The sequence below is a fragment of the Pelodiscus sinensis genome, chromosome 24 (genome assembly GCF_052426305.1).
Source record: "Pelodiscus sinensis isolate ZL-2025 chromosome 24, ASM5242630v1, whole genome shotgun sequence".
In the NCBI taxonomy this organism is placed as follows: Eukaryota; Metazoa; Chordata; order Testudines; family Trionychidae; genus Pelodiscus; species Pelodiscus sinensis.
In genome coordinates, this window is record NC_143075.1 from 22,456,940 (window position 1) to 22,526,529 (window position 69,590).

Here is a 69,590-nt window from a genome sequence, read left to right on the forward strand (position 1 = left end):
AAGATCTTCTGAGCAAACATTGACACAAGAGGCCTCAGTGCAAATCCAACCCAGATGCAATCCCAGGTCTGTATTTATTTACCCCTGACAATTAGAATCCCAGGGCTGGAAGAGACCTCAGGAGGTCAAGTCCAGCCCCCTGCCCAAGGTGACCCGTGGCAACAGTTTCGGAAGGGTCTTGGGTCACGGCTGATGAAGTGGGTTGACTATTCCTTCCACCCAGCCGTGTTCGGGCCAGTATTCTTCTTATCAGTGAAGCCCAAAGAAGCTGTCCTTCCAGCCCCCCATGCCCCAAGAAGTCACGTTTCTTCAAACAATCCACTAAGACCTGAAAAAGTTCTTTATTTGAAAAAAAAACTAGTGACAAATTGAACAGCTGAGTGAAACCTTGACAACAAATGACAGAGCTCAGGTATCCTAATGGACGCTCAGAAACGAATCGCCCCACGTCATGGCAAACTATCCCCCCATGCTCTACATCAGCTCGCCCGGAGAAACAATTGCTGGTCTCACAAGGCACTTAAGAGTTTTTGAGAATGCCCGCGCCCCACCCCGCCCCTCCTCCTTCCTGTCTGTCAGCCTCCTAGCCCCTCCACACAACTGAGACCCACTAGTGTAACTCGGATTTGGGTTCCTAAGGCTCTTGCGTCATCACCTTGGGCTTGGTTCAAGTACCAGCCAGCCTGACACTGCAACAGCCCTTTGTTATAGAAATGAGACGGGGGGAGGGAGGGGGGGCGAGCTGGCCGTGGTGGAGACCCTCGAACAGGTCTCTCTTTTGTGGCTGAAGCCAGCCCCATAAAGGATGGATTTGGATTGTCTGTGGAACAGCCCGGGACCAGCATGGCCCCAGCACAGCAAACCACCTGTTTGTACGGCCGAGGAAAGTTTGGCCAACATTATTCTCCACTGCAGGACCCGGCCAACCCGGCAGCGTGGTAGAAATGGCTGATTGTGCGGGAAATCTCAGACCTCAGCCCAGCACGGCAGACCCTGGCTGACCCTGGGCCTGACAACCTGGGTTCCTGTCCTAGCTTGGCAATTTGTCCCACTTCTTCACATCCCAGCATCAGCAGTAAGTGACCCACAGACACAGTCTCCAGAGATCTGTGGTGTCCTACATGGCAGCTGGGCGGGACGAGGCAGAGCCTCAGAATTGTAGCACAAGGTCTGGGCCCGGCGTGGCAACCCCAGCCTAGGCCGGGAGAACCTGCTCTGCCTGCACCAAGGGAGGAATCTACGAGGGCTCCATCGATTGGAACCCCCCGACTTCAATCCGGTCCCACCGGGGAGGGAGGCGGGAACTGGACTAGCTGAGCTCTCGAGGCCCCTCCCAGTCCCACTAGGAGCCTGCCTCTCGGGATGTGAGCGATTCCTTCGGCCCTGCCGAGTCAGTGCAGGGTTCGGAGCGTTACTCCTGAGCTGTCGGACAGGGGGCTGGAGCTTCAAAGGGAATGGAGACCCAGCGCCACAAAGGTATTTAGGCTCCTAACTCCCATTGAAATCAGAGGGATTTAGGAGCCTAAATGCCCTTCATAGAACTGGATCCAGGTCCCGACTCCTGTTGACTGCAGCGGTGAATCACCTGAAGGTCCTCCGAAAACACCAGCCCCAGATGAATCAAAGAGCCAAAAGCCACATGTGGATTCAGATTCCAAAAGCCTCGTCTCGCAACGTTTCGACCTGGCTTCTGGTTGTGGAGCAGACAAACATGGGCACTGCTGACGGAGGGGACCCTCTATTGACACAGCAATTTGCAGCCGGGGCGGGCGGACAGAGCGCTGCCTAACTTGGGAGTTTTGTTTGCCTGATTTTTTTTAAAAACCGCTTGCGTGAGTCTCGGGGAGCTTTGCTCAAAAGAACGTTATTTAGATACAAAACATCAGGGTCCAAGAAGCCTGCCCCAGACTGAACCTTGGTGTCTCTGCCGCTGGGTTCATGGAACCAGCCCAGAGTATCGCGATCAAACAGCCCAACATTTCCGGCCTGGAATCCAGCTTGGAATCCGAGGCATCCTCACCAAGGCCGTCCAGCAGCATCCGCGGGGCTTGAGCGCTCATGCCGTTCCCCGCCCCTGCTGATCCTGCCCGTGGCTCCCGGCCACTGGCCAAGTCTGGGGACAAGGGGGGGCTGTAGGCCAGACAAAGGTAACCTTGGTATTTTGCCCAGCAGGGTTAAACCCTGAAGGCCGGGCACCACACGGGTGAGAGGTTCCAAGGTCTGTCTTTGAAGGGGGTCAGGAGCTCCATCCGAGGCAGCTGGAGAGCCCCGCTCTGGGGCTGGAGCACGTGGGCCGATCGAGGGGGAGCCCTTAAAACCAGAGTTGGAGGAGGAGGAGGGGGGCGAGGGTGGAGAGGCAGGGCAGCAGCCCCGCTGTGCTGTGGTGGGCCCCTGAGCGGCAGTGGCCTGTGTTCTGACCGATGCAGGCCGCGTAGGCCATGGCGTGGGGGATGTAGTTCTGCTCCCGCACACCATGCAGGAGGTGGGCCATGGGGCCCTTGGCAAAGATCGCCACGTCCTCCCCGCCGTGGGTTTCCTGGCGCAGGGGCACGGCCGACTGGGCCTGGTAGTTGGCATGAGCTGCAGAGAGAGAACACGCGGCCGTAAGGGGCCGGGGAATCCGCCCTCCAGGATGGAGACTGACACCCACCATCCACCCCCACAGGCCACCCAAGGGGGGTCAGTCTCTAGGGCCCACCCGGATCTTGTCCTCTCTGGTGAAGGCGTCCACACGGGGGCCTGGTAACGGCAGCGGGCTTGGGGCACGGCCCACGAGGAGCCAACTGGGACAAGCAATGAATGTTACATGAGCCCAGGGTCCCTGCCATGCGCCCGCCCCGCATCTCCCAGCCCCCGCGCTCACCGTAATCCACGGCCGACACGTTCTCCCTCTCGCCGGACACCACTTTGTACCCGGGGCCGTTTCCGTAGAGGATGGCGGTGAAGGGCATTTTATCCACGTCGCTGTGCATCGGTGCTAGACCTGGGGGGAGCAGAAGGGTGAGCCTGGGGGGGGGCACCGCTCCCCTGGAGACGTCATGCCCGACTCCTGCGCTGCAGGCCTGCCCCTGGCTCCCACCCCTGGGAATCCCTACTTGATCTGCCCCCCGCCCCTCGCCCTGATCCGCTCTGGCCCGGAGCACTGGCTGGAGCCGGGGCTGCCTGGGGCGGATCCCATGCCCGTCAAAGGGACTGTGCCCATGTTCCCAAGTGAGAGCAGGGTGAGGGGAGGGAGCGAGGGGAACAGTCCCTGGGGTGAATAAAGTGACGGGATCCCAGGGCACCGCTGGGACTCTGGGATCACTGGGTCCCCCAGCTCCCCAGCCTGGGCTGCCCCACTCTGCTTTGCCAGCACCACACAGCAGGGCCCTCCAGGCCTGCCACCACTCAGCACGTGGCCTGATCGCCTGGCTGCTCCCACACAGCCAGGCCCCAGCCCATCCCCCATCCTGCAGGCTGTTCTGCAGGGCACAAGAGGAGCCGTGCGAATTGGGTCACTGGAAAGTCCGTGGCTCCCCAGACTGATACCTGAGGGTACGTCTACACTAGCTCGGTAGTTCGAGCTAGGTAGGCAAATGAGGGAAACCGGACTTGCAAATGAAGCCCAGGATTTAAATATCCCGGGCTTCATTTGCATCTTGCCGGGCGCCACCATTTTTAAATCCCCCTTAGTCCGAACTCCGTGCCCGAGGCTACACGCAGCTCGGTGTAGGTAGCTCGAATTAGGATCTCTGATTCGAACTACTGGTACTCCTCGTACTGGTGTACAAGGTGGAACGAGGTGGGCTGGTAGTTCAAATTAGAGATCCTAATTCGAGCTACCTACACCGAGCTGCGTGCAGCCGCGGGCACGGAGTTTGGACTAAGGGGGATTTAAAAATGGCGGCGCCCGGGAAGATGCAAATGAAGCCCAGGATATTTAAATCCTGGGCTTCATTTGCAAGTCCGGTTGCCCTCATTTGCCTACCGAGCTCGAAGTAATGAGCTAGTGTAGACGTACCCTGAGCGATTTGCCAGACGCTCCCGCAGACTCCCTGGTACCAAGGGGCCAGCCACAAGCCAGGGGGCTCAGGTGACTCGGGGAGGCAAAACGCCAGTGGGAACTCACTCCAAGGGCACAGTCTGACCACGCCCCCCTGGAGTGGCCAGGTGACCAGCAATGTGCAGGGACAGGCTGCCTGCCCTTTGTACTACACGGCTGTCCCGCTTGGCCCTCTGTTGGGGGGCTCACATCTTCTCAGCGTCCTTGGACAGGCCCAGCATGGGGCCCCATGGTCTCTCATCCCCTCTGTCCCGGGGGTTTGGGGGACAGGCGTCCAGGCACGTCGGGGGCACCTCTGAGCCCCGGCAAGGTGGAGCAATTCCCCCGGTGAGGCCTCACGCGGGGGAGTCCGTAACCCGTCGCTCCCTTGCTGGACGCTGGCTGGCGACGTCTGTTCAGCGCCCACCGGGGGTTGTCACGGTCCCTGGGCGCCGCCCAGGCCCACAGCACGGCTTAGTGACAGCCCCACAACCTCATTCCTGTCACTTCCTGTGGCCTGGGGCTAGGGCCGCGTCGCTGCCGGAGCGGAACCCAGACCCGGGTCCTTCCCTGCGAGGAGCAGGCAGGCTGCAGGGGCTGCCCCGGTCCGGCCCGGCACACACCGCTCACGAGGGGGCCGGGCTGTCAGGCGTCCGATGTTTTCAACAGTCCAGCTGCTCACAGGCCCCCCCACGCAGCCATTCCCCCCCGGGAGCGCCTCCGACCTGGGCTGAGCAGGGGCAGGGGCAGGGGCAGGCCAGCATTTGGATGGGCACCCAAGTGCCAACCCCAGTGACAGCGTTGTCGGGCCAGAGCCCAGCACGGGGCTACGCTGCCGGACCGGCCTGCTGGAGACCTGGCAGTGAGACCCCGACCAGCTGGGTCACGAGGTCACATGGCGCCTTTGGCAGGAGTTGGGTGTGAGCCCCTGGCATGGGAAACAGGAACCTTACGGTGGGGAGTGGGCTCAATTTCCTGCCCCGCAAACACCTCTCGCTCCGGCTCATCCCAACCGGCAAGGGCCCGACCCACAGCTGGGCTCCGACCCAGCCGGGCACTGGCTGGCACGCTGAGGAAGTTTGGGATTTTAATCAGCAGAGGGATCCCCCCGTGAGAAAGGAGAAATGGGACGTTTGCGGAGGTAGCGGCTGCGTTTCCGCTCGGGGAGGCTGGGCTCCAGTACAGCTGAGATTCGGGCCTCGAACCCACTGAGTTTTGGGGTGTTCAGAACAGAGGTTTGGTTGTTAGGATGCTGGATGTTGCTGGATGTTAGGAAGCGGCTAGAAATCCATCCCCAGTAACCAGGAGGGGGTTAATCCGATACCTTGCCTCCTAGCCCAGCGCCCAGCCCCGGTGCTCAGAGCAAGGCAGGGCTCTGGGGGGCTCCGAGCTGCCCACGAGCCAGGCGAGAAGATCGCAGTGGCCTGACGGACTGGGGGAAGCGCTGCCCTGGCTCGGACACCGGGCACGTTTCAGCCCCGGCTGGCAGTGACGCTAAACGGTCCCCGGCAGCAACCGGCTGCGTCTCACCCTTTGGTCTGCGGTGGGGCGGGGGAGGGGAGGCGCCGATGGGCTTAACACTCACCGAAAATGGGGTTGCCCCGGGGCGTGTACCCGCCGAAGGTGAAGACGTGGGAGTGGTCGGCAGTGACCACGGTCAAGGTGTCGTCCAGGGAGGTCAGGCTGCCCGCCTTGCCGATGGCGCGGTCCATCTCCACGGCCTCGTACAGCGCTTGCTTGGCTTTCCCCTCGTGGTGCCCGTGGTCGATCCTGCCCCCTGCAAAGGGAAGAGCGGGGAGAGACCTGGCAATAAGAGATCGCGCCATTGGCCAGCTGGACTGAGCTGGTGCCTGCTAGCTCGGCCCAGGCCAGTGGCTTTCCCAGTCGGGCCGCTTCGCTCTGGGGGGGCCAGGTGGCCAGCAATGTGCAGGGACAGGCTGCCTGCCTGGCTGGGCTCCGCCGCCCGGGCTACGCCCCAGAGCAGCCTGCTGATCCAACTCCTGGGGGGGGGCTCCACACGCTGCCCCCACCTCGAGAACTGGCTCCGCACTGCCCTGCCCCTCGCTCCCCATGGGGAGCCCCCTTCTCACAGGGGCAGGGCGGGGAAGGGGCACACGCAGGGCTTACTAGCCCCACAGGCTGCCGGGGCTGGCGCACGGGGGGCACGGTCGCGTGCAGGGGCGAGGCAAGGGGCCAGCGGTCGGTGGGTAGAGCCGTCCCGTCCATGGGACCCCGAGCCTTGCGGGCCGGATCCGGCATGTGGGGGAGAAGTGCAGCGCCACGCCCTGCCGCCCACCCTCCTTCCGGCTGGGGGAGGGTTTCCCCGCTGCTCCCATTGGCCAGATTTCAGCCAATAGGAGCAGCCCTCCTGCCCAGCTCTCCCACCCTTCCAGACACCCAAACCGTTCCTGCACCTCCCTCCCGGCCAGACCTTCACTCCCAACCCACTCCAGCGCCCTACCCCCACCCCCACCCCATCTGACTCTCTGGCAGCCCCCTCCTGCACGCTGAACCCCGCATTTTGGCCTCACCCTAGAGCCTGGGGGGGGGGGGGCTCACAAAATCTACCCACCCTGGGACCCCAAAAGATTTCATCTGGCCTGTGAGAAGCCCTGAAGTTTGGCCTTTCCTGCCTCCTCTCCCCTCCCTCCGCCACCGCGGGGATGAAGCCCCAAGGGAGCGAGGTATCTCAGGGGCCACATCAGCGAGGGTTGGTTTTTGTTTGCTGGTTTGGGGGGAGTTGCCTCTCAGTTGTGTGGCCCCCCAGACAAGCTGGAAGTCTGGGTTCACGGCAGTGGAGAGAACTCTGCACACGCTGGCTGAACGAGGCGAAGGGGCCACCAGAAAGGTGCTGGCAGGACTCAACATTAACACGTCGGGACGGCTCGTGGCTGTCTCCTGTTCTCTTTGTTACCCCCCCGCCCCGACCGTGCTGTGTTTAACTGAGTGAGCCGTGTAGTCGCTGTTCAACAGGCTGGCGCCGGCAGAGCTGGCCTCCTGGGCAGAACACGCCGTGGTCCTGGGCCCAGTGGCGAAGGCCGCAAATGTTCTCCAAGCAGAGTCCAGCGCACGAGTGGACGGGCGGCTTCCCACACTGCCCGCGCTGGATTCCAAACTGCAAAGGCTCAGGATGTCCTCCGAGGTCTGCAGGCCACTGGGCGATGCGGCAAAACACCCTCCACGGGCGGGATGCGGCTGCCAAGCCACGGGGCCGTGGCCGCAGCGGGAAGCCTCAGGCAGACTCCCCCCCCGCCCCGCCCGCCGCATCGAACAGTGGCTGCGGGGCCGTTTGTGTGAGCTGGGGGGAGAGGATGGAGGGGGGGGTGCATCATGGCTGCTCTCGCCCCCAGCACAATCCCATTGGCTGCTTTCTGGCCAATGGAAGCTGCCTGTTTGAAAAACAGGCAGCATGGAAGCACCACTTCCCCCCTCCCCTCAAGCTCTTATTCACAGGGCATATGGCCCTGCAGCCTGAGAATGAGCTGGGCTGCTGGCCGGGAGTCTCACTGAAAAGTCTCCCACCAGAGCCAGCCTCTGGCATCCCAGCCCTCCTCTCCCCCAGCCCTCTGTCCCCCCGTCCTGAGCCCATAGCCCCTCCCAGACCCTGCCCCCCAATCCTCTGCCCCAGGTCACAACTGCCTCCTCCATCCAAACTCCCTCCCAGACCTCACAGGCCCCCCTGTACCCGAATCCTTTACCCCGGGGTGGGCAAGACAGCCTCCGTGGGCTGGACTCGGCCTGCCAAGCTGGTCGATCGGGTCTGCAGCCGCCCGGCCATTCCCCTGCTCCCAGGCCGACTGGTTCCCTAGGCGCTCGGGGGATGGGGGCAAAGACATCATGCACTCCCCCTGCCCCCAGGCTCACCAGGGTTTGTGGGTGTGGGAACACGGGAGGCCTCTGGGCCCTGCCCCTTCCAGGGCAACCTCTCCAGAAATTCGTGAAGTGGTCCCCCTGCAAAAATGATTGCCCACCCCTGCATTAAGGAGCATTTTGGTGAAAAGTTTGAGGATCCAGAGTTTAACATTTCAGGGGAGTGGGGGAGCAGGTTCAGCATTTCAGAGCGGGGCAGAAAGTGGCAGGTTTAACATTTTGGAGGGGATGGGGGCCAAGGTTTAACATTTCCGAGGGGGCAGGTTTAGCATTGCGGAGGGGGGCAGGTTTAGCATTGCGGAGGGGGGCAGGTTTAGCAGTGGAGAGGGGGGCAGGTTTAGCATTGTGGAGGGGGGCAGGTTTAGCAGTGGAGAGGGGGGCAGGTTTAGCATTGTGGAGGGGGGCAGGTTTAGCAGTGGAGGGGGGCAGGTTTAGCAGTGGAGAGGGGGGCAGGTTTAGCAGTGGAGAGGGGGGCAGGTTTAGCATTGCGGAGGGGGGCAGGTTTAGCAGTGGAGAGGGGGGCAGGTTTAGCATTGCGGAAGGGGGGCAGGTTTAGCAGTGGAGAGGGGGGCAGGTTTAGCATTGCGGAAGGGGGGCAGGTTTAGCAGTGGAGAGGGGGGCAGGTTTAGCAGTGCGGAGGGGGGCAGGTTTAGCATTGTGGAGGGGGGCAGGTTTAGCAGTGGAGAGGGGGGCAGGTTTAGCATTGCGGAGGGGGGCAGGTTTAGCAGTGCGGAGGGGGGCAGGTTTAGCAGTGGAGGAGGGGGCAGGTTTAGCATTGTGGAGGGGGGCAGGTTTAGCAGTGGAGAGGGGGGCAGGTTTAGCAGTGGAGGAGGGGGCAGGTTTAGCATTGCGGAGGGGGGCAGGTTTAGCATTGCGGAGGGGGGCAGGTTTAGCATTGTGGAGGGGAGCAGACTCTCACTGGAGTCCAACCAGTGAATTTCAGGGAGGTGACGTTTACTCTGAAATCCTTCCGGCATCGCACCAGAAAGCTCCTTCCAACTTAATCCTTTGTATGTATCAGAAGGATCCGTGTGCACCCTGCAGCGAACACGACCCGGCGCTAATCTGAACCATGTGCGGAGTTGGCAGCCAGAGTTTGTTTGTTCCCATCTCTGCAGCTCCCATCGCTCACTGAGGCAGCCTCCAGCCAGCGGGGCCGGTTAAGGTGGACCAGAGGGTTCCCTGGGCAGCTGTGTAAGGAGGCCGCGGGCCACTGGGGGTGAGCTTGGAAGGCCGGTGAGCGCCGTGTGTGGGCCGAGGTTTGCTGGGCGGGGGCTGATCGTGCATGTGGCCTGGAGGGGTCAGCACTCCAAGGGGAGCCTCTGGTTTGCTTTGGTCCACAAGCTGCGGAGCCAGGCAGGGCGGGAGAAGCTGGGGCCTGGGGGGAGGGAGGGCAGTTGGTGGGAGTGGGCAGGATGCCCCGTGGGCCCCCCACCTAGGAGTCGGACCCACTGATGGCTGCTTCCAGGGCTCAGCGCAGCCCACAGTGCCAGGACAGCCAGGAAGCCTGTCTTAGCACCCTGCTGCGGCACTGACTGGGAACCACCTGCACCCCGATCTCCTGCCCCAGCTCGGGCCCCCCTCCGCACCCAACCCCCTCAGTCTCAGAGCCGCACCCCGATCTCCTGCCCCAGCTCGGGCCCCCCTCCGCACCCCAACCCCCTCAGTCTCAGAGCCGCACCCCGATCTCCTGCCCCAGCTCGGGCCCCCCTCCGCACCCCAACCCCCTCAGTCTCAGAGCCGCACCCCGATCTCCTGCCCCAGCTCGGGCCCCCCTCCGCACCCCAACCCCCTCAGTCTCAGAGCCGCACCCCGATCTCCTGCCCCAGCTCGGGCCCCCCTCCGCACCCCAACCCCCTCAGTCTCAGAGCCGCACCCCGATCTCCTGCCCCAGCTCGGGCCCCCCTCCGCACCCCAACCCCCTCAGTCTCAGAGTCGCACCCCGATCTCCTGCCCCAGCTCAGGCCCCCCTCCGCACCCCAACCCCCTCAGTCTCAGAGTCGCACCCCGATCTCCTGTCCCAGCTCGGGCCCCCCTCTGCACCCCAACCCCCTCAGTCTCAGAGCCGCACCCCGATCTCCTGCCCCAGCTTGGGCCCCCCTCCGCACCCCAACCCCCTCAGTCTCAGAGCTGCACCCCGATCTCCTGCCCCAGCTTGGGCCCCCCTCCGCACCCCAACCCCCTCAGTCTTAGAGCCGCACCCCGATCTCCTGCCCCAGCTTGGGCCCCCCTCCGCACCCCAACCCCCTCAGTCTCAGAGCCGCACCCCGATCTCCTGCCCCAGCTCGGGCCCCCCTCCGCACCCCTACCCCCTCATCCCCAGAGCCACCCCAGTCAAAAGATACTGGGTCACAAGCAGCAGCTCTTCTCTCCAGCGGGGCCAGGGGAAGAGGGTTGAACCCCACTGGCCTATGGCCTCTCTGCCTGACCCGCTCCCCTGTCCCAACGCTGGCCTGTGGCGGGGGCTGCCCTGCGAGGTGCAGGCCATGTCGAAGCACCCCCCACCTCCCGCAGCACAGGCCCGAGGGGAACAGCCCGGTCCCTGTGACAGGGAGAGCGCGAGGGCGACATCACTTCTGTCGGGCCACGTAGGGGCTGCGGCCGCCTCGTCTCCTGCCTGCCTGGGATTCTGGGCTACGGCCGGGCCAGGCACGACCCCCGGAGGCCGTGGGACGGGCGGATGCCGGGCTGGAGTCCGGTTCCCATGTGGTGAATAGTCCTCCCCAGGCCTGGCCCTGGCCCGGAGACCCGTTCCCGTGGCGGAACGGTGCCACGGGGGCCAGCGCCACCCGCACATCAGGCGAATGCAGGCCGGCCGGCGGGGGGGCTGGGATTTCCCCATCCCCTTGCGAGCGGGACCTCTGGACCCAGGCCTGTGTCCAGGCCGCTCCTCCCAGAGTAACGCCCACCCGCCCTGCAGGGGGGCACACGGGCTCAGCTCCTCTCCTCCCGCGGACGCCACGGCGGGGGGCTTTCCCGCTTCCACTCGACCCCAGAGCCCTTTCGCCGCCTCCCAGAGGTGCTGCCACGTCACAAGACGACAGCAGGCCCCGGAACAGGGCCCCGTGCTCAGCCGGACGCTCCCAGCCCTGCAACGCCCGCCCCTTGGGCACTGGGCCGTGTGCCCCGGCTCTCACCTTCCACCAGCAGGAAGAACCCTCGGGGGTTTCTCTGGAGGATTTTGAGGGCCACCTGCACCATCTCCGTCAGGGACGGGTCTGTCTCAGCGTCCCTGTCCAGCTCGTACATCATGTCCATGGGCTCGAAGAGGCCTGCGAAGGGAGAGGGCGGGTCAGCCGTGCCGCAGCTTCCGGGGGCCTTGTCACACCGGGGGACGCCCCAGAGACTCCAGATTGAAGAGGCCAGGGTGGACCGGACCGGCCGCCAAGCTGTTCCTGGCACAGTGAGCCCTGTGAGCCCTGCCGGGCAGCCAGCCTGGGACCTCGGCCAGGCCGTGTCACCGGTGGCAGGTGGCCCAGAGGCCGGCGGGGGCTTTGCAGCTGGGAACACCCATGGCTCCAGCCCGCCTCTTCCCTGGAGCCCGGGGGGCTGAGCGCTCCCCCCAGCACCTGCTGGTTCCTCTGCACTTCTCCTGGAGCCAGGCCTCACCCTGTGGTTCCAGGGGTGCTCTGGGGGTGTCGGTCTGAGCCTCACACACCTGCTTGGTGAGCCTCCTGCCGGCTGGACTCCCTCCCGCCCGCACCAGTGACTCCCGCCCCCGCCTGCGGCTCCCTCCCTCCCGCACCAGTGACTCCCGCCCCCGCCTGCGGCTCCCTCCCGCCCGCACCAGTGACTCCCGCCCGTGCCTGCGGCTCCCACCCACCCGCACCAGTGACTCCCGCCCGTGCCTGCGGCTCCCACCCACCCGCACCAGTGACTCCCACCCCCGCCTGCGGCTCCCACCCACCCGCACCAGTGACTCCCGCCCCCGCCTGCGGCTCCCACCCGCCCGCACCAGTGACTCCCGCCCCCCGCAGCTCTGGAGGGGTCCAAGCACTGAAACTGGGCTCAAAGCAAACTGAGCTGCCAGGAGAAACGGTTTCCTGGCTCTGTGTTCTTACCCCCATCGCAATGGGCCCGTCCCCACTGACTGCTGGGGCAGACACTAAAACAATCCCCAGTTTGGCAGAGGCAGGTGCACACATTAACACGCCCTGCACACGCCAGTCCCCGTAGGTACCTGTGCACACACTAGCATACCCTTCACACACCTATCCCGCAGGCACGTGCACATGAACACACCCTCCCCATGTACATGTGCACACCCCACATGTACCCATCTCTATGCTGCTCCCATATGTACGTCTGCACACGCACACACACACACGCATGCCCACACAGTGCCATGAACATCTTCTACCCAGAGTGGGTCCAATCATGGCTGGGCAGGGACCAGTCTCCATTTAATACGGCAGCCTGGGGCAGTTCTAGGGCACTGGAGCCCAAGTGGCTGGCATGTGGCCCCCGGCCAGGGATGGGCGCTGGGGTTCCAGCCTGTACACAGCCACAGCCAACGCCTGGGCCGTGCGCCCGGCCTGCTGCATGGGACGGAGATTGGCAGTGCCAGCAGCATCCCTGCAAGGCTCTCCCCACCCCACCGCCTGGGCCAGCCGAGCACAGGAGTGAACAGTCCCGGACAATCAGGCTGCCTGGTCTGCCCCCGGCCTGCTCCCCTGCAGCTGTGGGGCTGGCCCAGGCTGCTGGCCCTGTGCCCTGGAGCCTGGCTGCAGCCTCTCCGGTTTGGCCACCTGCGCCTGCCCTTGGACGGAGCAGGACAGCATCCGTGTGCACCAGGCTGCAACGCCCTGAGCAGGGGCTGGGCCCAGCCCCGCGGGAGTCACTGCGAGTCCAGCTCCAGCCCTAGGGTCAGGGCCTGAGCAGAGAGGGGACTGGGGATCGTCGCAAGGCCCCTCTGCCCCGTTCCCTCCGCCCCAGGGCCACTGTGGGTCAGCTCCCGGGCGAGCCAGCAGCCCCTCACGACACGCTCTGCGCAGCGCGCTCCACGCTCCCGGGCCACGACACACAACGGTTTCAATCTGCCACAGGTGCCACTGCACACGGCAGCCTGGCCCCTGACACGCCCGGCGCCCGGCCCCTGACACGCCTGTTGCCTGGCCCCTGACACGCCCGGCCCGACATGCCTGTCGCCCGGCCCCAACACGCGTGTTGCCTGGCCCCTGACACGCCTGCACACTGACACACCCGGCCCCCGGCCCGACATGCCCATGTTCTAACGGTACAGCAGCCCCTCCAAGCCAGGCTGCTGCTTTCTGCTACCCTGCTGGAATGGGGAGCAGCAGCACAAGGATGCTGTTGACCCAGCTGGCCAGGAGACAGGCCGACTGCAGCCACCTGCCCAGGGCTGGCACTAACTGCCCCAGGCCCTGCCTTAGCAGGAGGCTTCAGGGCGTCCGACAGGCACGTTCTTCGGGTCAGGTGTTTTCAGCCTTTTCTCGGGCTGGGGGCCCTTCGGCCTGGCTCCCCACAGCAGGCGAGGCCCATGGGGGGTAGAAGCAGCGAAGCCCCAATGGGTGACATGGACGTAAACACTGGACACTTCCCCTAGGAGCAAACCTGCCTGCGCCCAAGCCCCGCCCCAGGTACCCAAGCCCCGCCCCTCCCGCTTTTAGCAACATGGGAGGGGCAGGGTGAGCTTGACCCCTTGCCACCCAACCTGAGTTTTACAGGAAGTGCCTAAGCAAGTTAGGTGCCTAATTCCCACAGGAGCCCACTGGCACCTAGGTGCCCAATTCCCATTGGCACCCACTGGCAGGAAGGTGTCTAATTCCCATTGGCACTCACTGGGAACTAGGCAGCTCTTTCCCATAGGAGCCCACGGGCACCCAGGTGCGGAAGGTGCTGAGCGCTGGGCACCGATCTGCGTCTTTGCACGTCAGTCCCCCAGCCTGCGCCCTGGGCACTCACCTAGGAGGAAGTCCACGTCCTTCGGGTCCAGCGCCAGGAGCTCTGTGCGATTCCACACATACCGGGCGTGCTAGGGCGGGAAGAACAGCGGCTGTTACGCACCCTCCTCGCTGGGGGCAGGGACACGGACCCACGCGGACCAGTGGGGTGAGCACCCATTGGGGCAACTGCACCCCCAGACCGGCTGCTCTTCCCCCAGCCCTGCCCTCGTCCCACAAGGGTTACCGGCGATGCCGGTGCCCAGACGAGGGGCTCACGCCGGCTCCTTCTGCCCTTGGAATCCAAAACCCTGGGGATTTCCCAGATACGGCATCGCACGTACAGCTCATGTTCGCCAGGCACCCCAAACATGCACCCCCCCATCTGCCAGGCACCCCTAAAGCCCCCCTTGTCCACCAGGCACCCCACAGTGCCCCCATGTCTACCAGGCGCCCCAAACACACACACCCCACCCATCAGGCACCCCGCGCACCTCCCCATCCGCCAGGCACCCCATGTGCCCCCATATCCACCAGGCACCCCAAACACACAATCCTCACCCACCAGGCACCCCTTGCACCCCACATCCGTCAGGCACCCCATGCGCGCCCCCTGTCGTCCGCCAGGTACCCCATGTGCCCCCCTGTCCGCCAGGCACCCCAAACACACAATCCTCACTCGTCAGGCACCCCGTGCGCCTCACATCTGTCAGGCACCCTGTGTGCGCCCCCCCTGCCGTCTGCCAGGTACCCCATGTGCCCCCCTGTCCGCCAGGCACCCCAAACACACAATCCTCACTCGTCAGGCACCCCGTGCGCCCCACATCTGTCAGGCACCCTGTGTGCGCCCCCCTGCCGTCCGCCAGGCACCCCAAACACCCCAACATCCGCCAGGCACCCCAATTGCACTACTCCAGCCACTGCCGCTGCCCTCTCCTCTGCCTGCTGGGGATCCTCCGACCCCCGGCTCGCCAAGGTTTCCCACATGAGCGGCTGCCTTCCCCTCGCTGCCCTGGCAGCACCAAGCCACTGACGCTCTCGGCAGGCCCTCCCCGTCGGCAGGAACCGAATCCCTGCGAGTCAGATCGCTTGCTGGCCCCGGCAGAACTCTCCCTGGGCCCTTCCTGTGAGCTGCCAGGCAGCTTGCCACAAAACGGCCCCCGAGTGCCTGGCCGGAGGTGCCAGTGGGCGGGGGCCTCCCGGCGAAGGGGAGCTCGCCAGCCCCGAGAGCAAGAGGAGCTGCGGGAACCCACCCGCCGGGCCTGGGCTGCACCCAGCCGCCGTTGGGGTGCGCAGAATCCACAGCTGGCAGGGCGGCTCGGCCCAGCCCGTGGCCGTGCGGGCAGTGGCGGGCCAGGGGGCAAATTCTCCAGCTGGCCTAGGTCCTGCCTCGTGGGGAGCCGGGCTGCCAGGAGCGCGCACGGCAGGGCAGCCGCCTAGCCAAGCTGCGCAGAGAGAGACGTGCCGGGTCTTGAGGCCGAGCGCCGATCCCCCAGCAGCATGTGCAGGACGCGCCAGGCAAGGGAGCTCCGAGCTGGCTTGCCAGGACGCCCGCGTGGGGGAGTCGCATTAGGGCAAAGGGGCCTGTCAGCGCTGGGACACTTCCTAGTGAGCCGGCTGGGCCAGTGGCTTCTCCACCAGCCCCTGCTGAGGGCCCCTGGCAAGCGGCTTCACCCCCCCCCGTGGCCTAAGCCTGCCAGCCCCACCCTGCGTCTGTGCAGTGGGGCTCGGAGCTCAGGGCTGCAGGGACGTCTGCAAGGCTCAGCTCCAAGCCTGGGCGAGGGGCCGCCGGGAGACGTTGGCTGGAAGCTGCCCGGGGAGCTCCAGAGGCAATGCTTCTAGCAGCCCCGGGGATCCCTGCTCCCGTGGGCCAGGGCCTGTCTACAGCACCCGCCGGAGCGAGGGGCAGCGATCGAGCCAGCGGGCTCCGGGAATCGCCTCGAAATCCACTGCCGAGCGCTCTCCCACGCTGCCCCCGCACGAGGCGCCTGCCCCCGGCCTGCCGCAGCAAAGGCGCCGCCGGAAGCAGATCGAAGTTCACCGCCTCCAGCTGAGGGCAACGGCCCGGGGGAGTGTAGCCCAGGAAGGGGGTCCAATAGAGATACTGCCTCCCCTGCCCTGCCTCCGCTGTCCCGGGACTGAGCCGGCTACAGCTCGTCCTGCTCCAGAGAGAGCTGCTTTCCCGCTGAGACTCAGGGACCTTTTCTTTCGTTAGGACCCGGGCTCCCAAGAATCCTGGCTCCATTGCTGGGTGAGACTCAGCCCCTGGCTGCCTCGGTTTCCCCTCTGCCTCTCCCTGATGTCTGTAGGACAAACCGAGCTCCTCATTCGGCTGGAAGGTGCCAGACACAACCGCAAACGCCGCGCATTCCCCGCAGGGCTGTGACCCTGACGGGCTTCAAACACGGGAACCACTGTCAGCCGGATTATTCCCCTGGCGGCTGATGTCAGCCTGAACCAGAGACCTGGGAGTAAGGAATCTCTAACCTGCAGCCCGTCTGGCCCTCCCGTTTCCCCAGGCGTCTCCTTCCCCTGTACCTTGTCTTTGGGCTTCTTCGCTCTCCAGACATCAACGAGGTTTTGGCCATCCAGGCGGGTGCCCTGGTGCTTGTCCTCACTGGGGTATTCCACGTCACTGGTGTTCTTGGGGAACATGTATTTCCGGCCCCCGCCCAAGATCACCTAGAGTGGGGCACAGAAAAGAGCCCAGTTTCCATTCGGCCACACCAGAGATCAAGCCTGTTAACCAAGGGGGGGGAAGAGACACCCGCGTCCCGGCTCAGGGCTCTGCCCTCGGCCAGTGCCCGGACTGAGACAGGTTTACCGTGCCCCAGGGATGTGGAGACCAAGGATTCCTGCAAGTCCCTTCATCTCCGGGCTTCTGACTCCCCCGCCCATAAAGCGGGGCCCGTGACACCAGCCTGCTCCCCTGCACGAGGGGCAGCCCTGAACCGGGGACCGGGCGGGGCCTCAGCGGGACTCCAGTCAGCTTGCACCATCTGTCTGACTGGAACCCGAGCACCGCAGGCCCCCACTGACAGGGCCAGCAGCAGCACCAGGGCTGCTATGGGACATGGACAGCCCTTGGGCAGCGGGCCTGCCCGGGTGGGGAGGGGGGGCTGATTGACTGTCTGCTGATTAACCAGCAAGGGGGGGCTGGTCTCTCTCCCCCTTTCGTGCACTGGAGGACGACCTCCTCAGTGATTCCATGCCGGCCCAGCTCTGCCTTGGGGAAGCAAGCTGGGCTCTCCTGGCTGGGGGAGGAGGCTGAGGAACAAGCCTCGACTTCGGCCTTCGCAATATTCGAGAGCTTGGCCCGACTGGCGAACGTGGAGCCCGGCGCTAGCCCGGCCAGAGCACACGCCCCACCCCGGCCCTCGGCCCCTCGTCAGCACCGAGCCGAGCCCTGTCGCAAGGCGCCAGGCGTGGCCTGGAGGGGCACATGGCTCACCGCACGGCCTGGGCCTTTTCGGAAATGATTCCTGGGCTCCCCGCAAGGCCGCCTGGCAGAGAAGTGGCAGGAACCTGGCCCCCGGCTGGCCCAACGCCCACGGGGGAAGCTTGTGCTGCCAGCCCTGGCAGCAGCCTCTTTGCACGGGCGCCAAGGGAGGAGAGGGCGTCCCCACGGGACACCCCCTCAGAAAGAGCCATTTCCCTCGGGGCCCACACACAGCCCCTGCCTGTGGCGCTGGGAGGGCCGGGCTGCGTGCCAGGGCCTGCGCACACAGGCGGGGCCCGAGGGACCGTCTGCTCCATGAAAGAGCAGGGCTCTGGGAACGGTCCCAGCGCTGGGGCTGCTTGGCCTAGGGCAGGCATCTGGATTTGTCAAACAGATTTTCAAATGAAGGAGGAACAGTGCGGGGGGGAGGGGGGACCCACTGACGAACACAGATCCCAGTGTCCTGCTGACTGGGGGGAGATGTTCTGTAGCACCTGCTCCACGGACCAGAACCCCCCCCCCCCCCCCCCAGATGCACAGATGCAGCTGAAAGCAGAACTGAGCTCAGTCTGTTAAAAACACTGACCGAGAGCTGGGGGGGGGGCGGGGGAGGGGGTAGGGGCCTTATTCTGCCAGCACAGGGCCGTGGCCAGTCCTTTAGACTAGATTTAAAGAACAGACCCGAGGAGCCCAGAATCCCAGGCAACCGGCAGCCCTGGCTCGGCTGAGTGCCCGGAGCTGCCGGGAAGGTGGGTGGCAGCCCCAGGAGCAGGTGATGGTCCAACAGGGGTGGCAGCGGCTGCCAGCCCGCAGCTTCCCCCCGCAGTGGGTGAGTGGGGGGCCGACTGCCCGGGCCTGAGGGGGACCAACTTTCTGACTGCAGGGACCTGCACACCCCTCTCCCCCCGCCCCCTCCCTTGCTTGCTCACTCTGGCTGGGGAAGGGGGTGGGGAGCAGAAGGGGTTCTGGGGGGCACCAGGGGACTCCAGGCTGGAGGGCTGAGGGGTTCTGAGTGCAGGAGGTGCGGGCTCAGAGAAGGAATTTGGGTGCATGAAGGGCCACAGGGCTGGGCAGGAACGTGGGAGGTGCAGGCTTGGACAGCTCCTGGCAGGGGCCCGCATGGCCTAGGCGACACTGGGGCCACATGGCTCTGAACTGCCCCCCCCACAGTTCGGGGCAAGGGACGGTGAGTCACTCCTGTAGCCCCTAGGAATGGGAGGGACGTCCCAGCTGCTGCCGGTGGCTGCGCAGAGCCAGGCCAGGCCAGGAGCCGCTGACAGTCAACGCCTGGGCCTTCCAGTCAAACCCGCACCCTGGCAGCCCTACCGAGCGAGGGGGCTGAGCGGCTTTTCGAAATCCTCAGTCCCAGCCCTCCGCCAGGGAACTAGACGTCTCGTCCCCTACAACTGACGGGGGCGCCCGGTCTGCACATCTGGCCCCGCCGCCTTTTCAAGGAGCCGGGAGGTGCCGCGCCTGGACTGGGGGCCTGGCTCACTCCTGTCGGAGGCACTCGGGGCCCTGACCGGCAGGGACGGGAAACGCAGCCTGAACTCCGGCCCACCCTGGCGGCTGCTGCTGGCTGTAACTCCCAGCGTGGGGGCAAAGTAACCAGGCCCACTGCCCTGGTCACCGCCTGCCGCGGGCACAGCTGCTCTGGCTGCAGGTCCACAAGGCATGTAAGGGGAGAGGACTAGCTCAGTGGCTCGGGCATTGGCCTGCTAAACCCATGGTTGTGAGCTCAATCCTTGAGGGGGCCATGTAGGGATGTGGGGCAAATCTATCAGGGAGGGTACTTAGCCCTGCTGTGAGGGCAGGGGACTAGACTGTACGGCCTTCCAAGGTCCCTTCCAGCTCTAGGAGATAGGTAGCTCTCCATTTATTTAGGGTGGGGGAAGGCTCTGCCTTCACACAGCCCTGCCAGCAGCCTCCACCCTCTCCAGGGCTGGATTTGGCCTGGGCACATGGCCAGCATGCTCCCCTCCCCCTGGCATGGGGTGCTCCCCCAGGGCCTAGCAGGAAGGGGCGGGGGGTGCCAGCCCTGCCTTCATGGACTGCCCATGTGTGGCTTTGAGGCTTTGACCTGTATCAGTCTCCACTCCAGGGCTAGGAACTGGCCACTGGCCAGCTCATTCTATAGCTCAAGCTGAGTGGCTCCTATGCCGAGGTCCAGAGTTCAAAGCCAGCTCCTAGTGGTTACATTTGCATTGCAGGTTTATCTTTAACCTGCCCTCCCTGGCCCTGTTTTTCATTATTTGTCATCTCCCCCCCCCCCCCCCCAGTTGATCCCTAGACCCAGTTGCCCCTGGGCTCGGGGCTTTTAGAAGTGGGCAGGCTGACCCTGCCCACCCCAGGGGTTTCAAACACTGCCTGGGCCTCCCCGTTGTGCGGGGCTGGGGGGGGAGCTAGTGTTAGGCTCAAGGCCTCCAGACCAGCCCGGGGGCCTGTCTCACCTTAGCACAACGGCCCCAGCCTGCCCGGAACCCCTGTGCACCAGCCCAGCCTTGGCCGCAGCAGGGCCCCCACCCCCCCCAATGCACATGGTCCGGCCCAGGGCTCCCCCCCATGGCTCCAGGCTGGCACTGAGCAGCGGGGGCCTCGGGCACTGGGGCACGGCCAGGCAGGCCCCGGGGGAGCCCGGCTGCAGGAGCCAGACCCACAGCAGTGGCTGGAGGGTGCCAACCAGCTCAAGTACCAGTGAAGCCCCCATAGCCTAGAGGGCAGCGGGTGGCTCCCCACGCCGGACCCTGGCACGTCGCCCAGGCCAAGAGGTGCCCCCGTCGCACTCCCCAGGGCAGCAGACAGGCTCCTCCCCTTACATGCACCAGCGGCACCGAGCCCAGCGGCAGGCAGCCTGCTCCCCGGGGAGTCGCGGTGGAGCCCCCGAGATTCTCCTACTGCTGCCCGTGCGCAGTGCAGCCAGGTTCTGCGGGTCTCCTCCCCGGCGGGGGTTTCCGCGTTACAAAGGTGACAGACACGTAAAGCAAGGGCCTGGGCCGTGAGGGTGCCGATTGCACGCTCCAATGTGCGAGCCGTGCACTCCTTGTGCGTCCAACCATAGTGCTGCACGGCTCAGTCGGCACCCCGTGCGTGCCAGGGCTGCGCGTGCAGAAAGACCCGGTCCCAGGAGGCCGCCTCAGCTGCAACAATCTCGCAGCCCGTGAAATGGAGGCCACTCACCAGCCTACGCCGCCCCCCATGGAGACAAAGGGGCATGGCAAATCTGGGGGGGACGACGCCTGGCAGTCTGTCTGCAAAACCAACAAGGAGGCGGGTGGCACTTTAAACAGATTTGGGGGCATCAGCGAGCGAGGGCTGAGACCGGCCTGGCCTCTCGCTCCCGGGGAGCATCAGACGCAGCACCACTGGCGAGAGCAGAATCAGGCCCTGGCGTTGCCATTGGAGACGGGCCCAGCGCAGAGCCCTCGCTGGAACAGGCCCGCAGGCCAGGAGCCCATAGCTCTGGCCCTTTGCTCTGAAGGGGTTTTATTTGCTCCTTTTTATTTTTAGCCTGGGCTCAGATTTCACTTCAGAAGGTGACCTATAAAGCTGCAAAAATATTAAGGGGAAAAAGCCGGCCGCCCCCTCTAATTACGCCTCCCCCGCCAGAGCTAAAATAATAAACACACATGGCCCACGACCCACGGGCAGGCGTGGCTCTGTGGCTTGGGGTTACAGCAGCAAAGAGGGATATTGATTTGCAGGGCTGGCTCCGAGAACATCTCTGCTGGGCTCCACAGCCTGGGGAGGACGGGGGGGGGAGCAGGCAGCGGGGCTGAACTGTTGGTTTGTTTAGGGTTGGAGGGGCTGCGAGAACACGCCCCGGCCCTCAGGCAGGTACCTGCTGCCCCCACCTGCCTCGCTCCAGGCCCTGTCGGCCCCCACAACAGTGGCCTCGCTGGCAGGAAGCCCACTGAGCAGGCAGAGCGCTGGGGGTGGGGGGGGGGGGGGAGGGAATCAATAGCACCAAAGCGTGGCCCTTCCTGGCTAGCGCCAGCTGTGGTCCGACGGGCAGCCTGGCCGCCGGCGTCTATTACCCGCCCCTCGGCCCCCCCCAGCCTCACGGCCTTTCCCAGCTGGCAGGAACCCACTTACTTCTGAAGAAAGCGGCTAATTCAATCCCTGAGCACAAACCGCGGGCCAGAGCCAAGCTGCCAGAGCTTTCCATGGGGGCTGGGATCCAGCCTTGGGCTCAGCCCCCATCTCGGCTGTAGGAAACAAAACCCACCAGGCCCGTGTGACGGGAAATCCGTGGGTACGTGCCAGGGGCGCGGTGCCTGCGTCTAACATGCCCCTTTCCCCTGCGGCGCGGAGCCGCCTTACACCTGGGAGACCACCCGCACGGATCAACTCTGCTCCGGCCTCCAGCTCTGGTCCAGATTCAAATCGCCGGGCAGGGGGGGGGGGGGGGGGGGATTTAACTATCGCACGGCTGGTTTGTGGCCATGCTCAGGTCCAGGCTCCGCTGCCTGAAAAGAGCAGCAGCCGCTTTCGAGCAGCTGCCAAGGAGCCCAGCCCCCAGTGCCACAGTGGTCACAGCTGCTCGGCTGCCACAGAGCAGGGGCCAGCACAGCGTGGACGGGCGAGCCCCGGAACTCAGCTAGAAACCCTGCGTACAAGGGGAACCCCGTCAAGCCAGGGGGGCAGCCCCACCGCCCACCCGAGAGCAGCGGCCAAACTGAGTCTCATGCAGCGCACGGGGCCCCCTGCTCCCTCAGCGAGACAGCAGGATGGTTTCTCCCCAAGCGCGGCCCTTCCCTTCACGCTTGAAAGGGGCTGGAGCAGCCCAGCTGAACCCCGGCTCCTGGCCAATTGCAAGACAGATTTGCAGCTCCCCACAGTTTGGAAAATGCTTCTCCCTCCCCCCTGCCCAGCCTTCGAATCTGGCCCGGAACGGAGTCAGAGAAACAGGCAGGGCGGAGATTCACCGCCGGCTGGGAGCCCAGGAGCAGCTGGATGTGACAGGGAAGCGCTCAAAGCTCTGCTCAGCCAGCGTTTCAAAGCGGCCCAGCGGCGTCCCCCGCCCCTGGAAACGGGACTCCACGCTGTGCTCCCACCGCTCGCCCATCCGCTATTCCTCGCTGGAGCGGGACCCCGCCGTGCACAGAGCAGAAACGGTGCCGCCCTCACGCAGGGCTCGCTGGGCAGCCCGGGTGCGCCCTGGGGCCCAGGTGCTGCCGGCAGTGGAGAGATAAGGGAGCAGCAGTCGCTCTCTGCTCTGGCCCAGCGCCAGGGCAGAGGGGCGCTTGCTCGCTGCACCTTTACTGGGGTGGCGCCTGCCCGGAGCTTGGCGGGTGGGTGCAGGACCAGCTCCGTGGGACGGTTACCGAGCTCCACGGTCAAAGCCGGCCCAGCCAGTTCTGGAATTTCCTACAGACCGATGCACCTCGGTCCCGTGGCCTCCTGCGCCCTGGGGTGTTTCTCTTGCCGTGCAAGCACCTCGCTGAGAGAGGGGGCTCTGCACTGACACTCCTACTGCCGTATGAACCATCTTGAGCTTCGGGCCACGTGACAGTGCGTGAGGGAGCCCATGACTCCGGAAGCACCAGGCCAGGGCTTGGTCAGACCCCGCGGAGATTCCAGCACACAACAGCCAGGCCTGGATGACCGTGGAAAGGCCCAGACCTCCTCCCCTTCCCCACTCTGGGGTCAGTGTCTGGAAGCTGAGGCACAAACCCTGGGTCTGGAAGCTCCAGCAACTGTCCTTGGACGCCTCAGAGCAGCCCCATGCAGCTGGCTCATCACTGGAACAGAGACCACGCATCCTCCAAAAGGCACCAACAGGCCCCAGCCCAGGCCTGCCCGTTGCTCCCTTACCTACCACAGCGGGGTCGAAACAAAACGGCAGCCATTTTGCTGAGCCCAGTGGCAGAGGAGCAGCCTGGTGGAAAAGCCAGTGCCTTGGTGACCCTCCCAGCTGGGAATGCCCAGAGTCGGCCATTGTAACGAAGTGTCTAAGTTGAGTTGAGGACCCCTGTGGTTTCAGATCTCTGGCCAAGACCCCTTCACCTTGATTTACCTCCCACCATCCCTTACCCTGCCTTCCAAATGCTAGAGCCAGCTCCAACGCCCAATGCCCCAGGCCACTACAACCCACCCCACCTCCGTACTGTCCACGTGTTCCTTCTCCTGCCTTCCGAGTGCTAGAGCCAGTTCCGGCTCTGGGGGAGCCTGTGTTAGCTGTTGGGCTGCTCTGGGAGTAGGGGAGCAGGACTTGAACCCACCACCCTGGGGGCCCCAGGCAAATGTCCTATCCCCTAGGCCACTGTGGAACCCACCCCACCTGCCTACCAGGCTTACAGAGAGGAGGCCCATACATCATGGGACACATCGAAGCTATGACCCGTACAGAGACCCCGCTCTCCTCACCCCAGGACTCCCACAGGCCTAGCAGCCCACGTTCCTCCCGCCAGGGGAGCTGCTGAGGGGGCTCCTGTCTGCCCCTCCCAGGTGGCCTGGCACCCCCTTAGCCTTCCCCAAGGGGACCCGGCCAGCCTGTCAGGCCCCAGCACTGACATCTGCTTTGTGAGGACCCAAGGGCGGCTGTGCAGGCCAGCGGGTGGCACCTCCCCAAGAACGCTCCCTTCCTCCCCGTCAGTCCCTGCCACTTCCATGGCCAAGGCCCCACCCCAGCACTTCAGGCCTTAGCCCGGGACCAGCCTGTGGCTCCCGGGGGCTGGCAGAGCAGCCGCAGGCTCCTGGTGGATGCCCGACCGAAGCAGAGCTGGGACTGCCCTGCTCCGGGACAGCTTGGCTAGGGCCTGACCCTGGACCCGGTAGGCCCAGTGGGGAGCACGAGAGCCCAGCGCTGCCCCGGGCTAGCCAGGGGGAGGGGAGGGCCAGCCCCTCCCTCCTCCAAACAGCAAGTTGTAGGTGTCAGGTGGGGGAGGAGGGGTGAAGCTTCCACTTGGGGAGGCAGCAACTCCCCTGCCCCCTTCCCACGGTGTCCCTCTCCTCCCCCGTGTCCTGGCTCACTGCCTGCTGGGCCCCCTCCAGCCAAGTCCCTCCTCAAAAACCCTCCAATTCCTGCAGCTTCTCAGTGCAACGCAGCCTGTTTTGTGGCACGTGCCAGACATGCCGAAGGTTCCTCGTTCACAGCACCAGATTTGGGCACAAGACATGGCAGTCACAGGTGTAGCGGATACCCTGCTGGCGGCCGTGCAGGCAGCTCGCAAGCCCCTTGCCCCCAACCCCTCAGTGAGCCTGGGGAACACAGAATGGCAAGCACCAGCGGAAGCAAAGGGAGACGTCTGGGTCCTTCCCTCATACCCAGAAACAAGGCGGCCAGCCTTGCCCTCACCAGGGACAAAATGGCTGGGATCAGACCACAAAAGCTGCAGCCTCATTTCTACTTCTTCACGCAAACAAGCTGGGGGCCTCCTGTGCGGATTGCCTGCAGCGGCAGCACCTGGGACCAGGAACAGGAACTGCCAAGGGCTGGGGAGCCGCTCCGGAAAATCCAGGCTGGCTGCTGCTTTAAGACAAGCACCCTTCGGCTCCCGGCACCAAGGGGCTCCCAGGGCGGCGGCATGGTGGGGCCAGCTCTGTGCGCCGGACGGGCAGCCCCAGTCTCCCCAGGTGCAGGAGCCAAAGCCCCAGCCCTGTTCCCACCAGGCCAACGCCATCCCCTCGCCACCACAGAGAGCAGGGACCCAGCGCACCCACCTGCTGTCCTCCCCATCACAGCCCTGCCCCCCTTCCCCTCAGCCTCCCCACCTGGCCCTCCCCCTGCCCCGCCCAGCATAGAATTTGTACAAGTAAAAACAACGTTCATTGCCCTTGGATGGCCACAGCTTCCCCGTGAAATCACTGGGACCGGCTCTCTCCGGGGGGAGGGGAGGGTCGGTTCCTCCTGGCCATGTGCCGCCACAAAGGATCCAGCCCCCCCTGCAGCACAGCATGGGACCTGCCGGCCTCGCTGCGTCTCTCCCTAGCCCCTGGAGAGGTGGCGATGGGGAGGCCTGGGTGGGGTCCTGCTCACTGTGCCTGCCTCACCCCGTCGTCCCACAAAGAGCCCAGGTGAAACGCAGCTGCAGGAGCAGGGCCCGCTGCACGGGCGGAGCAGGAAGGGTTTGCAGTTGTGAAAATGCCACTCGGCACAATCGCATTTCCCACTGCGGCCCATGGACTCGCCCATGCGCCGGGAGGCAAGCAAGCATCTGTCTCATCCCTTGTTTGGGAGGGAAAAGGGCGAGTGGCGTCGTGGTGGTTCTCTGCCCTGCTTGCCTGGTGAGGAAGGGCCCTAGTCCTCGTTCTGTGGGTGGGGAAACTGAGGCACGGAGAGGGGGAATGGTCCTCAAAGTCCACCAGCAAATCAATGGCAGAGCAGAAGCGTCAGCAGCACCCCCCCCACTGCCACCTCTGGAGGAGCCTCGAAAGCTTGGGCTACACGCCAGCTGGCTCCCAGCTCAGGCCGTAGAGCTCCCTTGCTCTTCCCTCTCGCTGTGCAGCTCCGCAGGACAGTGACCCGCACCCGACTCAGCGGGCGGGTTACCCGGGCAGAGCCAGAGTCTGATGCCAGGGCCCTCCCCAGAGCACCAGGCTGCCTCGCGCCGCAAACCCTCGTCCCAGGCCATTGAGCCCAGCCAAAGCAGCCTCACGGCTGGGTGCCGATCCAAACGGACCAGCCAGCCTCCAGAAAGCCCTGGGCCGGATCCTGCAGGACAGGTGCTGGGGACAGCCCAGGGCAGGGTGCCACCAACCTCTGCCTGAGCACGGGCAAAGGAGAGGGCTAGGTCCCTGCCCCCCAGCTCTCAGCCCCACCACCAACCCCTGTGGAGGGCAGGCAGGGATTCGCTCAGAAGGGCAAGGGGCCCAGGAGGCTACTGAACCCATCCTCCAGCTGGGTTTGTCCCATCTAATCTGAACGCAACCCAGGCAGTGGGGGTTCTAACAGCCCCACACCGGGGTGCAGCAGGGTCTGAACCCACTAGGCCACCTCCTGGGCTAGAGAAGCTGCCGCCAGTGAAAGGAGCAACAGCCGGCTGCTTCCATCTGGGTGGCCCAGCCACCAACTGGGGTTGCGAAACCCACTTCACCCTGGGTTACAATTCCACGGAGCCCCGTTAACCGGCCGCCGGCTCGGCACTGCTCCACGCCGTACCTCCATGTCCGGGATGTTTTCCACCAGCTGCTGGGCGAGATCTTTGCAGCCCTGCTGGATGGCCTCCGGGGGCATCTCGCTGTCTGAGTACCAGTCCCTGTTGGCAGAGTGGGCATAGGCGGCGCTGGGGGTGGCGTGGTTCACCCGCGTGGTGGTGACGATGCCCACGGACTTGCCTGCAGCAGGAGGGGAGGGGTTAGCCGTGGAAGGCGCTGGGGGGGAGGGGATCACCAGTTTGATGGCTGTAGGGCAGGACAGAGCATTCGGGGAGGTTTGCTCTGCTCACACGGGGTGACCGGTCTTTCAGCCAGCGCCTAGAGGGGCACTGCCAGCTCTGCCCCGATCAGGCAGGGGAGGCGGATGTCACTGGGGAAACCCCCCGGTGTCTCTGCCAGGGACACATGGACGGCACCGTGGCCTGGGTAGGGGGAGGGCGCCCGTTGCCTTGGCTCAGAGTTCTGCTGTTCGGAGCATCCGGAGAGTCCTGCCCGAAGGGACAGGCACGTTGGAATCAAGGTGTCCAGGAAATGAAGCGACTCACCCCGGCCGTGCCCCTCCCTGCCCTCCCTCCGCTCCAGCCCGGGCTGGTCTGCCCCAGGCATGACGCTGCCAGCGCTGCCCACTTGCTTACCGGCTTCCTTCGCCCACTTGAGGATGGACGTGACCTCGTTGCCGGCCGTGGTATTGCACTGGGCACGGGTCACAGCCGCGCTCACCCCCACCGTCCCCTCGTTGGCCTTCACCCCGCAGAGATACGCCGTGGCCGTCCCGGCACTGTCCGGCACTTGGGCATTGGTGTTGTAGGTCTGCATGGACAAACCAGAGCCGTGTTGGCAGCCTCCACTCCAGCACACGGCCCCCTGGCCATCCCTCCCCAGCACAGACAGAGGGACCAGAGCCCCGGAACTGCCAGCTACGTGCACCAGGGACCGGTCTGCTAATGGCCTACGGGTAGGGGCCTGCAGATACAGAGCAGGTATCAGCTTGATCTCCACGGCTCATTTTTGCCGATATGATCGTGGATCCAAGCTGGGTGCCCGGGCAGGGCTCCCCCTCGGGAAGGGCAGAGACTGGTGTTGTGGGGCTCGGAGCAACGAGGCTGCCACGGCGAGGTTGTGGGTGAGGTCAGGCGCGGGGAAGTGGAGGGGCACTCCATGGAGCTGGCGTTCCCCAGGTGGGACTCTCTCCTGCAGCTTGGCTTGGATGCCGAGGGCAGAAACCGCCACGCGGGTCACTGTCGAGCCCCCTCCCGCCCACGCTCACCACATGCCACGTGGGGCGACTGGCCCTGCTGCGCTAGGGAGCGTGCAGCTTCAGGGCACACGGCTGGGCTGGGCCGAGCAGCAGAGCCACTGGGGCCAGGCCTGGGCTCTGCCTCAGTTCTGTACCCCTCCCCGTGGAGCCTCGGGGTCTTTCCCCGTTGTTTAGGTGACTAGCCCTGGCCAAGCCCTTGGCGGGATGGGGCCCATGGGCGGGGCCAGGATGTCCGGCCTCCCTCCAGCCCCTGCCGGCGTTTCTCTAACAGACGGCCGGTGGGCCGAGACGCGCATGGGTCAGTCAGCTGACCGGTCCGGCCATTGCAGGGACCTGCTCCAGGCACCCGGAGGATGGGGCGGCTTCCCATGCTGACCCCACCTCCCAGCAAACTCTGTTCCCACTGGCCTGGTTTCCAGGCAATAGCAGCTGAGAATTGTGCTTGGGTGGGGCCAGTGCACAAAGTCTCTCCTGGCCCAGGGAGCCACTCGAAGCGGCTGCTCTGTGCCAGAGAGTCCCGCTGGGGCAACTCACAGGCCTTATCGCTGAGGCCAGGCAGGGTGCAGGGAGGGGAGCAGGGCGGGGAGCAGATGCTGCAGGGAAACCTTCCCCCTACGCCAGGGAGACACTACAAGTTGAAGACAAAGCACAATCTTGGCCCCCCCCCCCCCCAGCAGTGGAGCTGCAAGCGTACCTGCGTGGGCACAGACCAGCTTCTTAAGGCCTTCAGGCACCGTGAGGCTCCTCAAGCAGTTTGACAGCCCTTTAAAAAGCTGGCCCGTCGTCTTTCCTCTGCCCTCCCCCCCAGCCTGAGCAGCATCACGGTGCCCCATGGACATGTCTAAATGCCACAGCCTGGCCCCTGCTCTCAAATCCCGCTTCTTGGAGGTTCCCAGCCAGGCACAGGGCCTCGGCCAGCCAGCTTGCAGCGCCTGCTCCCACCCCCGCCATGGCCCAGGGACAGCCAGGCAGGCGCCAAAAATCACTGAGCTCACCTTAGATAGAGCCACATATGGAAATTTGTCCATTTCCAGCAGGAATTCTTCCCCCATCTTGTTCTGCAGCTGCCCCTTGAGGATCCGAGCCGCCGTGATCGTGGACACGCCCATGCCTGCCGCAGACAAAGGATCACAGGGTGCAAGTGAGAGGTGTCCGAGGCTGAAGAATCGTGGAGCACTCACTCGGACCTCCGCACGAGCGCCTGCAAGGCCAGCCAGCCCCGCCCCCATGCCAGCAGCCCTCCTCTCAGCTGTCTCCAGCCCAGGTGCCGGCTAGAACACTCGTAACAATGTTTATCGGGGCTTGGCTCGGCTCCCCTGCCCCAAGAGGACTCATTAATTAAGCAGGTGACTCATTAATTATGCTCAGGAAATAATTAACCCTTCACCTGCTGGATTCCAATAGGACTTTGCACACCACCAGCTATTGCTCTGCAACCAATTTCTATTCCACTGAGAGCACAGGGCCACAGGCCATCTCTCCCCCCTCCCCCCAGCTGTCACATGGAGTGCAAAGCCACATCCCCCTTCACCAGCTCAGGCTCCAGTTCAGCAGAGACCTGGGGGGTCTTGGTGCTTCCTCCCTTCCGGTGTGCGATCTACACACCCCTCAGGGTCAGGGGATGGGCCCCCCACTTCCTCTAGTGGCCTCCCTCAGCTCCAAGGACTCCCTGGAAGTCTCACCCACTCTCGAGCTGGTCATGCCGGACTGACTCCTCGCTCGGGAAGGGAGCTAGTCTGGGGCCAGGGCACTGGCTTAGCAATCGGATGCCAGAGGTGGACACAGGCCAGTTCGGTGACCTTGGGTACATCTGCCTAGCCAGGGCACCGCATGGCTGGGAGCCCCCAGACCAGAGCCACAGATGTGCTACAAATAGTGGGGCATACCCAGCCCCTCCCCCAGCCGATGGTGGGGGCAGGACTGGGTTTGGGGAATCCGGTGGGCCCAGCCTCAGTGGCATTGCGACTCCCTGGGGCACCGGCCTTGGGGGAAGGACACCGGGGGGGGGGGGCCTCTTGGGAAGAGGCAGCTTTCGGAAGCTGGCAGGAAGGGTCAGATCGGCCATTGGGAGCTTACTCTGAACGGCCCCCCAACCCCCACCGGTGGCAACCGGGCCAGCCCTAGGGGACCTGGGGCCCCACACCGCCTGCTGCAGGCCCGACCCTACCCCGGCCCAGGGACCACGGCCCACCATCAGTCACCCCTAGGGAGCCAGTGCCAGCCACCAAGGGGGCTTCAGGGAGGGGGGCCAGACCCCTGTGGGGCTTAGGCTCCCAGCAGCCCTGGGCCAGAGACCTGTGAACCGTGGGAAATCTCACACCATGAGGGCAAGACCCCCCCCCCCCCCCCAAGCTCTGGGTGGCCCCGACCGAACCGACCCAGATTCCGGGGCAGGTCGCGGCAGCCCAGGCCGGGTGCACTCACCGTCGCCGAGGAACAGGACGACGTTCTTGGCTACGTTGGTGTTCAGCCGCTGCAGCTTCAGGGCGTTTTGCAGGGTCTGCTGCGCCTGGTCCCTCCAGTACTGGGGGTGCGTCTCCTCCTCTGGAGCAGAGCGGGCTGGTGAGTGAGCCGTCGCCGAGACAGGCCGAGGCCGCTTGGTGAAAACTCCATCCCCGGGCGGGCTGAGCTGAGCCACCTACCGTCCCGCACCCACAGGCGCCTCCCACTGGGCCAGCCACAGCCCCGGGAGAGTCCCCGGGCGGCCCTGAGCCAGGCCACGCAAGGGCCGTCGCCTTACTCCCAGGGCCCTGGGCCAGACAGGCCGGTGGGGGGGCTGGAATGCAGAGGTCCCGGGCAGGAGGGGACAGGGAAATGAAGCATCTTTCGCCTGCCCGTTGGTCTCCACGCCAGGCCTGGGAGGACTTTGTGCCACCAGCTCTGCATGTGCCATAAACAAGAGGAAGCCAGGAGCCGTCCAAGCCAGGCCAGGCCAGGCCACGCCACAGGGTAAAGGCTTGGCTGGCAGGGCCAGGGCTCCCCACCCGACAAACCTGGGAATGACCCACTCTCGATCCACCCCATCCCTACTTGGCACACGGGCATCGCATCCATTTCGTGTGCCCGGCTGGCAGCCTGCACCCTTCACCCCACCACTCTGGCTTGTGGCCGGGAATTGCCTCCGATTTTCCAGGCAGGGCTAGAAACAGTCAAGTCCCTGTTTGATCCTGAACGCAAGAGGCTGCACAAAGCCAACTGGCTTCTGGCAGCTTCGAAAACAGAAGACTCGCCGCCGATGGCACCAGGGGTTCTCGGCCTGGCTTCATTGGCAAACCCCTGAAAAGTGTCAGGAGGAGGCGAAGACTTTTGGGAGTCGACAGCATCAACAGTGGAGTTCTATGATGGGGCCCTTCCCCGTACGGACGCCGTGCGCGCTGCGCAGGGTGACTCAGCAAGGCCCCGAGCCCGCAGGCTGGCCCTCGTGCCGGGCACGACAGAGCAGGGTGGCTATTGGAGGCCGACCAAGCTGCTGCTTAGGGCCCCGAGCCGCTCGAGGAGGCCCCCCCCTTCCCTTCTGGGACAAGAATCTGCCTGCCTTGCTGTGGGGTGCGCCCTGCGTAGCCCCAGGGGGCCCGCGCCGGCTCGGGGGATGTTCCCATTTGGGCTCCGAGAAGCCGAGGGCAGGTGTCGGAGGCTGCACGGGGACATCACACAGCCACAGGGAGCGTGGGCCTGAGGCAACCCCGGGTGCCCAGTCTCACTGCTGCAGATGGGCTGTGGCAGCCCCTTCGTCTCCCCGTGCCTCACTTCCCCCTGTCCAACGGGGTGGCCCTGCCCTGCCCCCGGGGTCTCCATTAAGGGGAGGCAGCATTCCTGGCGGGAGGGCGGGTGCACCAGTTCGGGCGCTGGCTAACGGGCGAGTCTGACCAGGTGACCAGTTAAACGCAGGCCGGCCAGTCGAGCGGAGGGCGGGTACCACGGATGGACACAACCACGCTGCTCGCCCCCACGTGGCAGCTGCAGGGCACTGCTCCAACTGCCCTGCGAGTGGAGCCTGGCCCCTCCCTACAGGCCTGACTGGCCTTCCCTCCCCTGCAAGGCTGCACGGGCAGCTCAGGGGAGCAGGCGGGGAGCCAATACTGCAGGGCCCACCCGTCTCCCTTGGCGAACGGGCGCAGGCCCTGCCACCTGCTGAAAGACCCAGGTCAGAGCTCCGCCCTGCAGCCAGGGGCCGGTGTGAGCCCTGGACCCAGCGCCGTTGGGAGTGGCTGGTGCACGTTCTGGGCTCAGCAAACCCCCTGCCCGCGCGGGCACGAGTCTCCAGCTCCGCTCACCTGGGACAAGGGACGCCAGACACACTTCAGCCAGCAGCAGCAGGTGGAGCGGAGCCTTCATGCTGCGGCCGGCAGTCGCTCCGCCCGGCGTGCTCAGCGGGGTCCCGCTCTGGGGAAGAAGGACACAAAACAGTCCCACTGCTGCAGCAGGGAGAAAGGCCGTCACCCCTGCCCCCGTCTGCGCAACAGCTGCCAGCAGCCAGACTTGGCTCCAGCCCTTCAGGGACGGATACACAGGGGCCAGCTAGACCTTGGTGTTAGCGAAGCTGGTGACGCTGCTCCCTCAGGGCTCTTGCCAGCACGTTAGGGAAGTCGGGCCTGGATGAACGGGCTGGAGGGTGGGTAGATCAGGCCCAATGGGGAGTGATCCACAGCTCGGTATCTGGCTGGCAGCCGGTCCCCAGCCAAGTGCCCCAACGATCAGTTCTAGGGCCAGTTTTCTTCATTGTTTTATTAGTGACCTGGGGGAGGGGATGGGTCGCACCCTGAGCAAGTCCACAGGCGACACGAAGCTGCGGGAGAGGTAGAGCCGCTGGGGGGCAGGGACCGGGGCCAGAGTGACCTGGACGCATTGGAGGGTTGGGCCAAGAGGATTCTGATGGGTCAACAAGGACCAGGCAGAGCCCTGCCCGCGGGACGGAGGAATCCCAGGCACTGACAGGCTAGGGACCGACGGGCTAAGCAGCGGTTCCACAGAAAGGACTCGGGGCTGCCAGCGGGGGAGAGGCTGGACGAGTCACCAGGGCCCCCTTGCTGCCAAGGAGGCTAACGAGACAGACCAAAGTCTCCTGGTCCAGATCCCTGCCCACGGAGCTGCACTGCCTCTGCGCCCAGCGGAGCCTGTGGAAGTCACAAGAGAGTGAGCGGCACTGCCATGCAAACACGCTCGCTGTCACGTGACTGGCCGTGCAAGGCGACAGGTGAGCCACCTAGGACAGACAGCAGGGCAGCACCCGGCGGGGGGGGGGGGGGTTAATTCCCGCCATTCTCCACACTGCGAAGCTAGGAGCTGGTCTCGGAGAGGGAGGCAGGAGAGCAGCTGGAGAATGGCAAGAGCCGGTTCTGGTTACTGCTCCCCGGGCGAAAGGGGACTGGCAGGGGCAACTGCTGCTCTGCATGGCCAGGCCGCCCCAGGCCTCCAGCTGGCAGCAGGGCACAGAACTAAGCAGCGCCCCCGGCACAGCCCAGCCACCTGCCCCAGCAGGGCTGAGCGCACAGCGGGGAAAATCCAGCTCCCTGGCAAGCCCCGAGCACAGCCCATAGCAGGGGGTGGGCAGGAGACAGATCCCTCCACCACCCCACCGGATCCGACCCATCCCCTTCCATGCCCGGCAGGCCCCCTGCTCGCCATGCCCCGAGAACGGCCAGTGAGCAGTGCGCTCTGCCCCCGGCCTCAGCTCCCAAACCAGCCACTGGCACTGCCTGGGCCATGCTGGCAGTGCACGGAGGCCACTCAAGGGAGTGTAGCAAGACATGACCTTGCAGCCATCCACTTTGAGCAGTGTGGGGGGAGCTGCAGGCAGGGGGCCTGCCCGAGGCTCCCACTGGCCCCCCATGGCCCTGCCTCGGTCACAGCCCAATCCCTCTGCACATCCCCGCCCGGGGTCATAGCCTCCTCCCAGAGCTGCACCTCCCCCAGGTCAGAATGCTCTCCCATGCCCCTCGCCCCTGCAACACCCCAACCAGGGTCCCCACCAAGATTTTCCAACCATGAGCAGAGGGAGTTTAGGCCTGTGCACCAATAGTGAGGTCACACGCACTGGTTTGGGGGTGTGCCACCGTGGTACCCAATTTATTAACACACACGTTCCCGGCTGCCGGAGCAGACCCCACCCCGCCCCAGGCATGCGGCACGTCCCGTTCCCAGTCACTGGAGCAGACCTCACCCCCGGCCATGCGGCACGTCCCGTTCCCAGTCACTGGAGCAGACCTCACCCCCGGCCATGCGGCACGTACCGTTCCCAGTTGCTGGAGCAGACCCTGCCACAACCCCGCAGCATGTCCTGTTCCCAGTCACTGGAGCAGACCCACCCCCCTCCCCGCATGTCCCATGACCAGGTTTACAAGCAAGCTCAGCTCGCAAGGGATGCTGTGCCAGGCAAGGTGGGAGTTCTCCTCTGGCAAGACTGAGGACTCCTCTTTGCTCCCAGAAGGAGGGAGGAGATGGGGGGGGGAGGCACAGTCTATCAAAGGTCTGGCCCTAAACGCTTTTCCCACCCTCAGGCAGGTCTAGGCACAGGTGGAGTCCGGCGCTGCTACAGGCTCTCAGGGGGTGTCTAGTCTCATGCCTCTGGCGAGAGAGGCATGTAGATCAGGCTACCCGGCCTAGGGAAGTGAAGCGGCAATTTAAATAATCGCTGCCTCAGTGACGTTTAAATGGCTGCCGCGCGGAGCCGATCAGCTGTTTGGCGGCTCAGCTCACTAGCCTGGACGCTCCACAGTCGACAACGGCATTTGTCAACCTCCCCGGTAAACCTCATCCCACGAGGCGTAACGGGGAGGTCGACAAATGCCTTTGATGTCGACCGCAGAGCGCCCAGCCTAGCGCACTGAGCCGCCGAACAGCTGATTGGCTCAGCCATTTTAATTTAAATGAAGTGGCGATTATTTAAAGTCGCCACCTCATTTCCTTATGCCAAGTAAACAAATCTACATGCCTCTTGCCACGGTCTAGACACACCCTCTGCCCAGCACGTGCGGGAACAAGCAGGAGCAGGAGGGGACGGTATCTCTGCCGACAGGAGGCATCAAACCCGAGACCTCTAGAGCTTCCTGCAGGAGCTGAGCCGGCTGCAGCGCAGGCTCATTGGTCTCGCTGTACGTGGCTCAGTGCAGCACAGGCGGGAGGCGCGTGGGTCACACGTGGCATTAAAGACCCCGTCAGTGGGACTGGCCCAGTCCTGGTGGCCCCTGCCAAAAAGGGCCTTGGCAGATGGGAACGGGGTCAGGGAAGGGCCACAAAAGCAATCGAGGCCTGGGAAACCCTCCACGCCCTGCTCCTCGGTGGCTTGCTGCGGACAGCGAGGCGGCGACCGAAGAGCCGGCCAGTGCCTGCGCCGGGGAAGAGCCCGGAGAGGAGGGTCGTGTAGCCAACAGAGGCAGCGCATGATGCAGTGGCTGGAAGTGAAACCAGACACGTGAGCAACAGCCAGGAGAGTCAACCCCTCAGATAACTTACCCAGGGCAAAACCAAGGGGAGCCCGGTGGCACCTCAGGGTACGTCTACACTACGACGTTAATTCGAACTAACTTAGTTCGAATTAGCTTAGTTCGAATTAACTAACGCATCTAGAACTAAAAACTAGTTCCAATTAGCGTTTTGCTAATTCGAACGAGCGCGTCCACATTGAGTGGACCCTGAACTGGGCTTAAGGCTGGCCGGAAGCAGTGCCGGCAGGGCATCCGAGGAGGACTTAGAGCGTGGAGATGCTGTCTCAGGCTAGCCGAGGGCTGCGCTTAAAGGGACCTGACCCCCACCCCGGACAGACAGTTCTCAGGGTTCCCCGCTTGCAAAGCAGTCCTGGCTTGGATTGCCCGGAGTACCCACACTGGGCACATCACAGCACTCGGCCATCAGCCCGGCTGCACTTGCCGCAGGCTGCCATCTGGGGAGAGGGGATAATCGGGGGGCTGCAGGAGAGCTTCCACCCCCAGAAGCCCACAGAGCCAGCCCAGTCCTCCCCATCGGGGGCACGTGCCCCATTCCTCCCTCACCTCCTTCCACTTACCCTTCCCTAGCCCCTCTTCTTGATGTACAAAATAAAGATAACGTGTCTTCCAAAATGGAATCTGTCTTTATTGAACAAAACTGGGGAGACTGGGAAAAGGAGGTGGGAGAGGGGAAGAGAGAGGCTGGGAGAGGGGAGGGCAACTACAATGATCAGGGGTTGGGAACAGGTCCCATATGAAGAGAGGCTACAGAGACTGGGACTGTTCAGCTTAGAAAAGAGGAGACGGAGGGGGGACAGGATAGAGGTCTCTAAAAGCAGGGGTTGGGTGGAGAGGGTGCATACAGAAAAGTTCTTCATTAGTTCCCATAAAGAAGGACTAGAGGGCACCAAAGGAAAGGAATGGGTAGCAGGCTTCAAACTAGTAAGAGAAAGTTGTTCTTCACAAAGCAAAGAGTCAACCTGTGGAACTCCTTGCTGCAGTAGGCTGTGAAGGCTAGAACTAGAACAGAGTTTAAAGGGAAGTGAGATCAAGTCATGGAGGCTGGGTCCATGGAGTGGTATTAGCCAGGGGGTAGGAGTGGTGTCCCTGCCCAAGGTTTGTGGAAGGCTGGAGAGGGATGGCACGAGTCAAATGGCTTGGTCACTGTTTTCGGTCCATCCCCTCCAGGGTCCCTAGGGTTGGCCGCTGTCGGCAGACAGGCTACTGGGCTAGATGGACCTTTGGTCTGACCCAGGACGGCCATTCTAAGCTCAGGGCTCAGGGTCGGGGGTCTCAGTAGACCACCTTGATTTTCATGCACACCTGCTCCTGGGTGGCCAGGCTGGCAGCTATCCTGCCCTAGACGGCCACTTTCCTGTGCCTAGTGCAGAGATCGTGGACGAGGTCCACGATGTCCGCACTTGACCAGGCGGATGCCCTGCCTCTTGCGGTCCCGGGCAAGCTCCCGGGAGCCGCCAGCCTGGTCCTGGGAAGAGGGGGAGGGCTGGGGGGAATCAGGTGGGTGGCTCGATCCGTGCCAGGTCTGCTGGCTGGGTGCTGGCAGGCTTGCACCTGGCACGGGCACCGTAGCCAGCCCGGGCCCCTTTAAGGGGTCCAGGGCCAGGAGGGGGGCAGTAGAGTTTCCCTGGTGTTGGCCAGAGTGGCCACCAGGGAAACCTGGGGAGGGCTAGCCTCCCACTAGCTCAAATTAAGGGGCTACACACCCCTCAATTCGAACTAGCTAGTTCGAACTAGGCTTAATCCTCATGGAATGAGGTTTACCTAGTTCAAACTAAGCGCTCCGTTAGTTCGAATTAAATTCGAACTAGCGGAGCGCTAGTGTAGCGCCTATGAAAGTTAGTTCGAACTAACTTTGTAGTGTAGACATACCCTTAGAGACGAACCGATTCATTTGGGTGGAAGTGTCTGTGGGCTGGAGCCCACTTCGTTAGCAACTTCGTCAGTGCCAGCCCACAGACGCTTCCACCCCAATGAATCGGTTTGTCTCCAAGGTGCCACCAGGCTCCCCTTGCCTATGCTGGACCAGCCTGGCATGGCTCCCCCGCGAGACTTGGGGGACTCAGGGCAGGGAGACTTCCCCATCACCTGCTGTCTGTGCGCCGTGTTCGCCAGATGTGCTCTAGCGGGCCACGAGCCGGTCGCCCGCATGCCGTGTTCACCAGATGTGCTCTAGCGCGGCCACAAGCCTGAGGCAGCATCACTTGGTGACATGCTCTGGGGATGTCCAGGAAGTCAGACCAGACTCAATGGGCCCCTCTGGGCCCAAACTTTGGATGCAGGAGCCAGTTCTGTCCATGGATATGCAGGGGCCAAAGCCCCTGTGGGAATCCTGCGAGCAACATCTCACACTCCAGCTCCCTGAACCCAGGGGTTCTCAAACGCTGTGATACCGTGACCCTGCTCCAAGTTGCTCATGAGCCCCTGGGGGGTCGGGACCCAGTTTGAGAAACACGGCCTTAACGGTTACCCACCAGCTCTGTGATTCTTGGGGAACCAGAACATGGTCACCTGTCAGCCTTGTGCTCTTGGGGAGCCAGGGAGTGACATTCATGGAAAACCATCCCCCTCCCGCAGGCCTCTGCTAGAATCAGACAAAGCAATGAAAGGCCGGGGAAGACACACCTAAACTGCCTCAGACAAGGGTGATACAATTAAGGAAACACCCCAGCCTCATTTGCATTAAAGATGGAACAGAAGGACATCTCATTAGCATACAGAATGGAGAGCAGCTCTTCCAAGGCAGGAACCGCAGTGAACTATGGGACACTGAAAGCAGAGAAGCACTGCCTGATGGGAAATCCCTGCTCCAGATGCTAATGAACCCAAGCCTGCTCACACCCAAATGAGTCATTATCAGACCAATTCTAGTAATGATCCTATTGACATCTAAAATACTGAAACTGCCTAGCTGCATTCAAGGAACATCCCCCATAACCAGGGGTGATCAGTCTCTATTGTCGCTCCTCTTTCTCTTTGAACTATCCCTATAAATATGCCTCTCTTTACCCAAGAAAAACTGTTCTGATAGCCATGCAGTTTAAACCCAGGTGTGTCTAGACTGCATTCCTCTTCTGTAAAAGGGATGCAAATTAGACATATCGCAATTGCAAATGAAGCAGGGATTTAAATCCCCCCCCACTTCATTTGCATAAAAATGGCTGCCGCTTTTTTCCGAATAGTGATAGAAATGTAGCTGTGTTAGTCTGGGGTAGTTGAAGCAAAATGCAGGACAATGTAGCACTTTAAAGACTAACAAGATGGTTTATTAAATGAGCTTTCGTGGGCCAGACCCACTTCCTCAGAAAAAAGCACCATTCTAGATGCCGATCTTTCGGAAAATAAAGTCTTTTCCGGAAGATCCCTTATCCCTCAATTTTCCTCATTTTAAGAGGGATAAGGGACACAGCCCATCAGCTCCATTGAGGCTTCTTCATCTCTTGTCTGATCGTGCTGGGGGCTCTGCTCTGCTTTTCCTCTGCCCTCTGGACCCCCGGCTACCATCATCATCTGGGATCCCTGATCAGTGCAAGCTCCGTGGAGTGGTGAGGTGTCTCTCTTGCTCTCTCTCCCATCAACGATCTCTAAGCATAGCCTCCTGACCCTGCCCTATGTAAACTGTTATATGGTTACCTAACATTTGTAATCAGTTAGGATTTAGATTTAATATTGTAACTGTTTGATATCTATTCACTACTCAGAACTAAATCACTTTCATTGTTAAGCTGGTTGCTTCTCTCTTTCTTTCTCTTTTGCTCACTCTTCCTTAAGGGGGGGTGTTTCGGCTTCCCCATTCGCTCTGCAACAACGCTTCTTGTACCCAAGCTAAAGATCCCTGTAGTGCCTCAAATCCTGTGGGGTTTGCTCATCGTGTGGTTTACCAGTGAATGACTGTGGTGTGAAAGTGGGTACAGGGGGTGCTGAACCAGGGGGCTTATGAGGATGGCAGCTTAAAGGGATGTTTAATCCAGCCCACGGAGTCCAAAGGCACATGAGGGTGCAGCGTGGCATTGTGGTCAAACCCAGCCAGCTGAGTCCAGGGACATATGAGGGGTCAGCTTGTGAGTGCTGAGTACCCAGTCCTCTCAGACGTGCTCTATTAGTGGGTGTGAGTGTCTGTGTGCATTGCCAAGGTGGCAAGAACCCCTCTGAGGAGCCTAGTTCCTGCAGGAGAGCTCCAGCGGGAGGGGGAATTGGCAGCAGGGAGAATTCAGCTCCATATGAGAGCACAAGGAAGCATAAACAGCATTCGGATAGAATGGTTAACCTTCCCTCAGTTCCATAAGAGTGACCCTGATAAATGAGCATACCCCAGAGTACTGGGCAAATCTGGTAACATAACCCAAGACCAGCACCTGCACCCCAACCTGCTGCCCCTGCCTGGTGAAAGGGAGGGAGGACGGGGAGAGCAGGGGTGGGGCCTGAGGAAAGGTGCAAAGGAGGCGGGGCCAGGGTACTTGGGTCTGAGGTCAACCTCAGCTTGCACTTCAACGCAAAAAGCGATCTCGTGCTTAAAATGGTTGGAGACCCCGGCCTAGTGCCACCGGCCCCCAGGCGCTGGGCAGAGGACGGGCTGGAGCAAGCTCAGGCGGGGGAGCCTGCTGCAGCCCGGAGCCACCCAGCACCGTGCACCACAGGGGCCTGATTCTGCTGGTTTGTTCCCAGGGGGCACGGCCACGAACAAAGTCACCACCGCTCCCTGTAACCAGGGCCCACCCACAACATTGACACCTGAGGCGGGGAGCAAACATGACGCCCCCGTCCCGCCTCACTTGGGCCAAAACTGGGAAAGGTCCAATTCTGCCTCCTTCCCGTTCTCCGCTCGTGGGCCTGCTCCGCTACCTACATCTGCGCCAGCAGCAGACCATTTTCTACATTCGGGGTCCTAGGGGCGCCCCCCCCCCCCACAGTCTGGCACCTGAGGCAGCTGCCTCAGTTCGCCTCATAGTAGGCCCAGCCCTGCATGAAACCTGCAAACAGCCCCTCACGAGGGAACCACCCTGCCTGAGCCGTGGCCCAGGGCATCCCTTTCCGCAACAAACCAGCCGCCGGCAGGACCCCTCCCGCACCGCAGCCCCTCTTCCCCGCAGCAGGGCAGCCCAGTCCTGCTCAGCACTGGTCTGCCCGGGAAGCTGTGCCCAATGCCATAGCCCGAGAGCAGGCACAGGCACAGGCCCTGGCCCGTCAGCGCAGGCAGCCAAGGACTGACGTCTCAACCCAGCCAGCGGCTCTCCAGCAACCGGCAGCAGCGCCCAGGCACCTCAGCTGCAAGCCTCCTGCACCCTGGCTGACAGAATTGCTCCCCGCACCCCCCGGGCACCAAGCACGCACATTGGGCAGGGACACCCTGTCACCCCTGAGTCTGGGCACTGCCGCTGGACAAGCGAGCAGGAAGGATGACCACCAAGATCACTCACCTGGGGCCTTAGGAAGCCATAAACTCAGGCCTTACGCACACAAGACAATGGATGTGCCCCCCCAGGCTGCGTCTAAAGGAGGGGGGGACCCAAACGCACACCTCCAGCGCAGGGGACTCCTGGTGCTGCTAGAGGTTTCGGGGAAATCAGCACAGCCCAGGCGGAAGGAGCCAGCACTGTGCCACAGTCGCGCAAAGGACCGATATCCTGGGGGGGGGGGGGGGTTAAGAGGAGCAGACGTGGGGGGTGACTAAGCCCTCGCCAGGCTTCAGCTGGCGGCCGTGCCCAGTTGCGGGCACCAAGCTTTGGGAACGCCGTGGACAAACGGGCACGAGGCCAGGGGAGCGCGGCGGAAGGGACCCAAGCTACAAGAACTGGACACGTTTACGTGGCAACAAGACTACTCCGGGGCATCGGCTACATTTTCAAACACGATGGGCTGTTTAGGGACGGAGAACGATCGGGCTTCACGCCGCTGAAGGCGGGACGAGCAATGGGTTTGGTCTGCGGCCAGGAAGCAAGGTTAGCAGTGAGGGAAACCCGGGCAGCAGTCAGTGTCGAATCCGCCTCCAGAGCTTTGAGAGGGGCTGGGGAATCACCACGATGCGGGGGGGGGGGGGGGGGGGGGGGGGGTTGAGGACAGGTTGGACAAAACCCCGATCAGGGACAGTCTAGCTGTACCTGGTCATGCCTCAGTGCAGGGGATGGACAGTGGCTCAGCATCCCTCAGAGCCCTGCATTTCTAGGCCTATGCAAAAAAAGTGGCACCTGCCTAAGATGCATTGGTTCAACTAGCTCAGTGGTCTCCAACCTTTTTATACCCAAGATCACTTTTTAAATGACAGACCAAGCCAAGATCTACCGCCCCGCCCCTTCCTTGAAGCCCCGCCCTCTCTATTCTCCTCCTCTCCATCACTTGCTATCCCCAATCCTTATACTGCTACTTAAAAAAAACAAAATTCCCACCATTCCTCGCAGCTACTCACCTGTGCTGTTGCTCAGTGAGTAGCTGCTCCTCAAATGAGGAAATCTAATGTAAATGTCCTGTGCAGGCGCGCAGTTCAGAGAGGGCTCAAGAGCTACTCTTAGAGCCTCCGAGATCTACTGGTTGGTGACCACGGAACTAGCTTAACGTTCAAGCCCCCATCTCACCTGAATGAAGCAAGTTGCTCTCTGGCCGCAGTTTACCCAAAACAGATTCCCAATCCGCTTGCGCCAACATGGGCTGGAGGGGGGCTACAGTTTTACTAGGCTGGCAGAAATCCACCTCTGAAGTGACAGACATAAGTTCCGCAGGAAACCAGCCGAGTTTATGACCCCAGCTTCGGAGCAAGTGCTGGAATTCTGGTCTGAAAAGGCAACGCCGGAGCCCCAACTCAAGAGGACAGAAGCGCCCCGAGGAAGAGCTCGGGCCTGCCTAGGAGGGCCTGGCGAGGTGCCTGCGTTAGCGCGAGGAGGCATTAGGCACTGACACACTTTACAGTCAGTGACCAAACCCAGGGAGGAACCAGCAACCTGCCCTCTGTGCCGGAAGGAACCAGGCAGCTTGCGCCAATGGCATTAAGCAAGGGGTGATGTCAGGGGAGCTTCATTTACATACGAAGCAGCTGGAGGACAGGAAGTGGACAGGAAGGAAAGTTCATGCCACTCGCAGGAAGGTCGATGAACTTTGGCAAAGAGAAGCCAGCGCTGGGCTGCATTACTGGGGACGACACAAGGTAGAAGCTCCTGCACATCTGCAGCATGGGGCCCTCCACAGCACCGAGACGCCCGCTCAGGCGAGGACCGGCTCTTGCTGGCATGGACTCTGGCTCACGTAACCCCCCCTTTGCCCCTTATTCTTGGTACCACCCGCCTCCCCCCCAGACAACTGTTTAATAAACTTGCTGCTGTGACTGCAACGCGAGTGTGTGTCAAAGCCTGTTCCATTAACAAGCTGGCATTACACTCTTCCACGGGCAGTGACCTTGGCTTAGGGGAGAGGCCGATGCAGGGACCTGAGCTCAGCTCATCTGCAAGGCAAGGCTTGGACCGGCAGAGCGCGGCAGCGCCGCCTGGCCAGACCTGACTCAGTTTCCCCATCAGCAAGTCTCTCCTGTGCAGAGGGGGAGGGGCGACACTCACTCCCACTTTGAGCCCTCAGCAGATGGGCACAAGGCAGATGGCTTGGGGTGAGGGGGTGGGGATTTGGAACTGGGAGGGTGTGGGCGTCACTCTGCAAAGATAACCAAGGCTGGCTGAGGCAGGGCCTGTCCTGTTTGCACAGGGGCCCCTGGGCTACATCTACACTGCCGCCTTCTTCCGCAAAAGCTTCCGCAAACGAAGTGCGGAGGAGAATATCACCAGGCTTCATCTGCATCATTAGCCTTTTTGAGCAAGAGGCTTTTGCACAAAAAGGAGCTCTACAGACAGCTCCTTTTTGCACAAAAGCCTCTCTTGTGCAAGAGCCATTTTTCTTCCTCATTTTTTCAGAAGAACGGCTCTTGCACAAGAGGGGTTTTGTGCAAAAAGGAGTCGTCTACACAGATCCTTTTTGCGCATAAGCCTCTTGCACAAAAATGGTTGCTAATTCATTATGCAAATGAAGTACAGCAATCACGAATGATGGGAGTGGCGCACGACTCCGCAGGGGACCAGCGCTAACAAGGTCAAATCAGCCAGGGTGGGTGTGGCCCATCCCCCCCAGGAGTGAAGATGGGGAGGAGAAAGGGTTACACTGGAACACCCTCCCCCCCCCGGCCCGTGCTGTGTTTGCTGCACGGTGGCTCTTGGGGGCGGACACGACACGCAGGCCTGCTCTCCAGAATGCCCTCCACCCAGGAGCACTTCCCCAGTGTCGCCCAGCACAGGAGACAGCACAATTGGGGGCAGGTCTCCGGCCAGGCCAGAGTCCCAGCGGGTCCCTTCAGGGCTGCCTTCCAGGAGCTGCTGGGGTACACGGTGTCCACGCTGGACTTGGCGGGGCACTGGGCCGGCTGGGGGCCCGTGCTGGCGCGGAGCCCTGCAGTGAGCTGAGCCGCTCTGGGGGGCTGGGGAGACACGTCTGTCCTTCTGGGATCCTCCCAGCAGGGGCTGCTCCCTCGGGGCGCACTTCGGACCTTCATCCCAGGCGCAGCGGGGCGGGAGCGCGGGGCAGGGAAGGCTGGAGCCAGGAGATTTACAAGAGGCTGGTAAACACAGCGCAGGGGCTTTGGCACCCGTAAGACTGGGCATTTCCACCCTGGCCACTAGCCCCTAGGGATGGGGTGGGGTGGTGGCTGCACGGGTGACATGGCTGGAATTCCCCTGTGTGCCAAGGTGGCAGCTCAAGGAAATGCAAACTCCCTTCCAGGAGGGCAAACTTCCCGGGGAAGCAGACTGGGTTTACTCACCAGCCGTTTCCAATTCGTGCATGCTGCCTCGGGGACCTTTGCCTAAGAACCCAGGAATCCCTGGGTCAGCCAAGAGGAAGTCTAACGCCCAGCACGTGCATGCACACCCCCACCCCCACCCCCACCCCGCCCTGCTAATTAAGTGCTTCCGTTTCGGCCCCACCCACACTGTCTCCCACCCCAAGTTTCCCCAAGCGCGGAGTCACCAGGAATGCTCCATGACAGCAGCAGTCAGGCTGGGCCCTCCCCAATTCGCTCTCTTCCACCGGCAGCACAGGGAAAGCTGGTCTCCCGCTGGCCCCGCACAGGGCCCTGTACCCCCCCTTCAAGAGATAGATCAGCTGTGAACCCAGCTTGGCCCCCTCCTGCATTTGGGAGGGGGTGGGGCGAGGTGCGGCAGGCGGCTGGCAATTAAGGCTGAAGCTCGGGTTGGATAGTGAGGCTGCGCGTGTCACCTCCTGGGGGGGCATCGTCAGAGGGGAAGAGGACAGGGGGAGGGGGAAGCTGGAAAGGGTGGAAGGAATCGACAGACCCCTGCTCTAGCAGCCTCCCCCCCCCCCCCCCCCACCATGCTTCAGGTAGTTGGAGTCAGGGCCAGCTAGGGGCATCTGATCTGACTCCCCCTGCAATTACCTGGGATGGTTTTTAAACAGGTCAATGGCCACAGTCGACAGAACAAGAGCAGCGTCCAGCAGAGGGGCCCTGCACTCGAGCATTCGGCCCTGCACGACCGGCGGGGCAGCCCTGCAAGGTGGCTCCTCACGCTAGAGGCTGGAGCCGCCTGAAGCAGGCCCACGGCTCTGAACAGGGAAAGGCACAAGGCCCTTTGGGGTTGACACGAGCCAGGTTCCGAGAAGCCGCCAGTGCCTCCGTGGGGCCAACCTCGCCAGCTGGGGCCTTTTCTTAAGGCTCCAGCTCCTGGTGGCAGAGGTCACACGTGCCCCAAGAGACACGGGCGCGAGTCTCAGGCCCGTGCCATCAACCACGAGTAGCAGAGCACACGCAGGCAGGGGCTAGCCAGGCGGAGAACAGCTCGGCGCAATTGGCTGCAGCTCCAGTCACGCCGGCGGGAGGGAAGTTGGCACAAGTGCGCAGTACAGGAGCACGACCACCCCGGCATGGAAGGCGGACAGATGCGTAACGGGGCCAGGACGGGCAGGTCTACCCAGAGTCCCTTCCTTACAAGCCACCCAAACCCTCAGGCATGTGCTTTGAACCCACGCTCCTTGCACGGCTGAATGAGGGCTACAGACCAGTGTCTCATTAAAACCTGCGAAGTGGGGCTTTGCCCACGAATGCTTATGCTCCAAAACATGTTAGTCTGTAAGGGTATGTCCAGACAACATGCCTCTATCGGCAGAGGCATGTAAAATAGGCTTCCCGACATAGTCAATGAAGTGGGGATTTAAATATCCCCGGCTTCATTAAAATAAAAGTGGCTGCCACGTTGTGCCAGCTTAGCCGATCGTTGGCACAGCACAGCAGTCAAGACGCAGATTGGTCGACAGGGGAAGCCTTTGTCGACTGCTCCCTTCTATCTCGTGAAACGAGGTTTACAGGAGCGGTCGACAAAGGCTTCCCCTGTCGACCGATACGCATCTTGACTGCCGCACTGTGCCAACAATCAGCTGAGCCAGCACAGCACAGCAGTCATTTTTATTTTAATGAAGCCAGGGATATTTAAATCCCCACTTCATTGACTATAAAGGGAAGCCAATTTTCTATGCCTGTCGGCAGAGGCACATAGTCTGGACGTACCCCAAGGTGCCACAGGACTCCTTGTCACCCATCCAGCCTGACTCATGACCGGCCAGAGAATGCCACGCCAGAGTAGAGTCCTAGGATTACCAGGGAGCCCCTGAAGGTGGAAGAGGAGGTGAACCCCAGGTTCTTGGGATTAGGAGCTTTACCCACCGGCCCCCCAAGCAGCAGCTGGAAGAATTGTCACTGTGTGGTGAAGTTAAGCTTGAAAACTCCCCCACTTTGTCCCTCCCTTCCCCCGCAAAAGCAGCTTAGATACCGGAAACTCAGTAAAGACACCCCCCTCCACAAACACTGATAATCTCCTAGACGCACAGAACACTAGAACTGGAAGGGACCTGCAGAGGCCATCAAGTCCAATCCCTGCCCTCACGGCAGGACCAGGCACCATCTAAATCATCTCTGAAAGATGTCTTAATCTGCTCTTAAATATCTGCAGTCACGGAGATCACACACAGACACTTTATTCCAGGGTTTAGCCACCCTGACAGGTAGGAAGTGTTTTCTTCTTTTCCAACCTAAACCTCCCTCGATGCAATTTAATCCCATGGCCTCTGATGATAGGACAAGCAGCAAAGAAGGACAGTTGTTCCCTCTCCTCGCAACACCCTTTTAGATACTTGAAAACCGCTACTCAGTCTTTTTTCTAAGCTAAGCAAGTCCAGTTCTTTCAGTCTTCCCTCCTAGCTCATGTTCTCTAGACCTTTCATCATTCTTGTTGCTCTTCTCTGGACCTTCTCCAACTTCTCCATATCTTTCTTGAAATGTGGTGCCCCAAAATGGACAATACTACGATTGAGGCCTAACCAGCATAGAGTGGAAGAATGACTTCTTGTGTCTTGCACACAACACTCCTGTTAATGCCTCCCAGAATCATGTTTGGGTTTTTTTTTTGCAACCGTGTCACACTGTTCACTCATATTTAGCTTGTGGTCCACTATGACCCCTAGATCCCTTTCTGCAGAACTCCTTCCCAGACAGTCACTTCCCATTCTGTGAGAGCAAGGAACAATCAATTTCTCTAAGTGGAGCACTTTGCATTTGTCTTTATTAAACTTCATCCTATTTGCCTCAGACCATTTCTCCAGTTTGTCCAGATCATCTTGAATTCTTTCAAAGCACTTGCAACCTCTCCTAGCTTGGAATCATCTGCAAACTTAATAAGCGTACTCTCTATGCTAATAGCTAAACCACTGAAGATCATGAATAGAACTGGTTCTAAAACAGACCCCTGCAGAGCCCCACTTGTTACGCCCTTCTAGCAAGATTGTGAAGTGTTAATAACTACTCTGAGAACGGTTATCCAGCCATTTATATACCCACCTTATAGCAGCCCCATCTAAGTTGTATTCCTCTAGTTTATTGGTAAGAAGATCATGCAAGACTGTATCAAATGCTTTACTAGAAACAACTGTACCACCTCCACCACTTCTCCCTTATCCACAAGGCTTGTTATCTTATCAGATTGCTTTGACAGGGTTTGTTCTAAATCATACAGATCCATGCTGGCTGTTACCTGTCACCTTATTTTCTTCCAGATGTTTGCAGATGATTTCCTTAATTACTTGCTCCGTTATCTTCCCTGGCACAGAAGTTAAACTGACTGGTCTGTAGTTTCCTGGGTTGTTCTTATTTCCCTTTTTAGAGACAGGCGCTAGATTTGCCCTTGTCCAGTCTTCTGGACTCTCTCCCAACGTCCACGACTTACCAAAGATGACAGCTAAAGGCTCATGGGGGCAGATTAAGTGACCTGCAATTTCCCAACACTTGGGCAACGCTGCCACCCCAGAACCTCCGGCAGCGGTTGTGGTTTTCACATCCTTGTTTAAGAACAGATTTCTCCCCCGCCAGAGTATGAAATCCTACCCAGCCAAGGCCTGGCCCAGGGTTTCGGACGTAGGTGACCTCACTGGGCAAGTGATTTTTCTAGAGCGTTTCACTCTCTCCCTTGCAATCAGCGTCCTCTCTGGGGTTCACCTGAACACGCGGCAGCACACCGGTTGGAGCCGCACCAGACTCACACCGCTTGTGTGTTTAGACAGCCTCACAACCACGGACTGACTGCACAGGGCAGTGGGTGAACTCACAGCTTGGGGACACTAGCCCCCACAGCCCACTCCCTCCCCCAAGGCCTCACCCACTGGAGCCTAGCTCCCGCCTAATGTGGCCACTGCTAGCCCCTACCCAGCTCCCCCCAGCCATGACACTGGCTCTTGCCTCAGGCTAGCACCCCCAGCCTCAGTGCATGGCCTGTCAGCCTGATCCGCCGGGCGGCGCGACCCAGCCCCAGACATGGGAGGGGGCCTGGACTCGAGCAGCAACGGGCAGAGCAAGCCCTTCCCCCGCCCAAGAGAGCGACTCCCTACACAGAGCGGGCAGCCCCCGGCTGGGGCTGGTCTCACCGGAGCAGCCGCAAGCGGAGCCCAGCTGCCAGCCTGGGGTCCCCTTGCCAGGGGCAGGGAGGAGCTGGGGACTGCTCCAGCCTGGGCCCTCGTGGCACGACAGCCTCCAGCAGCTACAGCTGCCTGGACAGTGACTCGGTGGGTCGCTCTCCCCCCCCCCCCCCCCGGCCAGTGGCAGCTTCAGAAGGGAGGCCACAGAGACTCTTCCTCCTCCCCAGGGCCTGGCCCACAAGCAAGAGGCCCAGAAACTGCTCCCGAGGGCACCGTGCTGCACCCCCCCCCGGCCATGCCAGGCAGGCGACTGGAGAAGCGCTCACGGCGCTGCCAGCATCCCCTGCCCACCCCTGGGAAGCTGGCTGGGGCTCAGCGCCAGCAAGGCACAAGCAGAGGGGGACCCGAATTTCCCCTATGGGGCTGTGGTGGTCCCGGCCCAGGCCTGGCGTGCAGGGCAGCACGGCCAGAGGGGATGGAAAGCCCCCATCGGTCACACATGCAGGGCCTCAGGGTGGAGTCAGACGTTGAGTGCCCCCCCCAGCAGGGCTGCTCCGCAGTTCAGCTCTGCCTCTCGCTGTGCCCCCCCCAGTCCAGCAGCTCCCCCCTGCACACCAACTCCAGCAAGTTACTGAGATGCCCCCCTGTGCTCGGGGCAGGGCAGCCCGCTCCCTCACCAGTAGGAGACCCCCTGAGCCAGGTGCCCAGTCTCCGATGCAGGGCGCCACGCAGGCTGGGGGGTGGGCTACAGCCTTTCCTGCCACATGCTGACCTGGCGTAACAGCGAAGAGGAGATTGCACCAGAGGCTGCGCCTCAGCAACGCTAAAGCAACAGGAAACCCAGCAGCCAGCCCAGGAATCCACCTGCAAAGCCTTTCCCTCTGCCCACCCCTAGCCACAGACCCATCTCATCCAGGCCCGGCTCCACAGCCGCCCACAACCACGCTCGGGCCGCTCAGGGACACCCACTGCCTCTCTCCCTCCCTCAGGGGCCCCACCAGCCTCCCCCTTGGGCCCTGGAGGAAGAGCAGAGCCATGCTCAGGGCAGCAGCCGCTCCCAGGCCGCAGAAGTGGATCCAAACTGCACTGCTCAGGCGCACACAGCTCCTCCTGATGCCGCCAGGGGCACCATGCCAGCTGTCCGCGGATGCCATCGGCAGCAGAAAGCTGGCTCCTTCCTAGCAGGGTTTCTCTAGCAATGGGGCAGGGGGGAGGGGGCAGAAACACCAAGTTATAAAGGACTCTTGAAAAGACGCCAGCCGGCGAGGGATACAGCAGGCACAGAAACAAAACATTCTGAGACACAATGACACTCCCTGCCCTGCATAATCAGGCATCGGATTGTTGCTTCTCAAAGGGGAGGGCAGAGTCTCTCTAACTCAATAAGCCCCCACAGGGGCTCACAGGAGCCCAGCAGCCGTCTCCTGCCATGGGGGCCCAAGGCTCCCCAGGAGTTCTCACACCAGGCTAAGGGGACTCAGCAGGGCTGAGGCAGGACTGGAAGGGGGGGCTGCGGCTCCAGAACCGAGAGCTATGGCGGAATGGGGAGGCCAGCTGGTGCTGGGCTGGAGAAGAGACGTCTCGCAGGCCGACACCGCAGCCGCACTGGGAGCCCACGGAAGGCAGCCTGAGGGCACAGAACTGCTGCGAGGGCAGAGCACTCCGGACCTGCTTTGCGCCTGCTCGCTGACCTGGAGCCGGGGGGGCACGGCCGCCTTCTGGCCCCAGGAGGCTCCAACTGGCGCTTGGCAGAAACGCCCCCAGGGCAGGGGGCAAGTCAGGGCAGGGCATTTTGAGAAGCCAGCTCCTCCCGTTCCCACTCTTCACATGCATTGATTGTCCAAGCATGTGGCCCTGCAGCCTCACGGGGAGTCAGTCCCCATGTTGCCTGCCCACAGGACAGTGCAGAGGAACCCCCACCCCCACCTCGCAGCATCGGCCCAGGGGGAATAACCCAGCCTGCCCCAGGCAAAGGCACGAGCGAGGGGATGCCTGGAGCAGATCAGCGCGCTCGGCTGGTTCTGCCGATGGGCATTGCTCCCAGCCCCGCTCAGTTCACTGAGGGCAACGGCCTCCCAGCTCAGAACCAGGCCCCCACTGCCCCAGCCTGTGAGCAAAAGGCCCTTCCCAGGGGAAGGGGCACAGCCAGGCACATGGCCCGTACGTCCCTGGCTGGCTGCCGGGAACCACACTGCTGCCACCAGTAACTTCGGTGCAGGAACCTTCTCAGCCCCTGTTCATAGCCTAGCACCGCCGGGTCCTGCCACCCCACTGGTACCCAGCCTGGCTGGGAACCACCTTCGTCTCCAGGGCCAGGCTTGGCGCTACCTGCCACATGACCCGGGACAAACTTGTGGCCACTTCACCTCACATGCAGCTCATGGTACAGACCAGCCAGCCCCAACACTGGCCAAAAGCCAGCTGGGGTCTGTTTGGAACAGGGCTGGCTGCCACAGGAGACCCTGGAGCCGGTAGGGGGCCCAGGAATGGCCCTTGGTCTCAGAGTTGCAGGACTAGCGTAACCAAGCCGCTCTCCCGGACTAACGGAGTCCTGCTCGCTGCGTGTGCATCCCTAGAACGCACGGGGTGCCGACTGATCCGTGCAACGCTGTGATTGGATGCACAGGGAGCGTATGGCTCACACACCCCTCACGTCCCATGCCCTTGCTTTACGTGCCTGTCACTTGGTAGCAAGGGAAAAGCTACGTGGACAAAAACCTGCAGAATCTGGCAGCGCCACACATGGGCCACGCAACGGACTGTCTCATGGGCCATGCAGAGCCCGCTGGGCCGCAGGCTGGCGAGCTCTGCCCGGCTCCATCAGAGGCTTTGTGCTGAGAGGGGCGAGGCCGGCCCTTGGTGGCAACAGGTTTACGATGGGCTGCAGCGTTGCCTCTGAATGGCTCTGTCTGGGAATCCCAGTAGGCGTGGGAATGTCCTGTGAGTCATGTGCAGAGGGAGGGAGACTTCACCCCAGCTGCCTGGCAGGGTGCATTTCCCTGCCATCCGCACACGGAGGCTCAGTGCCGCATGGAGCAGGGACCGCTGTGCGCTGGCCGGTCCAAGATACGGGAGTCTGGCCTCAGAGGAGCAGGGCTCTAAGAGCAGCAGGTGCAGCCGCGTTCATCTGTAACTTTAAAAACGAGGGGCCCTATGGCACCTTAGAGACTGATTGACCCAGGAGCTTTGGTGGGCAAACCCAGTGTCTCAGATGGGCTGGAGCGGAACGGAACCGAGACACACAGCAGCCCAAGTACCTGTAGGGCTGTTAAGGAGGCCAAGTGGCCTGGGAGGGTCCCATTGGATATGAAGAGTCCTTAGTGCTCCATTGCCCGTCTGCATCCTGCTGGGCCCAGAGGACCTGGGTTCCCAGAGACACCGCCCCGCATGGGCCTCGAAACAAACTCCCCCCGTCCAGCTCTGTGGGGCTGGTACCAACCTGCCCCTGCCCAGACAGCGAGAACGCCAAGGGGCACCAGCAGGGGAGGAGAGGCGGGCACTAGGGCTGGCGAGCACGGCCCCTGCCCGCGGGGGATGTTTTGCAGCCTAGGACACCCTGCGGGGGCAGCTCCGGGCTTTCGGGGAGCCCCCTGCGAGCCCAGCAGCACCCGGCTCCTGCCCCGGGAGCTCTGCGGGAAGCACGTGCCGGGCCAGGACCCCCCCCCCCCCCCAGAACTAACCGAGTCCAGCGCGCAACTTCCCCGCAGCCTGGCCCGCCGGGAACCGGCCCAGGCACCCCCGGGCAGCCCGGCGCCGCAGCAACCCGCCCGCAGCTGCACCACCCCAGCCCGGCAGCGGAGCCCCGCACGTGGGGCAGGCAGCGCCGCTACCGCCCAGCCCCGGGCATGGCCCCGGGTCCCCCCAACCTCCTCCAGCCCCCAGCAGGCTCGCGCCCCGCCCCGCCCCGCACCTACCTACGGAGGCTCCGGGTCCCGCTGCCCGTGGGCGCCGCGCACTGAGTCGGGAGCCGGCTCCCGGGCGGCTCTTTAAAGCCGGGGAGACGCGCCGCCCCTCCACCCCCCGCCCGCACAGCGCGCTGCTGCCCCCTGCCGGGCCTGGCGGGGCGGGCTCCCGGGGGCAGGCAGCCGCCCTCGCCACTGGGAGGGGCCGCACGCCCCCCCTCAGCAGCGGGGGGCAGGCGGGGCGGCCTCCAGTGCAGTGACTTGGCTGCAGATGGGGAAAGGGCCTCTGCTCCCCGCCCCCCTCCTTGGGGCCCCTTGAGCCCTGCGCTCCCCCGTGGCTCTGCGGCCTGAATGCCAGGGTTCTGCCAGGGACCCAGTTCCCATGCCATGCAGCTGCCACTGGCGGTGCCCAAACAGAGCGAGGCTGGGCCCGGCCGCCGGGGGCCTTGCTGGCCTGTGCCATCCTGCCCAAAGCCGGGAAGAGCCAGCCTCCCGGCCGGGCAGTGTCCAAATCTCGGCCCCAGGGGGCTTAGAACCTGCCAGGTCACTTGTGTCCATGTTTCAGATCCCGGCCCCCAAAGAGCCTGACATAGAGAAGGGCCATGCCCAAGGTCACTCTGAATTTCAGTAGCGGAGCGAGAACTACGTCTCCTGCCACCCATCCCATTGCACTAGCCACTGGACAAAGCTGCCACCCCCCAGGGAGACAGGCTACGAAGAGAGCAGTGCACTTCAGACACCAGGCGCTGCCTGCTAAAGGGATTGGGGGCCCAGAGAGGTTTCTAACACACCCATGGCTGTAACAGCTGGGTGCTAACATCACCATCATAGAATCATAGAACCATAGAGCTGGAAGAGACCTCAGGAGGCCATCAAGTCTAATCCCCTGCCCAAGGCAGGACCAATCCCAACTAAATCAACCCAGCCAGGGCTTTGTCAAGCTGAGACTTAAACACCTCTAGGGATGGAGACTCCACTGCTTCCCTAGGGAACCCATTCCAGTGCTTCACTACCCTCCTAGTGAAATAGTTTTTCTAATATCCAACCTGGACCTCTCCCACCACAACTTGAGACCACTGCTCCTTGTTCTGCCATCTGTCACTACTGAGAACAGCCTCTCTCCATCCTCTTTGGAACCTCCCTTTAGGAAGTTGAAGGCTGCTCTCAAATCCCCCCTCACTCTTCGCTTCTGCAGACTAAACAGACCCAACTCCCTCAGCCTCTCCTCATAAGTCATATGCTCCAGCCCCCTAATCATTTTGGTGAATCATTTCAGTTCCTCATTGCAGTTACCAGGAAGCCTCTCTTCTTTAAAGGTTAATTGTGCACCAAGAGCTAGCTGCACTGGTCAGCCAGGACATCGAACTGGGGGGGCAAAGGGAAGGATTCTGGGACACAGCTCCCCAAGCAGCGCCGAGGCAGGAACACGATAAACTGCAGCTGGTTTTATAGTTGTCCAGAAAAGTTGTTCCATGAGGAGTAAAAGGCAAAGCTATTGAGTCATTGAGACACTGAGAAGGAAGGCACCCCAAAATCCCTACTTCCCTCTCTTCTTGTGGGATGCAAACAGGCATTCAACACCAAAAGGAGGCAACCTTCTCCCACCCCAGGTGAGAGGCAGCACTCTGAAATGTGCTCACTTTACAAGCTGTGTTAAAAAATCTCAGCGGGGCAGCCGTGTTAGCCTGTCACTTCAAAAACAACAAGGAGTCCTGTGGCACCTTAGAGACTAGCCAAGATATATAGAATCATGTGCATATGCGGGTAAGACCCACTTACTCAGATGAATTGGAGTGGAAATAACACAACCCAAGAGAGAGATGTAATAGCAGAAGTAGCTGTCAGCTGTAGGAGCCATGTTAATGAGGCTAATTAACTAGGCTGGATGTGTCCGGTTCATAGCTTTTAATGTGGAAACACAGATGTTAATGGCAGGAGAAATGGGCTTTGTATCATGTCAGCCAGTTAATGTCTTCGCTTGTTTCATCCTCTAGGCATCTTTGACTTGCCCTTCCAGGCAACTTTGTACCCTTTGTTGAGAGCGCTTCCAAAGGTTCATAAAAGCTTCTATAGTTTGAAAGAGGCTCTGTGAGCCAATAAGCCGCCATTTGTTGTTTGAAGCCAGGTGAAAAACCAATACAGACAAGTATGGCTCAGCGCCAAAGGGGAGAGAATCAGGAGCCTGTCCTGTCCTGATCCTTTGAGTGACCTTAAGTGAGTCACTTCCCTGCTCTGTGCCTCAGTTTCCCCCTTTTAACACGGGGATGATGATAATGACCATGACGGACTGGGCCGGGTCTGGGCACCGCTGACGGCGTCCGCTCAGGGCAAATTCCTCAAACTCAGGGCTCCTTACTGCCCCCAGACTGGAGACCTTCCCAAACAGGCCACAAACCAGTCCCACCGAGTGTTTCAGCTGCCTGCCCAGCCAGCCAGAAGCCTCACAAGCAAAACCCCTCTGGCACCCCAGCACTATCTGTGCCCCAGATGGCCCGGGCCTCATACACAGGTGAGGGGTTTTAGAGTCCAATCTCATCTTCCCCGACCAAGTTCTGTCCGGTTCCAAGAAACCAGCCACAAATCCCAGGTCAATTTACACTCTGGATCTTACCCATAAATCACGCTGAGCCAATCCTTTAGCATCTAACATCTGAAGGTTTATTACTACAAGAAAGAAAAGTATGAGCGTGAGGTTGTTAAAGGATAATATATTACATGCATCGAATCACCCAGTTCTCAATGCCGGCTTGTAGCAGAGATGTTATAACTGCTGACTTCAAAATCTTTGGTGTACATCCTAGGTCAGGATGGGTCCACAGTTCTTTCCAGCTCCTCGATCCCTGCACTCTTGGCTCTGGGATGAAGAGCTGAGCTGAGCACCAAGATGGAGTCGGCCACATGGCCTATTTATATCCCCGTTCCCCCTCCCCCCCACCCATCCCCCGGTGTCTTCCAAGCTGGAGAGAGTCACATAGTCTCTGACCAGGCACCTAGATTCCTTCATAAGTGGGTCTCTGGTACTTAAGAGACCTATTGTCCCTGGAGCCTTGCTAATTAGCATGTCCATAGGCTGAGCCCATTGCTCAACCACATACAGAGAAAATTCCAGTCTCCATACAGAGTACAGAGTCATAACTCCACACACAGACATTATACAGGTATATGAAGAGCAGGGCTCAACAAATAGTACAATCTACTCGCCACGGGCGAGTAGATTGTAACCCAGAAGAGCCAGGTTCGGGCAATCTGCGCATGCGTAGATCGCCGGACAGCACGCCTGGCGAGCGGGGCTCGCCGCGGTTCAGCAAGCCCTGATGAAGAGCATATACAGACTCAGTAGCAAGTAAGCTTTTGCTTGACACCTCACATGGCCCCCTTTGTACCCGCTTTTGGGGCGAACACTCCCCCATGGACGCAGCCGTGACCTGGCTGCTTCCCTTAAACTCCAGTAATGTGACAATGGCCCTTCTCTGTGAGTGCTTTGCGACCTGTAAATGTAAAACATGGCATCTATCCACTGTGTGTCATCCAGCACCGAGCACAGGTGGTTCTGGTGCGTGAAGTGGCACTTAAAAATTATTACCCACCCCTGGTAGAAAAGGTCCAGCTTGCCCTGGAAAGACAGGTAGAGAAAAAGGGAGGAAGTGTTGAGACAGACATGGGACACAGACTTGGTGAGAGTCTGTGGGTTAGGTTAAAAGGGGTAAAAATCAAGGGCGATGTCATGGTAGAGATCCACTGCAGACCACCTACTCAGGTACAGTAGGTGGAGGAGGCTTTTTCTAATAGCTAACAAAATCATCCAAAGCACAGGACTTGGTGGGGATGGGGGACTTCAACAATCCAGACATGTGCTGGGAAACTAACCCGGCAGGGCTCAGATTATCCAACAAGTTCTTGGACTGCACGGGAGACAGTTTTTTATTTCAGAAGGTGGAGAAAGCGACCAGGGTGGAGGCTGTTCTACATTTGATTCTAACAACTAGGGAGGAACTGGTTGAACATTTGAAAGTGGAAGGCAGTGTGGGTGAAAGGGCTCACGAAACGACAGGGTTCATGACTCTAAGGAACAATAGGAAGGAGAACGGCAACACCGAGACAATGGAGTTCAAGCAGACTCAGAGAGCTGGCAGGTAAGGTCCCACCAGAACAAGACTAAGAGGAAAAAACAATTGCAGAGAGTTGGCAGTTTGTCAGAGGGACGTTGTTAAGGGTGCAGGAGCAAACAATTCCACTGTGCAGGAAAGACAGGAAGAGTGGCAAGAGACCGCCCTGGCTTAATGGGGAGATCTTCATTTCATGGGTTCCCAAACTGGGGGGAGTGCCCCCCTTGGGGGGCATGAAGAAATTCCAGGGGGGAGCGAGGCGAGCCAGCCACCCCTCCCCCCGTCAATCCCACCCCAGGTTTTGCTGGTTTTTTTGGGGGGTGGCGTGAGGGTTTCTCAAACATCAAAAAGGGGGGCGTGATGCCGAAAAGTTTGGGAACCGCTGTCTTAAATGATCGACAAATCAGAAAGGAGTCTGTACTGGCCTCAGCCGGGAGGAGGCCAAGCTGCCTGACTACACGGCGTGCCGACCAGTTAGCAAGCCCGGGGAGCCCTGCTTCAGGGCTGGCCACCACCGTCTAGGGGGCTCCGGCCCATGCCCTGGCTAAGCACTCGTCCTAGTGCCCTGGCCCTTGCTCAGGGCGGGGCAATCGAAAGTCCTGGGGCCCAGCAGCAGTTCCCAGGTCCAGCCCTTCCTCAGGGCGGCACAGCAAACAAAGTAAAGATTTGGGCCTTCTTCAGGTCAAGCTGTAGTTCCCAGGCCCGGCTCTTGCTCTTGCTCAGGGTGGGGCCGCGCACAGTTAAGGGCTCAGGCCTGGTTGCGGGCTGAGCCAAGTGCAAGAACATAACATAACATAAGAACATAAGAACGGCCGTACTGGGTCAGACCAAAGGTCCATCTAGCCCAGTGTCCTGTCTGCCGACAGTGGCCAGTGCCAGGTGCCTCAGAGAGGGTGGACCGAAGACAATGATCAAGCGATTTTTCTCCTGCCATCCCTCTCCAGCCTCTGACAAACAGAGGCCAAGGACACCATTTTATCCCCTGGCTAATAGCCTTTTATGGACCCAACCTCCATGAATTTATCCAGCTTCTCTTTAAACTCTATTATAGTCCTAACCTTCACAGTCTCCTCTGGCAAGGAGTTCCACAGGTTGACTACACACTGTGTGAAGAAGAACTTTCTTTTATTAGTTCTAACCCTGCTACCCATTAATTTCATTTGGTGTCCTCTAGTTCTTCTATTATGGGAGCTAATAAATAACTTTTCTTTATCCGCCCTCTCCACACCACTCATGATTTTATAGACCTCTATCATATCCCCCCTCAGTATCCTCTTTTCTAAACTGGCATTTTCCCAGGACAAGGGGAACCTGCCACCCAAGGTGAGGGCTGGCGGAAGAGGGGAGAAACACAGGCCCACCCGCTCCATTGTGTCCCAGCCCAGGGCTCATTGGAGGCAGCACGAGCTGCCACTAGGACAGTGGGAATCCCGGGTGCAACGTGCTGAGCGGGTCACTGGGCCAGCGGGGAGCGTGACCTGCTGCTCACAAACAGGGAGGAAATAGCAGGGGAAGTAGAAGCAGGTGGCAGACTGGGCAGGAGTGGCCATGAGACGGCCGAATTCAGAGGAAGGAAGGAGAGCAGCAAAATACACACCCTGGACTTCAGAAGAGCAGACTTTGACTCCCCCAGAGAGCTCATGGGCAGGACCCCCGGGGATGCTGACATGAAGGGAAAGGAGCCCAGGAGAGCTGGAAGTGTTTTAGACAAGCCTTATTAAAGGCACAAGAACAAACCGTCCCGATGCGCAGTAAGAAAAGCAAATATGGTAGGAGACCAGCTTGGCTTCCCGGGGAAATCCTTCGTGAGCTCAAACCCAAAAAGGAAACTTACAGGAAGTGGAAACTTGGACAGATGACTAGGGAGGAGTATGAATATATTGCTCGAGAATGTAGGGGAGTTATCAGGAAGGCCAAAGCACAACTGGAATTGCAGCTAGCAAGGGATGTGAAGGGTAACAAGAAAGGTTTCTCCAGGCATGTTAGCAATAAGAGGGTGATCAGAGAGGGGGTGGGGCCCTTACTGGATGAGGGCGGTAACCCAGTGACAGATGGCGTGGGAAAAGCTGAAGTACTCAATGCTTTCTTTGCCTCTGTCTTTACAGACAGGTCAGCTCCCAGACTACAGCACTAGGCAAGTCAGTGTAAGAAGGAGGTGGGCAGCCCGCGGTGGAGGAAGAACAGGTTAGGAACTCTTTAGAAAAGGCAAACATACACAGATCCATGGGGCCAGATTTAATGCATCCGAGGGCACTGAGGGAGTCGGCAAATGTCATTGCGGAGCCTTTGGCCATTAACGTTGAAAACTCGTGAAGATCAGGAGAGATCCCGGATGACTGGAAAAAGGCAAATGTAGTGCCCATCTTCCAAAAAGAGAAGGACGATCCAGGGAACTACAGACCAGTCAGCCTCACCTCAGTCCTGAAAAATCATGGAGGGGATCCTCAAGGAATCCGTTGTGAAGCACTTGGAAAAAGGAAATGTGATTAGAAATATTCTGGAAATTTCCACTACTTGCATCTGACGAAGTGGGTCTTTGCCCACGCAAGCTTATGCTCCTACACTTCAGTTAGTCTATAAGGTGCCACAGGACTCCTCGCCGCTTTTGCAGATTCAGACTAACACGGCTACCCCTCTGATACTTGATTAGGAATAGTCAGCATGGATTCACCAAGGGATTCACCCAGGCCGGGTCTGGCACAGCTGAGGGCATCTGCTCAGGGCAAATTGCTCAAATTCGGGGCTTTCTCTAGCCCCCAGACTGGAGACCTTCCCAAATAAGCCACAAACCAGTCCCACAGAGTGCTTCAGCTGCCTGCCTGAAGCCTCACAAGCAAAACCCCTCTGACACCCCAACAATATCCATGCCTTAGATGGCCCCGGACCTCATACACGGGTGAGGGGGTCTTAGAACCCAATCTCACCTACCCCGAACAAGTTCTGTCCGGTTCCAAGAAACCAGCCACAGATCCCAGGCAATTTACCCTCTGGACCTTACCCACAAATCACGCCGAGCCAATCCTTTAGCATCTAACAACTAAAGGTTTATTACTACCAGAAAAAAAATCTAAAGGTTTATTACTACCAGAAAGAAAAGCATGAGAGTAAGGTTGTTAAAGTATCATACATTACATGCATCGAATCTCCCCGTTCTCGTTGCAGGCTCGCAGCAGAGATGTTACAGCTGCTGACTTAAAAGTCTTTGGTGAACATCCTACGTCAGGATGGGTCCACAGTTCTTTCCAGCTCTTTGATCCCTGCACTGCTGCCTCTGGGATAAAGGGCTGAGCTGAGCACCAAGATGGAGTTGGCCACATGGCATATTTATACCTCCTTCCTGGTCTCTTCTTGGCTGCAGCAGGTCACCTGGCCAGCGGCCTATCCCTGTGTCCCCTGCTGGTAGCCCTTAGGTGTCAGTCCCCATTCTTGAGGTGTGTCCTTGGCCTATAAAGGGCCATTGGTACATAGAGCTTTGCTCATTAGCATGTCCCTAGGCCGAGCTCTGCCCATTGCTCAACCAAATACCGAGAAACATTCAGTACTCATACAAAGTACGTGCTTATAACTTCACACACAGACATTATACAATTACATGAATAGCATATATAGAATCAGGAGAAAGTAAGCTTCTATTTGACACCTCACATGGCCCCCTTTGTACCACCTTTTGGGGCGAACACCCCCCCTGTGTGCAGCAGTGACCCGGCTGAGGAAATATGCACAACTCTCCCATTAGAAAACTGGGTTTATTTTGTAAACAGGAAATAAATGTATTAATGGCAAAAGGTGATATTAAGCATCTATAAGAGATAACAGTCAGAACACAGACTCAGAAGGTCGTCAAGTCCAGCCCCCTGCCCTAGGCAGGACCAATCCCAACTCAATCATCCCAGCCAGGGCTTTGTCAAACTGAGACTTAAACACTTCTAGGGATGGAGATTCCACCACTTCCCTAGGGAACCCATTCCAGTGCTTCACCACTCTCCTAGTGAAACAGTTTTTCCTAATATACAACCTGGACCTCTCCCACCACAACTTGAGACCATTGTTCCTTGTTCTGCATCCGTCACTACTGAGAACAGCCTCTCTCCATCCTCTCTGGAACCTCCCTTCAGGAAGTTGAAGGCTGCTATCAAATCCCCCCTCACTCTTCGCTTCTGCAGACTAAACAGACCCAAGTCCCTCAGCTTCTCCTCGTAGGTCACGTGCTCCATCCCCCTCAACATTTTGGTTGCCCTTTGCTGGACCCTCTCCAATGTGTCCACATCTTTTTCATAGTGGAGGGCCCAGAACTGGACACAATACTCCAGATGTGGCCTCACAAGAGCCGAATAAAGGGGAATAATGACATCTCTGGATCTGCTGGCAATGCTCCTCTTAATGCAACCTAATATGCCATTAGCCTTCTTGGCTACAAGGGCACACTGTTGACTCATATCCAGCTTCTCATCCACTGTAACCCCCAGGTCCTTTTCTGCAGAACTACTACTTAGCTGGTTGGTCCCCAGCCTGTAACAATACTTGGGATTCTTCCGTCCCAAGGGCAGGACTCTGCACTTGTCCTTGTTGAACCTCATCAGATTTCTAGTGGCCCAATCCTCCAATTTGTCTAAGTCATTCTGGACCCTATCTCTGCCCTTAAGCGTATCTACCTCTCCTCCTAGCTTAGTGTCATCCGCAAACTTGCTGAGGGTGCAATCCATCCCCTCATCCAGGTCATTAATAAAGATATTGAACAAAACCAGTCCTAGAACCAAACCTTGGGGCACTCCGCTAGAAACCGACCGCCATCCTGACATCGAACCGTTGATCACTACCCGCTGGGCCCGGCCTTCTAGCCAGATTTCTATCCATCTTACCGTCCATTTATCCAATCCACATTCCCTTAACTTGCTGGCAAGAATATTGTGGGAGACCGTATCAAAAGCCTTGCTAAAGTCAAGGTATATCACATCCACTGACTTTCCCACATCCACAGAGCCAGTTACCTCATCATAGAAGCTAATCAGATTGGTCAGGCACGACTTGCCCTTTGTGAATCCATGCTGACTATTCTTGATCACTTTCCCCCCTTCCAAGTGCCTCAAAATGGATTCCTTAAGGATCTCTTCCATGATTTTTCCAGGGACCGAGGTAAGACTGACCGGCCTATAGTTCCCTGGATCGTCCTTCTTCCCTTTTTTGAAGGTGGGCACTACATTTGCCTTTTTCCAATCATCCAGGATCTCTCCCAATCTCCACGACTTTTCAAATATAATGGCCAAAGGCTCCTCAATGACAGTTGCCAACTCCCTCAGTACCCTCGGATGCATTAAATCCGGACCCATGGATTTGTGTACGTTTAGCTTTTCTAAATAGTTCCTAACCTGTTCTTTCCCCACCAAGGGCTGACCATCTTCATCCCATCTTGCGTCACTTAGCGCATTAGTCCAGGAGTCGACCTTGTCCCTGAAGATAGAGGCAAAGGAAGCATTGAGTAGTTCAGCTTTCCCCACATCATCTGTCACTAGGTTACCTCCCTCATCCAATAGGGGCCCCACACCCTCTCTGATCACCTGGAAGGCGGGAGGCTCTGTGCGCATGGGCCTGACCCAGCTCTTCCCCACCCTCCCAGGGAACTTGTTCCTCCTAGTATCCAACCTAGACCTCCCCCACTGCAACTTGAGACCATTGCTACAGCCCCGCTACTGAGAGAACGTGAAGCTTCCTTTTCAGCTGATTGCCACAGCCAAGGTTTCACACTCTCTCCCGAGGGAGGGTTAAAGGGGTTGGGGGTGCCCCACAGGAAGGAATTCCCAATGCACCTCCCTAGGTTCTCAGAGGGTTTTGCCTTGGGGCAGTGGCACCCAATCCAAGGCCGGGGAATCTGTCACCTTGGGGAGTTTTTAACACAACCCTGTGGAGGCCAGAGATTTGAAAGTCTTTTCCAGGCCCCCACCTACAAAAGTGGGGAAGAGCCCTGACAGATGGAGATTCCACCCCTCCCTCAGGAACCCATCCCAGCTCTTCCCCACCCTCCCAGGGAAATCGTCCCTCCTAGTATCCAACCTAGACCTCCCCCACTGCAACTTGAGCCCATTGCTTCTTGTTCTGCCATCTGCCCCCCTGAGAACAGCCTCTCTCCAGCCTCTCTGGAACCCCCTTCAGGAAGTTGCAGGCTGCTCTTAAATCCCCCCTCACTCTTCTCTTCTGCAGACTAAACGAGCCCAAATCCCTCAGCCTCTCCTCGCAGGTCATGTGCTCCAGCCCCTGAATCAATTTCATTGTCCTCTGCTGGACACTCTTCAATTTGTCCATGTCCTTTCTGTAATGGGGGGTCCAAAACTGGACGTATTACCCCAGATGTGGCCTTCCCCTCTATTCGGCTCATCTGGAGTATGGTGTCCAGTGCTGGGCCCCTCACTACAAAAAGGATGTGGACGCATTGGAGAGGGTCCAGCGGAGGGCAACCAAAATGAGTAGGGGGCTGGAGCACATGACCTATGAGGAGAGGCTGAGGGAGTTGGGTTTGTTTAGTCTGCAGAAGTGAAGAGTGGGGGGGGATTTGAGAGCAGCCTTCAACTCCCTGAAGGGAGGTTCCAAAGGGGATGGCGAGAGGCTGTTCTCAGTGGTGACGGATGCAGAACGAGGAGCAATGGGCTCAAGTTGTGGTGGGAGAGGTCCTGGTTGGATATTAGGAAAAACTATTTCAATAGGAGGGTGGTGAAGCACTGGGATGGGTTCCCTAGGGAAGTAGTGGAGTCTCCATCCCTAGAGATTTTTAAGTCTCGGCTTGACAAAGCCCTGGCTGGGTTGATTTACTTGGGATTGGTCCTGCCTAGGGCAGGGGGCTGGACTTGATGACCGTCTGAGGTCTCTTCCAGCTCTATGGTTCTATGATAATAATCACTTCCCTGGATATGCTAGCAGTGCTCCTCCTGTAGACAAGCTCTAGCATTGTAGCATTGGTATACGAGCAGAAGTACGATGTACAACGGTCTGCTTATAGGCTTCTATTTCTGTTTCACCATTTCTCATGATTGGCCAATGTCTGCCCTGCAAACCAAGTTGTGTCTTCTAGTAACTCTGACAGCCTGGGTCTGGACTGCTCGGTGCGTTGTCTGGTGGGGGTGGAGAATGCACTAGAAAGTTGCTGCCCAGGTCCAGACAGTCAAAAAGACTCAAGAGACCTGGAGATGAGGAGAGAGTATTTCCGGTGCCCGAGGCTGAACTAACGAGCAGAACAGATGAGCCCTGGAGAAAGGCAGACCCTCCCAAAGGTGAGACCACAACGAAAGATAACAGAGCCTGACCACAGACATCAAAGGGTAATGGGGGGGGACCCCAAGACTGACATATCAGGGATTGCACCCAGACGCTGCAAAGCCCATAGCCTCAAATGGGGTCTCACAGGTGTAAGATGGAGCGTTCTTGCCATGACACGCTGGGTTCCGTCCTGCAAGCCAAGCATCCAAGGAGACTTGAACTGCCATCGATACACCCTGACTCCTCGCTCATGGTCAGTATTACGTGGCCAGTGAGATTGACTTGAGCCTAGCTAGCAATCATCTCCAGGACATAGTGACAGAGATGCAGCCGCGTTAGTCTGGTGTAGCTGAAACAAAAGACAGAAAAAATGAACGCATGTGAAATTGTATCACTTTGGTGTATATGGTTGTGCCGATTTTCTTCCACATATTGATCTGAGGAAGTGGGTCTGCCCCCCATGAAAGCTCATCCCCTAATAAACCATCTTGTTAGTCTTTAAAGTGCTACATAGTCCTGTCTTTTGTTTCATCTCCAAGACGTGTGTGTGTGCACGTGTGTGTGCGCGTGCGTGCGTGTGTGCATTAGATCCAGCCTCGTAGACTTGTGCACATGCAGCTTTTCTAAATCGTTCTTCACGGTTCTTTCACCACTGAGAGCAGCTCAGCTCCTCCTCCCCATGCTGTGCTGTCCATTCCGGGAGCTGACCTTCTCTGTAAAGACAGAGGCAAAAAAAGCATCGAGTCCTTCCAGCTTTTCCCACATCGTCTGTTAGTAGTTACCTCCCTCATTCAGTAAGGGCCCCACACACGCTCCCTGACCACCCTCTTCTTGCTAACATGCCTGTAGGGACCTTTCTTGTTCCCCTTCAACTCCCGTGCTAGCTGCAATTCCAATTGCGCTTTGGCCTCCCTGTTACACCCCTGAATGCTTGAGCAATAGATTTATCCTCCTCCCTAGTCATCTGTCCAAGTTTCCACTTCTTGACAGCTTCCTTTTTGTGTTGACCTCGCTGAAGATTTCCCTGTTAAGACAGCCTGGTCTCTTGCCATATCTGCTATTCTTCCTGCACATTGAGATGGCTTGTTCCTGCTCCTTCTGTAAGGCTGCTTTAAAATCCGGCCAGCTCTCCTGGACTCCTTTCCCTTTGTCTTAGTCTCCCAGGGGATCCTGCCCTTCAGGTCCCCAAGGGACTCAAAGTCTGCTTGTCTGAAGTCCAAGGTCCATATTCAGCTGCTCTCCTTTCTCCCTTTGGTCAGGGTCCTGAACTCCTGGATGACAGACACTAAGCTAGGGGGAGAGGGAGATACGCTGGAGGGCAGGGAGAGGGTCCCAGATTGGAGGATTGGGACAAAAGAAATCCAGTGCAGTTCAACAGGACAAGTGCAGAGTCCTGCCCTTGGGATGGAAGAATCCCAAGCATTGTTACAGGCTGGGGACCGACTGGCTAAGCAGCAGTGCAGCAGAATAGGACCTGGGGATTGCAATGGATGAGAAGCTGGATGAGTCGCCAGGGTGCCCTTGTAGGGATATTAGGGGGCATTGACAGCACATCTAGGGAAGTGATTATTCTACTCAGCACAGGTGGGGCCACATCCAGAGTATTGTGTCCAGATGTGCCCCCTCCCCCGTAGAAAGGATGTGGACGCCTTGGAGAGAGTCCAGGAGAGAGCAACAAAAATGGTGAGGGGGCTGGAGACCTAATGGACGAGGAGTCAGCGAAGGCTCAGGCCAGGCCTCCACGAGGAAGGCTGTGCTACTCTGTAGGGCCTCGCCGGCCAAGCGCTCCTGGGCCTGCTCTGTTTGGCTGGGTCTGCACCACCAAGCCCTGGCTGTAAACGCCACGAACCCCGACAGAAACTCTGGAGCTGCCGGTGCAGGACTGCCACAGCGGCCAATCGCCCTCCTCTGCCAGCACAGCTGGGTCTGCACTGGCCACGCACTCCCTTGGCCCCTGTAGGGGAGCCTGGACGGCCCTCCCTTGACCAGCACAATGTCGGCAGTGCTAGGCCTCGTTCCGGCCTTGTCCAAAGCATGGATCTCGAACACGCCACCTTAGGCCTGACTCGAGCGTGAGCATACCTGGACGCACGCAGGCCAGGCCTGAAAGCGTGGGGAAAGTCATGAGAGCTTGCAGAACTTGTCCAGGACAGCGAGACCAGGCCAAAAAAAGCAGAAACAACCTGGTACTAGGACATCCCATTTTTGATAAGAGAAACATTCCAGAAACAGCCAGAAAAGGCATTAATGAAGCGCTTTTCCAGTATTTTGGCACTTCCAAATGTATCCTAGATATTGGCCTATTAGGTATTTTATGTAAAATGTAGTTGATTGGTAGATATGACTAGAACGACCGTGTCTCGCTTTGCTATAAATATAGGGGTAGAAGATCTAATCAGTGGGACAGATTGAGTAAGGTGTTCCTACTGCCTTACTCACGGCAACAAGAAGGTGAACTAGCTCCTACTGCCCGATGCATTGTGGACGCCTCTGTGCATGGGAAAAGAAAGAGGCCACGACCTCCCGTCTGACAATTGGGGTAACAGCATTGGAAGTGTGTGTGTGTGTGTGTGATTCATGGGAATAAGTATATGTCTTATAACTGAGTAGCTTGTGTATTGTTCTAGGTAAAGATCATAGAATCATAGAACACTAGGACTGGAAGGGACCTCGAGAGATCATGGAGTCCAGTCCCCTGCCCCCATGGCAGGATCAAGTACTGTCTAGACCATCCCTGCTAGACATTTATCTAACCTGCTCTTAAATATCTCCAGAGATGGGGATTCCACAACCTCCCTGGACAATTTATTCCAGTGTTTGACCACCCTGACAGTTAGGAACTTTTTCCTAATGTCCAACCTAATCCTCACTGCATATGAAGCCCATTGCTTCTTGTTCTATCCTCAGAGGCCAAGATGAACAAGTTTTTTCCCTCCTCCTTATGACACCCTTTTAGATACCTGAAACTGCTGTCATGTCCCCCCTCTGTCTTCTCTGTGTAACTTTGCATGACTTTCCTTTACTATTCTGTGCACAATAAAGTTAATGAGTTCATCTGAGGTGTTTTTACCGGCTCCTCTCGTATCTAAAAAATGAACCACGCAGCAGCCCCGCATATAGGGTTTGGCTTTCCTAGGCAAGGTTTGAAGAGTACAGAAGGCCTAGGAACACTGTGCCGAAATAGATTTAGACTGGAAGATAACCCAGTAATCCCTCTCCTGAGGGCAGTTCAACCAGGACCAAGCTGTCCACACAGGGAACCAAAATCACACCCACCTAGGTCGTTGAAAGAATTCATTTTTCCACAGTACAAACCCCAAACATGAAAACAAAACCATTTGGCTCAAAGTTGCTGAAAAGTGCAGAGAGATGGTGTCTTGTCAGGGGGTCATTTTCTTGGCAGGGGATCGAAACCCGGAGAAGCAGACAAATGTTTGCATTTGTTCACAAGCCAATTTTCTATTGTAACAAGAAATGATACACTTTTGATAATCCCAATTCCAGTAGCCAGGGCCATCACTCGGACGCAGACTCTGCAGCATCCCCCTCACTGGGACAAACCAGAAATGTGTTTTGTAAATTTCCTGTTTCCTTTGGCACACTGTTGCCATAGAGTTTGCGTGTGTGAGCATCTGAGCTAAAGAACATGTCCCCTCCCTTTTGCAATAGATCTGCTTGGAAACCAAGAAACCGCTGTCATGAACAGCGTTCTTACTTACACACTCTTTCCATTCTGCAGTGTTTGAAATGGGCCCATTTCCCATTAACTTCTCTGGGACATTTTCAAAAGAAATGTTCACAGAAGTTATTTTCAAAAACATCAACATTTTTTGCTTTTCTGAAAAGCTGGTTTCCCCCCCAGTGAATTGAGCTGGGAAACAATTCTGATCCACACGTTGTTTAAAAGGCTCCGTTACCGTGCACAGCTTTTGAAAAAAGTAAAACACTTCGATAGCATTCATCATGGTTTGCCAAAACACTCACTTTTAAACAAAAAACAAAGCCAGATCCTTTTCGTGTGAATGGTTTTGATTCGCTCTGATAGGCAATTGTTTTAAAAATGGGAGGGGGTAAAATGAGACACACCTCAAAGTCTGGCCAAGGGGCGAGGAGGAGAAGGTGAGCCATGGTTGGGAGTGCTGCCTTGTGGCCAGTGTGGCGGGGGTTGCCAGGGGAGCCCTGGCCTTACCACTCCTCCTGGCTCCCACACAGGGCCTGGGAAGGTTCCCAAAGGGCTGGGATTCAGGACCACCTTCAGGATGCTCTCCCTGGATCACTCCCTGGTGTCCACGTTTTCCAGCAAGAAGTTAGTAGCAGCTGGCAAGGGATGTGGAGGGGAACAAGAAAGGTTTCTCCAGACCTGTTAGCAATAAGAGGGTGATCAGAGAGGGTGTGCGGCCCCTACTGGATGAAGGAGGTAACCTAGTGACAGATGATTTGGGGAAAGCTGAAGTACTCAATGCTTTCTCTGCCTCTCTCTTCACGGACAAGGTCAGCTCCCAGACTAATGCGCTAGGCAACGCAGTATGGGAAGGAGGTGGGCAGCCCTTGGTGGGGAAAGAACAAGTTGGGAACTATTTAGAAAAGCTAAACATACACAAATCCATGGGCCCGGATTTAATGCATCCAAGGGCACTGAGGGAGTCGGCAAATGTCATTGCGGAGCCTTTGGCCATTATCTTTGAAAAGTCGTGGAGATCGGGAGAGATCCCGGATGACTGGTAAAAGGCAAATGTAGTGCCCATCATCAAAAAAGGGAAGAAGGACGATCCAGGGAACTACAGACCAGTCAGCCTTGCCTCAGTCCCTAGAAAAATCATGGAGGGGATCCTTAAGGAATCCATTCTGAAGCACTTGGAAGAGAGGAAAGTGATCAGGAATAGTCAGCATGGATTCACCAACAGTGAGTAATGCCTGACCAATCTGATTAGCTTCTATGATTAAGTAACTGGCTCGGTGGATGTGGGAAAGTCAGTGGATGTGATAGACCTTGACTTTAGCAAAGCTTTTGATACGGTCTCCCACAATATTCTTGCCAGCAAGTTAAGGGAATATGGGTTGGATAAATGGACTGTAAGGTGGCTAGAAAGCTGCCTAGACTGTCGGGCCCAATGGGTAGTGATTAATGTCTCAATGTCTGGTTGGCAGCCTGTTTCTAGCGGAGTGCCCCAAGGATCTGTTCTAGGGCCATTTTTGTTCAACATCTTTATTAATGACCTGGATGAATTGCACCCTCAGCACGTTTGCAGATGACACTAAGCTGGGGGGAGAGGTAGAGATGCTGGAAGGCAGGGATAGAGTCCAGAGTGACTTAGACAAATTGGAGGATTGGGCAAAAAGAAATCTAATGAGGTTCCAACAAGGGTAAGTGTAGAGTCAAAGAAAGGCAAAGAAAGCATTGAGTACTTCAGCTTTCCCCACATCATCTGTCACTAGGTTACCTCCCTCATCCAATAGGGGCCCCACATCCTCTCTGATCACCTTCTTCTTGTTAACATGCCTGTAGAAACACGTTGGGATGCCATCAATGGCTCGATGTCAGGATGGCGGTCGGTTTCTAGCAGAGTGCCCCAAGGTTCGGTTCTAGGATCGGTTTTGTTCAATATCTTTATTAATGACCTGGATGAGGGGATGGATTGCACCCTCAGCAAGTTTGCGGATGACACTAAGCTGGGGGGAGAGGTAGATATGCTGGAGGGCAGAGATAGGGTCCAGAGTGACTTAGACAAATTGGAGGATTGGGCTACAAGAAATCTGATGAGGTTCAACAAGGACAAGTGCAGAGTCCTGCCCTTGGGACGGAAGAATCCCGAGCATAGTTACAGGCTGGGGACCGACTGGCTAAGTAGCAGTTCTGCAGAAAAGGACCTGCGGGTTACAGTGGATGAGAAGCTGGATATGAGTCAACAGTGTGCCCTTGTAGCCAAGAAGGCTAATGGCATATTAGGTTGCATTAGGAGGAGCATTGCCAGCAGATCCAGAGATGTCATTATTCCCCTTTATTCGGCTTTGGTGAGGCCACATCTGGAGTATTGTGTCCAGTTCTGGGCCCCCCACTACAAAAAAGATGTGGACGCATTGGAGAGGGTCCAGCAGAGGGCAACCAAAATGATGATGGGGCTGGAGCACATGACCTATGAGGAGAGGCTGAGGGAGTTGGGTCTGTTTAGTCTGCAGAAGCGAAGAGTGAGGGGGGATTTGACAGCAGCCTGCAACTTCCTGAAGTGAGGTTCCAAAGAGGCTGGAGAGAGGCTGTTCTCAGTGGTGACAGATGGCAGAACAAGGAGCAACAGTCTTAAGTTGTGGTGGGAGAGGTCCAGGCTGGATATTAGGAAAAACTATTTCACTAAGGGTATGTCTACACTA

General features: G+C 59.6%; 1 protein-coding gene across 1 annotated transcript; it reads right to left on the bottom strand.

Annotated features, from left to right (window-relative positions):
- Nucleotides 1-322: 322 nt before the first annotated feature.
- Nucleotides 323-52,025, bottom strand: ALPL (alkaline phosphatase, biomineralization associated). The gene is made up of 12 exons (XM_075906828.2): nucleotides 51,886-52,025; nucleotides 31,862-31,970; nucleotides 30,012-30,131; nucleotides 28,583-28,698; nucleotides 26,965-27,139; nucleotides 26,334-26,509; nucleotides 16,333-16,476; nucleotides 13,817-13,886; nucleotides 11,029-11,163; nucleotides 5,607-5,798; nucleotides 2,864-2,983; nucleotides 323-2,580 (listed from the first exon to the last, which is right to left on the bottom strand). The coding sequence occupies exons 2-12, from the start codon at nucleotides 31,920-31,922 to the stop codon at nucleotides 2,312-2,314; spliced, it is 1,578 nt and encodes a 525-aa protein (XP_075762943.1). The 5' UTR covers nucleotides 31,923-31,970; nucleotides 51,886-52,025; the 3' UTR covers nucleotides 323-2,311.
- Between the last annotated feature and the right edge of the window lie 17,565 nt (nucleotides 52,026-69,590).

What these genes read in the sequence shown, in the direction of transcription:
- ALPL (XM_075906828.2), bottom strand. Translation starts at nt 31,922, where the DNA reads ATGAAGGCTCCGCTCCACCTGCTGCTGCTGGCTGAAGTGTGTCTGGCG. An exon ending in CGTCCTGTTCCTCGGCGACG is followed by an intron (nt 28,699 to 30,011) that starts GTGAGTGCACCC and finishes TGTCTGCGGCAG; the next exon opens with GCATGGGCGTGTCCACGATC. An exon ending in CATATGTGGCTCTATCTAAG is followed by an intron (nt 27,140 to 28,582) that starts GTGAGCTCAGTG and finishes TTGTCCATGCAG; the next exon opens with ACCTACAACACCAATGCCCA.